The sequence below is a fragment of the Triticum aestivum genome, chromosome 2B (assembly GCF_018294505.1).
Source record: "Triticum aestivum cultivar Chinese Spring chromosome 2B, IWGSC CS RefSeq v2.1, whole genome shotgun sequence".
In the NCBI taxonomy this organism is placed as follows: Eukaryota; Viridiplantae; Streptophyta; class Magnoliopsida; order Poales; family Poaceae; genus Triticum; species Triticum aestivum.
The window spans coordinates 475,227,767-475,299,855 of record NC_057798.1 but is presented as its reverse complement, the minus strand read 5'-3'; the positions used below and the strand labels follow the sequence as shown (position 1 = coordinate 475,299,855).

The following is a 72,089-nucleotide window of genomic DNA, read 5'->3' as shown; positions in this document are numbered from 1 at the left end:
TTTCGTCCACTTCCATCGGTAATTTACTTGGAGCTATATTTTTATTCACCAACATGATATGTGTTTTGCTTGGAGCATCTTGTATTATTTGTGTCTTTTCTTGTTAGTGTACCACAATAATCCTTGCTGTACACACCTTTTGAGAGAGACATACATGAATTAGAATTTGCTAGAATACTCTATGTGCTTCACTTATATCTTTTGAGCTTGATAGTTTTTGCTCATAGTGCTTCACTTATATCTTTTGAGCGTGATAATTTTTTGCTCTAGTACTTCACTTAGATATTTTAGAGCACGGTGCTGGATTTGTTTTAAAGAAACTATTTGATCTCTCATGCTTCACTTAGATTATTTTGAGAGTCTTTAATAGCATGGTAATTTGCTTAATGTTAATATACTTGGTGTTCAAGATATGTGAAACTTTCTTTTGAGTGAATTGAATACTAAGATAAGTTTGATGCTTGATAATTGTTTTGAGATATGGAGGTGATAATATCAAAGTCGTGCTAGTTGGGTGATTATGAATTTGAGAAATACTTGTGTTGACATTTGCAAATACCGTAGCATGCACGTATGGTTAAAGTTGTGTAACAAATTTGAAACATGAAGTGTACCTGGCTTGTGCATCCTTATGAGTGGCGGTCGGGGACGAGCGATGGTCTTTTCCTACCAATCTATCACCCTAGGAGCATGCGCGTAGTACTTGAATTTTTGATGACTTCTAAATTTTTGCAATAAGTATATGAGTTCTTTAGACTAATGTTGAGTCCATGGATTATACGCACTCTCACCTTTCCACCTTTGCTAGCCTCTTCGGTACCGTGCATTGCCCTTTCTCACCTTGAGAGTTGGCGCAAACTTCGCTAGTGCATCCAAACCCCGTGATACGATATGCTCTATCACATATAAACCTCCTTATATCTTCCTGAAAACAGCCACCATACCTACCTATCATGGCATTTCCATAGCCATTCCGAGATATATTGCCATGCAACTTCCACCATCATCATCATGACATGCATTACTTTTGTCATATTGCCATTGCATGATCTTGTAGTTGACCTCGTATTTGTGGAAAAGCCACCATGCATTATTTTCCATACATGTCACTCTTGATTCATTGCACCATCCCGGTACACCGCCGGAGGCATTCATATAGAGTCATATCTTGTTCTAAGTTTCGAGTTGTAATCCTTGTGTTGTAATCAATAGAAGTGTGATGATCATAATTATTAGAGCATTGCCCAAATAAAAAAAGAGAAATGCCAAAAAGAAAAAAAGAATGGCCCAAAAAAAATAAAAAATAAAAAGGGCAATGCTACTATCTCTTTTTCCACACTTGTGCTTCAAAGTAGCACCTTGTTCTTCATGTAGTGAGTCTCATATATTGTGCTTCAAAGTAGCACCTTGTTCCTCATGTAGTGAGTCTCATAAGTTGTCCTTTTTATACTAGTGGGAATTTTTCATTATAGAACCTGGCCTGTATATTCCTACGATGGGCTTCCTCAAATGCCCTAGGTCTTCCTGAGCAAGCAAGTTGGATGCACACCCACTAGTTTTCTTTTGTTGAGCATTCATAGCTCTAGTGCATCTGTTGCATGGCAATCCCTACTCCTCATGTTGACATCAATTGATGGGCATCTCCATAGTCCATTGATTAGCCTCGTCAACGTGAGACTTTCTCCTTTTTTTGTCTTCTCCACACAATCCCCATCATCATATTATATTCCACCCATAGTGCTATATCCATGGCTCACGCTCATGTATTGCGTGAAGGTTGAAAAAGTTTGAGATTATTTAAGTATGAAACAATTGCTTGGCTTGTCATCGGGGGTATAGAAGTTGGGAACATCTTTGTGTGACGAAAATGAAGCATAGCCTAACTATATGATTTTGTAGGGATGAACTTTCTTTTGCCATGTTATTTTGAGAAGACATGATTGCTTTGATTAGTATGCTTGAAGTATTATTATTTTTGGGTCAATATGAACTTTTGTGAATCTTTCGGATCTGAATATTCATACCACAATTAAGAAGATTTATATTGAAATTATGCCAAAGTATCACTCCGCATCAAAAATTCTTTTTTATCATTTACCTACTCGAGGACGAGCAGGAATTAAGCTTGGGGATGCTTGATACGTTTCCAACGTATCTATAATTTTTGATTGCTCCATGCTACTTTATCTACTGTTTTGGACTATATTGGGCTTTATTTTCCACTTTTATATTACTTTTGGGACTAACCTATTAACCGGAGGCCCATCCTAGAATTGCTGTTTTTTTGCCTTTTTTAGTATTTCGAAGAAACAGAATATCAAACGGAGTCCAAACGGAATGAAACCTTCGGGGTCGTGATTTTCCAACCGAACGTGATCCAGGAGACTTGGACCCTAATCCAAGAAGTCTCCGAGGAGGTCACGAGGGTGGAGGGCACCCCCCCTGGGCGTGCCCCCCTACCTCGTGGGCCCCTCAGAGCTCCACCGACGTACTCCTTCCTCCTATATATACCTACATATCCCCGAACGATCAGAACAGGAGCCAAAAACCTAATTCCACCGCCGCAACCTTCTGTATCCACAAGATCCAATCTTGGGGCCTGTTCCGGAGCTCCGCCGGAGGGGGCATCCACCACGGAGGGCTTCTACATCATCACCATAGCCCCTCCGATGAAGTGTGAGTAGTTTACTTCAGACCTTCGGGTCCATAGCTAGTAGCTAGATGGCTTCTTGTCTCTTTTTGCATCTCAATACAATGTTCTCCCCCTCTCTCATGGAGATCTATTCGATGTAATCTTCTTTTTGCGGTGTGTTTGTTGAGACTGATGAATTGTGGGTTTATGATCCAGTATTATCTATGGAAACTATTTGATTCTTCTCTGAAATCTTTTATGTATGATTGAGTTATCTTTTCAAGTCTCTTCGAATTATCTTTTTGGTTTGGCCAACTAGATTGGTAGTTCTTGCAATGGGAGAAGTGCTTAGCTTTGGGTTCAATCTTGCGGTGTCCTTACTCAGTGACAGAAAGAGTTGCAAGGCACGTATTGTATTGTTGCCATCGAGGATAACAAGATGGGGTTTTTATCATATTGCATGAATTTATCCCTCTACATCATGTCATCTTGCTTACGACATTACTCTGTTTTTACTTAATACTCTGGATACATGCTGGATAGCGGTTGGTGAGTGGAGTAATAGTAGTGGATGTAGAATCGTTTCGATCTACTTGTTTTGGATGTGATGCCTATATACATGATCATATCCTAGATATACTCATAACTATGCTCAATTCTCTCAATTGCTCAACAGTAATTTGTTCACCCACCGTAGAATACTTATGCTCTTGAGAGAATCCTCTAGTGAAACCTATGGCTCCCGGTCTATTCTCATCATATCAATCTATATCACTTTATTTACTTGCTTTGTTTTTACTTGCCTTTAATTTTACTTTGCATCTATCTATCTATCAAAAATACAAAATATATTATCTCTATCAGATCTCACTCTCGTAAGTGACCGTGAAGGGATTGACAACCCCTAAGCGTTGGTTGCGAGTTGCTATCGTTTTGTGTAGGTACGAGGAACTGGTGCGTGGTCTCCTACTGGATTGATACCTTGGTTCTCAAAAACTGAGGGAAATACTTACGCTACTTTACTGCATCATCCTCTCCTCTTCGAGGAAATCCAACATAGTGTTCAAGAGGTAGCACTAGTCCCTTTAGTTTGAGGGGAAGGTATTTGATAGCGTGGAGGTCATCCCCACGAGCCATATGTATGTGCAGGATAAAGTCCTCGATCCAGAGCCCTGGGTCTGTCGTTCCGTTGCATGCCTCTATGTTCACAGGTTTAAAGCCCTGTGGGAATTCATGGTCCAGTACTTCATCAGTAAAGCACAAGGGGTGAGCAGCCCCTCTGTATCTGGACGCGCCGTGGCATGCCGTCGATTGTTGTTGTGTTCGGTGTTTAGTCCAAACTAGTGTTTGGTTGTCATAATTGTTTTGACGACCAGAGTCCCCCGCGGGGTTGTATCCTTTAGATCCGTAGATGGACCTAGCTGCACCAGCTTTCTTATCGAGGTGCTCATGTAGATAGTGGGCATCTTCGGTAGTTGATTTATTGCGGTTATAAAGTGGTACTTCTGTTCTCCTGGTCGTGTTACTTTTTGGTGGGACGGCCTCGTCATCGAATTCTGGCAGTAGCTTGCGTTTTGGGTAGCTCTTTGTGTGGCGATCGTCTCCATATCTTTCTTCAGTGTCTAGCACTTTGTTCCATCTGCGGTTGAGCGTTTCCTGTGCGGCCTTAAGCTGTTGCTTCTGCTTCTTCATACTTCTTGCTGTGTCCATAAGCTTTCTGTGGAGGTTCTCTCGTTCCACGCGTTCTTCCGGAACGATCAATGCATCGTCGTCCGGACTGTCTTGTTGTCCTAGGCCGGTTTGATGACCTCGTCCCTCTAGATCATTTTCTTCGGGCGTATGCTCCGAACCATGTTCGGCGTGACCTGGTTCATCCTGCTCCATCGTTGGTTCCGTTTGGTCGTTATTGCCTTCAGGGTTGACCGGAGTATCCATTCTTCTGGCGCTCTTGCTGATATTGTTACTGTTTCGGGATTTGGAACGGCGTCTGCGCTGTCGCTTTGGTTTTTGCCCAGGGGTGTTATCTTCTGGATTGTCGCCGTCGCCTTCCTTGGGCGTATCCACCATGTATATGTCGTGTGATGAGGCGAGAATCCGGTACCCCATAGATTCTGAGTCTTCTCCTGCATCGTCGTCCATACCATCGATGCCTTCAGAGTCCAGCACGTCGATTAAATCATCAACCGTGGCTATCAAGTGGGTGGTGGGTGGGTAACGAATTTCTTCGTCGCCTGCTTCCCACTCGAGCTGAACATAGCTCGGCCCGGAATTCTCTGTCAAGGAGAGAATTTTAAATGAGTTCAGTATGTTGCCAAAGGGCGAATGCTGAAAGATGCCCGCCGCGGTGAACTCCCTCGTCGGAGCCCAACCAGGATCGGCGGGCTTGGGGACGCATGGACTGGAACCTACATCTGGATATGAATCCGAGGGTCCGGAGTCATAGTTTCCCCCAGAGGTGAGACATGTGTTCGGCTCCATCGCCGACGAGGGTATGGCCTGTGGGACAGGGTCCAGCCCTCCATCCTTAGGCAACGCAACCTACCCTGGATTTAGATCTGAGGCTTCCGCCGGGGTAATATCCCGAGCATCGTCTGATGGAAGGTCCAAGCCATGCTCATCATAACTATCCGACGCTCCTGACACGATCTGTTCCAGATGACCAAGCGGATCGGTCCGTAGTGTGAAGCCGCCGAACACGAAGATCTGTCCGGGGAGGAAAGCCTCACCCTGGACAGCATTGTTGATGATGATTGAAGGAGCCATCAAGCCTTGTGGCGACGTCACAGAGTAACTCTCAATGAAAGCACCAATGTCGGTGTCAAAACCGGCGGATCTCGGGTAGGGGGTCCCGATCTATGCGTTAAGGCTGATGGTAATAGGAAGCAAGGGACACAGATGTTTACCTAGGTTTGGGCCCTCTCGATGGAGGTAAAACCCTACTTCCTGCTTGATTAATATTCATGATATGGGTAGTACAAGAGTAGATCTACCACGAGATCATAGAGGCTAAACCCTAAGAGCTAGCCTATGATGGTATGATGGTAATTGTGATCGGCCTTCTAAGGACCAACCTCTTCGGTTTATATAGACACCGGAGAGGGCTAGGGTTTGTTACAAGGAAGAAAATATAATATCCGGATCGCCAAGCTTGCCTTCCATGCAAAGGAGAGTCCCACCCGGACATGGGCCGAAGTCTTAAGTCTTGTATCTTCACGCTTCAATAGTCCGGACGTTGTACACAGTACGGCTGTTCGGATACCCCCTAATCCAGGACTCCCTCACCCCCTGCCTCGTCAGCCACCTGGCAGGCCCCCGATGCCCATCTTCTGCTATATGGTGTCTTTTTCCATGGAAAAATTCATAAGGAAGCTTTCGGGATGAAGCGCCGCCGTCTCGAGCCAGAACCTGGGCTAAACCAACATAGCGCTCCAGCGAAGCTGTTCTGCCAGGGAAACATCCCCTCGGGAGGGGGAAATCGTCGCCATCGTCATCACCATCGATCCTCTCATCGAGAGGGGGTCAATCTCCATCAACATATTCACCAGCACCATCTCCTCTCGAACTCTAGTTCATCTCTTGTATCTGATCTTTGTCTCAAAACTTTAGATTGGTACCTGTGGGTTTCTAGTAGTGTTGATTACTCCTTGTAGTTGATGCTAGTTAGTTTATTCAGTGGAAGATCATATGTTCAGATTCTTAATGCTATTCAATACCCCTCTGATTATGAACATGAATTTGATTTGTGAGTAGTTACATTTGTTCCTGAGGACATGGGAGAAGTCTTGTTATAAGTAGTCACGTGAATTTGGTATTCGTTCGATATTTTGATGAGATGTATGTTGTCTATCCTCTAGTGGTGTTATGTGAACGTCTACTACATAACACTTCACCATGATTTGGGCCTAGGGGAAGGCATTGGGAAGTAATAAGTAGATGATGGGTTGCTAGAGTGACAGAAGCTTAAACCCTAGTTTATGCGTTGCTTCGTGAGGGGCTAATTTGGATCCATATGTTTCATGCTATGGTTAGGTTTACCTAATTCTTCTTTCGTAGTTGCGGATTCTTGTGAGAGGGGTTAATCATAAGTGGGAGGCTTGTCCAAGGAAGGGCAGTACCCAAGCACCGGTCCACCCACATATCAAATTATCAAAGTAACGAACGTGAATCATATGAGCATGATGAAAACTAGCTTGACAAAAGTTCCCATGTGTCCTCGGGAGCGCTTTGCTTTATTTAAGAGTTTGTCCAGGCTTGTCCTTTGCTACAAAAAGTATTGGGCCACCTTGATGCACCTTGTTTACTTTTGTTACTTGTTACCCATTACGAATTATCTCATCACAAAACTATCTGTTACCGATAATTTCAGTGCTTGCAGAGAATACCTTACTGAAAACCGCTTGTCATTTCCTTCTGCTCCTCGTTGAGTTCGACACTCTTACTTATCGAAAGGACTACGATAGATCCCCTCTACGTGTGGGTCATCAAGACTCTTTTCTGGCGCCGTTGTCGGGGAGTGAAGCGCCTTTGGTAGGTGGAATTTCGTAAGGAAACATTTATATAGTGTGCTGAAATTTACTGTCACTTGTTACTATGGAAAATAATCCTTTGAGGGGCTTGTTCGGGGTATCTTCACCCCGACCATAAGTTCAAAGAGTTGCTCCTCAACCTACTGAACATACTGATAATATTTACTTTGAAATTCCTTCGGGTATGATAGAGAAACTGCTAGCTAATCCCTATATAGGAGATGGAACATTACATCCCGATATGCACCTAATCTATGTGGATAAAGTTTGTGGATTATTTAAGCTTGCACGTATGCCTGAGGATGTTGTAAAGAAGAGAGTATTCCCTTTATCTTTGAAGGGAAAGGAATTGACATGGTTTAGGCTATGTGATGATATTGGATCATGGAACTACAACCGACTGAAATTGGAATTTCATCAAAAGTTTTATCCTATGCATCTGGTTCATCGTGATCGTAGTTATATATATAATTTTTGGCCTCGTGAAGGAGAAAGTATCGCTCAAGCTTGGGGGAGGCTTAAGACAATGTTATATTCATGCCCCAATCATGAGCTCTCAAGCGAAATTATTATTCAAAAAATTTATGCTCGGCTTTCTCTTAATGATCGCTCCATGCTCGATACTTCTTGTACTGGTTCTTTTATGATGAAGACTATTGAATTTAGATGGGATTTGTTGGAAATAATTAAACATAACTCTAAAGATTGGGAACTCGACGAAGGTAAGGAGTCAGGTATAACACCTAAGTTTGATTGTGTTAAATCTTTTATGGATACCGATGCTTTTCGTTAATTTACCACTAAATATGGACTTGACTCTGAGATAGTTGCTTCTTTCTGTGAATCATTTGCTACTCATGTTGATCTCCCTAAGGATAAGTGCTTTAAATATCATCCTCCCATTGAAGTGAAAGTAGTTGAACCTATTAAAGTTGAAGAAAATACTATTACTTATAACGTTGATCCTATTGTCCCTACTGCTTATATTGAGAAACTACCATTTCCTGTTAGAATAAAGGATCATGCTAAAGCTTCAACTGTGGTTCGTAAGAGTAATGCTAGAACACCTACACCCCCTGAGCAAAATAAAGTTGAACCTAGTATTGCTATGGTTAAATATCTCTTGGTCGATAATATTGATGGGCATGTTATTAATTTCTGTGATGAAGCTGCTAGAATTGCTAAACCCGATACTAAAAAAACATAGACCTATTATTGGCATGCCTGTTGTTTCTGTTAAAATAGGAGATCATTGTTATCATGGGTTATGTGATATGGGTGCTAGTGTGAGTGCAATACCTCATTCCTTATACAAAGAAATTATGCATGATATTGCACCTGCTGAGATAGAAGACATTGATGTTACCATTAAGGTTGCAAATAGAGATATTATTTCACCAGTTGGGATTGTTAGAGATGTTGAAGTCTTGTGTGGGAAAATTAAATACCCTACTGATTTTCTTGTTCTTGGTTCCCCACAAGATGACTTTTGTCCCATTATATTTGCTAGACCCTTCTTGAATATTGTTAATGCTAAGATAGACTGCGAAAAGTAGATTGTTACTGTTTGTTTAGGGGATATGTCTCATGATTTTAATTTTGTTAAATTTCATAGACAACCCCATGATAAAGAATTGCCTAGTAAAGATGAAATTATTGGTCTTGCTTCTATTTCAGTGCCTCCTAATGATTCTTTAGAACAATATTTGCTCGACCATGAAAATGATATGTTTATGAATGAAAGAAGGGAAATAGATGAGGTATTCTTTAAATAGGGGCCTATTTTGAAACACAACGTGCCTGTTGAAATCCTAGGGGATCCTCCTCCACCCAAGGGTGATCCCGTGTTTGAGCTTAAATAATTACCAGATATTTTGAAATATGCTTATCTTGATGAAAAGAGGATATATCCTATTATTATTAGTGCTAACCTTTCCGAGAATGAAGAAGAGAAATTATTGAAAACCCTGAAGAAGCACCGTGCTGCTATTGGATATACTCTTGATGACCTTAAGGGCATTAGTCCCACCTTATGCCAACACAAAATAAAATTGGAGAAATATGCTAAACCATTTGTTGATCACCAACGACGGTTAAATCCTAACATGAAAGAAGTGGTGAGAAATGAAATACTAAAGCTTCTGGAGGCATGTATAATTTATCCTGTTGCTGATAGTTAGTGGGTAAGTCCTGTCCATTGTGTCCCTAAGAAGGGAGGTATTAATGTTGTTCCTAATGATAAGGATGAATTGATCCCACAAAGAATTATTACAGGGTATGGAATGGTAATTGATTTCGTAAATTAAATGAAGCTACTAGAAAAAATTATTACCCTCTACCTTTTATTGATCAAATGCTAGAAAGATTATCCAAACATACACATTTTTGCTTTCTAGATGGTTATTATGGTTTCTCTCAAGTACCTGTGTCAAAAGAGGATCAGGAAAAGACCACTTTTACTTGCCCTTTCATTACCTTTGCTTGCACCTGCTACCTTTCAAAGATGTTTGACTACTATATTCTCTGACTTTTGTGAAAAGATTGTTGAGGTTTTCATAGATGATTTCTCCGTTTATGGAACTTCTTTTGATGATTGCTTAAGCAACCTTGATCGAGTTTTGCAGAGATGTGAAGAAACTAATCTTGTCTTGAATTGGGAGAAGTGCCACTTTATGGTTAATGAAGGTATTGTCTTGGGGCATAAAATTTCTGAAAGAGGTATTGAAGCTGATAAGGCTAAAGTAGATGCTATTGAAAAGATGTCGTGTCCTAAGAACATGAAAGGTATAAGAAGTTTTCTTGGTCATGTCGGTTTCAATAGGAGGTTTATTAAAGACTTAACTAAAATTTCTAGGCCTCTGACTAATCTCTTGCAAAAAGATGTTCCTTTTGTTTTTGATGATAATTGTGTAGAAGCATTTGAAATACTTAGGAAAGCCTTGATTTCTGCACCTATTCACTACTAGGGAAAAGCCTAGTAGTAGCGCGGATTTTGAGGCTATCAGCAGCGCGGGCACCCGCGCTACCAATAAGGCGCTACAGCTAACTGTTAGTAGTAGCGCTGTCAGTACCCGCGCTACTACTATTGACTATATCAGCAGCGCGTTTTCAGAACGCGCTACTATTAGTTAGCTGTAGCGATTTCCTAAGCCCGCGCTACTGTTATATCTTTCACCATTTCCCCACTCCAGCTTCAATAAACTGCAATTTCCAGATACTAGGTACTACTAGATATCAATTTCATAAAGCATTATAGGTACTAGGTAGTACTCCCTCGGTTCCAAATTACTCGTCGTGGTTTTAGTTCAAGATGATATCGACGACGATCATCATCCTCAAGCCTGGGCGGTGGGTGTTCCTGATAGTAATTAGGATGGCCTGTCCAACACGAAGATTCTTGCCAACGAGGAATCTCTTCCACCCAACCGAGTTTAAGTGTGTGCGACCGTGTGTGTCCATGCGGTAAGTACAGGTGGTGAAGGAGCCCCTTGCGGTAAGGCGTAGTCCAGCTGAGCCTTCTTCATCAGGCTCGATACCACAACTCATAGATAGGTTCTTTGGCAATTTTTGAATAAGAAAAACATATCAATTAATAAATAGCCTCACACATACTCTCGCAAATATATTTCTATTAAGTCTAGATTCCACACAACATATCATTGGACTCTACACTAAGCATATCATCGGATAATTTGCATTTGTAAGTATAACATACCATATCATGTCGATCGACCATGGTACTTGTCAGGCGGGTCACGAATGGCACCCCGACAAAGTTAGCACGTGGCGGAATTATGTCCCGTAGGTTGCACACCTCCTCCTCGCTCAGCCTCATTCTTTGAGCTATGATGGCTTCATGAAGTGGGTTCTCATCATCTTCATCGAGTGGGTCCTCATTATCTTCATCATCTTCTTCATCTGCATCATCTTCGTCATCTTCATCATCTTCCTCATCTTCATCATCTTCCACCAGGTTGAGATAAATGACAGCCAGCTTGGGTCTTTCTGCTCTGAAAGAGAAGCTGATCAACTCACCACCAGTAAGACGCATGCGGGCGAGGAAACGGGCCCATCCATCTCCTCCAATGTGCGACATATTGCGTCCTTTCTCGACCTCCATAGTGTACGGCCCCCCAGGAGCCTCAAATGTCACAATGTCTCCTGTCAACTTGTTGAATGTCAACCTCACATTGCATGGGACGGTCTGTGTAAGATGACACAATGTCTCCTGTCATATTGCTTTTGAAAAATGACACAATGTAGTAATGCCAACATAAAAATAAAATGGTTGTTACATTTAATCTAATTTCTTACCGCCGCATGACGAAAAATCGGCTGGAAGTAGATGCCAAACAGCTTGCCAGTTGCAAGGCTGCTGGCGCACCTTGACTTGCACAGTCAACATAGTGGTGGTGGTGGTGGCGCCATTTTCCTAAAGCAATATGAGCAAAGGATTAATGATTCACTTCATAGGAAAGAAAAACAGTAGCATGTGATATTTTCCTAAAGCCATATGAGCAAAGCATCCTAAATCAACTAAATCAACTAGCATACTAAATCCAGTAGCATACTAAATCAACTAAATCAAAATTTTCTAAATCAACTAAATCAACTAGCCTACTAAATCAACTAAATCAACTAGCCTACTAAATCAACTAAATCAACTAGCCTACTAAATCAACTAAATCAACTAGCCTACTAAATCAACTAAATCAACCAGCCTACTAAATCAACTAAATCAAAATGTTCTAAATCAACTAAATCAACTAGCCTACTAAATCAACTAAATCAACTAGCCTACTAAATCAACTAAATCAACTAGCCTACTAAATCAACTAAATCAACTAGCCTACTAAATCAACTAAATCAACCAGCCTACTAAATCAACTAAATCAAAATGTTCTAAATCAACTAAATCAACTAGCTTACTAAATCAACTGAATCATATCAACTAAATCCGAATGTTGCATATGAACTAGCCTACTAAATCAAAATGTAGCAGGGAGGAGGGAGAAGGAGGGGCGACTCGAGGAGGGAGAAGAGAGTAGGATGGAGGAAGAAGGCGGGGCGAGGAGGGGCTGGCCGGCGGCGAGTGGAGGGAGAATGGAGGAGGAAGGCGGAGCGAGGAGGGGCTGGCCGGCGGCGAGTGGAGGGAGAATGGAGGAGGAAGGCGGAGCGAGGAGGGGTCGTCCAGCGGCCAGTGGAGGGAGGATGGAGGAGGAGGCCGGTACCGAGTCCAGCAAGGAGGATGAGGTGACGGCAGCGCAGATCGGAGGAGGGGCGACGAGGGGGAGATCGAGTGTGTGTGTGAGTGTGATCTGGATCGGATAGCTAGGTGAGGGGAGATGGAATGGCTTAGTAGTAGCGCGCTATAGCAAAGGGCGCTACTGCTAAACGACCTATTAGTAGCGCCTTTGGCCGAGAACGCGCTACTACTATGTTAGACATAGAAATAAAAAAATACATTGATCATCAATTGTCTTTTTGTGTACAATCTGATTCGTCAATAGGAATCCTTGACGGTTGGTTTAGGAATAGGCGAGGATTCCTATTGCGACCACAGATCCTACACATAGAGTTCAATGAAGACCATGTGCTTGTGAAAGTTGTAGAAGTAACATATTTAAGGTGGTACAAACTCTCTTCACGGAGCGAGGTGGGACTAAATTTTTGTAGTAACCTTAGTAGTAGCGATTATTGCGTAAATGCGCTGCTGCTACAATCTGTAGCAGTAGCGCCCTTTGTTCCAACGCGCTGCTGCTATAATTGGCCTCGCGACGGCGTCGTGGGAATTAGCGCGTCTTGTTGTGCGCGCCCTACTGATAAACTTGTACCAGCAGCGAGGTTTTAAAGTGAGCGCTACTGCTAAGTAGTAGCAGCGCCTGATTTTAAAGCGCGTTGCTGGTAATATTCTGTGTATAGGTAGTGATTGTTCAGCCACCTGATTGGAATTTACCCTTTGAAGTTATGTGTGATGCTGGTGATTATGTTGTTTGGGCTGTTCTAGATAAAGAGTTGATAAGAAATTAAATGTTATCCAATATGCTAGTTAAACTCTAGACAGTGCCCAGAGAAATTATGCTACTACTGAAAAAGATTTTTTAGCAGTTGTGTTCGCTTGTGATAATTTCAGACCTTATATTGTTTATTCCAAAGTAAGTATTCACACTGATCATGCTGCTATTAAATATCTTATGGAAAAGAAAGATGCTAAACCTAGACTCATTAGATGGGTTCTCTTGCTACAAGAATTTGATTTGCATATTATTGATAGAAAGGGAGCTGAGAACCCCGTTGCAGACAACTTGTCTAGGTTAGAAATGTGCTTGATGACCCACTACCTATTGATGATAGCTTTCTTGATGAACAATTAGCTGTCATAAATGCTTCTCGTACTGCTCCATGGTATGTTGATTATGCAAATTACATTGTTGCTAAATTTATACCGCCTAGTTTCACATACCAGCAAAAGAAACAGTTTTCTATGATTTAAGACATTACTTTTGGGATGACCCACACATTTATAAAGAAGGAGTAGATGGTGTTATTAGGCGTTGTGTACCTAATCATGAACATGAACAGATCCTACGTAAGTGTCACTCCAAGGCATATGGAGGACACCACGCTGGAGATAGAACTACACATAAGGTATTGCAATCCGGTTTTTATTGGCCTGCTCTTTTCAAAGATGCCCGTAAGTTTGTCTTGTCTTGCGATGAGTATCAAAGAATTGGTAATATTAGTAGACATTAAGAAATGCCTATGAATTATTCACTTTTTATTGAACCATTTGATGTTTGGGGCTTTGATTATATGGGACCATTCCCTTCCTCTAATGGGTATACACATATTTTAGTTGTTGTTGATTATGTTACTAAGTGGGTAGAAGCTATTCCAACTAGTAGTGCTGATCATAACACTTCTATTAAGATGCTTAAAGAAGTTATTTTCCCAAGGTTTGGAGTCCCTAGATATTTAATGACTGATGGTGGTTCACATTTTATTCATGGCGCTTTTCGTAAAATGCTTGCTAATTATGATGTTAATCGTAGAATTGCATCTCCATACCACCCTCAATCTAGTGGTCAAATAGAATTGAGTAATAGAGAGATTAAATTGATCTTGTAGAAGACTGTTAATAGATCTATAAAGAATTGGTCCAAGAAACTTGATGATGCATTATGGGCCTATAGAACTGCATATAAAAATCCTATGGGTATGTCTCCGTATAAAATGGTTTATGGAAAAGCATGTCACTTACCTCTCAAACTAGAACATAAGGCATATTGGGCTATTAAAGAGATAAATCATGATTTCATACTTGCCGGTGAGAAGAGGCTATTTGACATTAGCTCACTTGATGAATGGAGAACCCAGGCCTATGAGAAAGCCAACCTGTTTAAAGAAAAAGTTAAAAGATGGCAGGACAAAAGTATACAAAAGCTTGAGTTTAATGTAGGTGACTATGTTTTGCTATACAACTATCATTTAAGATATTTTTGCAGGAAAACTTCTCTCTAAATGGGAAGGCCCTTACATTACCGAGGAGGTCTATCGTTCCAAAGCCATCAAAATCAACAACGCCGAAGGCACAAATCCGAAGGGGTGAATGGTCAAAGAGTCAAACATTATATCTCAGGTAATCCCATAAATGTTAACCAATGTTATTGACACCGTAACCCCGGAGGAGTACATAAGGGACACTTTGCAGAACGTTTAAAACTCCAAAAAGGAATAGGTATGTGGTATGGTAAGTACACCAACTCCAAAACTGCTCAAATAGCATTTTTTCTCCGTTTTGGAATATTTAAAAAATTAGGAAAATTAAAAGTAGTCCGAAAGAGACATGAGGCATCCACGAGGGTGGAGGGCGCACCCTACCCCCTGGGCGCGCCCCCTGCCTCGTGGCCACCTCGTGTGCCCTCCGGACTCTGTTTTCTTGCATTATACTTCTTTAGGTCGGTAAAAATTCATTATATAATCTCACAAAGGTTTTGACCACCATACCACGACAAAATCTCTTGTTTTCGTTCTAAGCTATTTTCTGCCAGAGTTTCTCAAGGTCAGGCATCATGTCATCTCCCTCCTCCAACAACGTGGGTGATGATTCTTGGCTAATGAAGATAGAGATGAAGCAAGAAGAACGGGGAAATCAAGGAAGTTGACAAGATAAAGGAAGCCGCAGAAGAGCAAGTCCCGGCAGTAGAAGAAGAAGGTGTCTTTCAACCTTACTACAACCATCTAACCACTGCTGAAACTGAAGCTTTCAAGATGATTGAAATAGTTCGCATACAAAACAAGTATCTCACGCGTGAAAATATTTTGTTGCAAGAGCATATCACCGCACTCAAGGGCATTATCCGCAAGTTGGAGCATCTCCTACGCTCGATGTGCGACACTACATCATCAACAACTCCATCATCACCACCTCCAAACAAAGAGACATAAATACATGGGTATGGGCACCCCCTTGGCAACTGCCTAGCTTGGGGGAGGTGCCCTGGTATCGTATCACCATCACACTTCTATATTTACCGCTTTTCCTAGTTCGATCCTTTTGATTATATCTTGATCTAGTAGAATAAAGTTTTAATATGATCTAGCTTTGAGTTTTGTTTTGATCTCTATCAATGTAATTGAGTCTGTGAGTTATATATAATAAAGATTAGTTTTGAGTTGAGAGCTTTTTTTATCATGCTATGATCTTGAGGCAATAAAAGTAAGAATAAAAGGAAATAAAAAGATCATATTGATCTTATGGAGAGTAATGGCTTCACACATTAAGAGTATGATGAATAAAAGTTGTTGAGAGTTGACAAACATAGCTTTGGTCATTGTTGCAATTAATTGGAAGTAATAAAGAAAGAGAGGTTTTCACATATAAATATACTATCTTGGACATCTTTCATGATTGTGAGCACTCATTAAAATATGACATGCTAAAAAGTTGATATTGGACAAGGAAGATAACATAATGAGTTATGTTCTCTTATATCCGAATAAGTTATATTGTCATGGATCATCCAACATGTTGAACTTTCATTTCCCCCTCATGCTAGCCAAATTCTTTGCACCAAGTAGAGATACTACTTGTCCTTCCAGACATCCCTAAACCTAGTTTTGCCATGAGAGTCCACCATACCTACCTATGGATTGAGTAAGATCCTTCAAGTAAGTTGTCATCGGTGCAAGCAATAAAAATTGCTCTCTAAATATGTCTAATCTATTAGTGTGATCACTGGTACGCGTCGGTGCTATACAAACGGTTTTAAACCCCTTTCCGCAACGGCATTTGGAACCGTCGCCAAGTGAGTGTGGGCCATAGGGGGTCCCTTCCCACACGACCTAGAAACCGTCGGGATATGCCCTCCTGGTACACACGCTCAGCAAAATGAGGTCGTGTGCGACCGGCGAGCGAGCAAATACGGTTATACGTACAATAGTGCTAAAAAACAATTATACAGGCGAAATCATTTCTGGTCGTAAGTACATCTGACATAGTCAGCCCCCGCTAAACGTTTCCATTCGTATGTACATTCCACACAGTCCATCCAAGGAACACATTTCTGTTAGTATGTACAACCCATACAGTCAATAATTTCGAAGCATGTGTGGTAAGGTGACCATCGCAAACATTTATTAAGAAAGAACTATGTGTGATGCTGTTGTTAATCGCACAAGTTTTTTCTTGGCTGATCGTGTGTGTAGTGGAGATTGATCGCACACGTTTTTTGCTAGCTGATCATGTGTGCGGTGGAGATTGATCGCACACGTAGTGGATCCTACAAACGTGTCTGATCTCCATGTCTATCGCAGACATTTCGCTTTTGAAAAGCGTGTGCAGTGTAATCCCTAATTAATCCCTACTTAATCCCTAATTAAAAAATCACCTTTTTGAATTTGAAAGTAGGCAATCACTTATTTCATATCCAACCAGGTTTATTACAAATATAGGTTCAACGACGAATGCATAATTTGATGCACACGTACATATCCTGAAGAACTACAGAAGCACCAAGTAAAGAATGATGGACCATAGTTGTACTAAAGGTTGTAAAGAGAGAGGCGAAAGACATTCTGGTTGCTGGAGAAGGTGAAGCGGAATGCCCATATTGTGCCCTCCTCCATGCGTAATGCGCGGACGACTCTAGGCCAACCCCTTGTGATGGCTGCCCATCCATCCTTCACTGTCTTCATTACGACTTCTTGATGCTCATTGTAGTCTGGATGAAATACTTTAACCTTCATTGCGTGTCCACCAATCATGTACTTTGCGAGGAAATCTTGAGTGAACTTCTTCGGGAACCACTGCGAACGAAAAAGATTCAAACATTGTTGTCTAACCACTCATTATGGGCAGTAAAAATAGAAGGCTGCAGAGTTTGTAGTTACCATCCTACAACTCACTGTTGTGTTGGATAGAGCATAAACAAATAATTTGCTTGCTACCATTCGTATCTTTTTGCTAGATGCTTGTTCATGAATATCTCATTGCCCCATACGGAAAAAGGATCGTTGTGTGGGTCCTTACCAAGGGCATATGTACCTACAAGCAACAAGTCAATATTAGAAGCTAACAAGTGTCCAGGCCTGGATCTATATGCACTACATTATGGAACGACGGGGGAATACAAGCCGAGTGATGAAGCTAACCTCGGCGTAAAATGGTGGCCACTCCCGTTGTTGTCCTGCATAAGTAGTGGAAAGGCATGACAAGTACAACAACCTTAACATCAAACAAATATAGCTAAGGTAAACAATATCATCTCCAAATGATGGCTTGAAGGTGTTGGTTTCAGCATGCTGTTAAAGCATGTATAAAATGGAAGGCAATGTTGCCGACAGCAGGCTTAACAACCATCAAATATTGAATTCAAACTGGGATTGTTGAAAATGAATAGAACGTAGGTAATGCTTAAACATCACTAGATAAATGTGTAAAACTGAAATACAGGGCATGTGTTAATTGTTAACTACACCAGGAATAACTGGAACCAAATATAGCCATTCAAACTAGTATTGATGTAGTCGAGCGGCACAGTTCTGACTTGCGCTTAATGAACACCACATTGTGAATGACTGAAATAAACAAGGCATAAATGATCAGTATAACAACCAAATATAGCCATTGAAAACTGGACAGAGTCACACTGAAACCAACCTAACAAGCAAATATAGATAAACAGGGCATATGCTTGAAAACTGGACAAATGCTCACTCCAACCAACCTAACAAGCAAATACAGATAAACAAGGCATCTGCTTGAAATTAGACAAATGCTAAAAAGCAACCTAACAACCAAACTACAGATAAACAAGGCATATGCTTGATAACTGGACAAATGCTCACTGCAACCAAACTAAGACAAAATACATATAAACAAGGCATCGGCTTGATAACTAGAAAAATGGTCACTGCAACCAACCTAACAACCTAACACAGATAAACAAGGCATCTACTCACTACACTACAAAAAAATACATTTCCGTGATGATACGTGTTTGTCACAGTAGGTCACATTTTCTGTCATGCATGTACATCCATGAAGATTTTCTGTCAGAATCAAGATAGTCATACATGTGCTGTCGTAGAAGTGTTACATGACATTACCAAAATTATCATCACGGAAGTGTCCACTTCCATGACGATAAATCGCGCGTCATAGAAGTGCCTTCGTCAAGGGTGACCGACACGTGGCATCCACCGTAACGGAATGCTGTTAAGCTATCAGGTCCGGTTTTGGATCCGATCACCCGATAACAGCCCTAACCAATGGGGATTTTCCACGTGTAAAATCATCATTGGCTGGAGGAAACACGTGTCGCCTCATCGTCGGGACAGATGTCATCCACTCATTGGACAGAAGGCGCCTATGATACGTCGACACGTGGCACGGACCAACAGAGGCCCATTCCTGTGAAAAGGCCGGCCCATTTGACTTGTTCAAAGGTGGCGGGTTGGCCCACTGAAAGCCTGTTAACGGCCTGTTTGCATATAGCCCATTTACAACCCGCTAACCCAGGGCCCCTTACGACCTATCCGAATTAGGCCCAGTAGCGTCATATGGGCCGTCCAATATGATTCCAGCCCGTTTAAACTTTCGGCCCATGTATGGCCCATGACATCTTTCGGCCCATATGAGGCCCTTTGTAACTCTTGGCCCATTAACGAACCGTGGTGAAACTGGTCCGTAATGAACAGTGTAGCACTTTATACCCATTAACGGCCCATTATTCCATTGGGCCGTTTCTAGCCCATGATATCTTTTGGCCTTCTCAGGGCCCATTTATTCTTGGGCTCATTTCCAGCATTCTGTTAGTTACGGCCCGTTACTGTCATTTTCTGCTTGTGGGCCAAATTCAGCCCGTTGTTACAATCGGCCCGTTTGTGGCCCGTTAATACGTTGGGCCGTTTTCATAGCGTCATCAAATACGGCCTATTAACAACGGCCCGATAGGTCGGCCCATGAATGGATGATTCCAACTCTAGCCCGTTTACGGATGTAATACGGTCTGTTATTGGCCCATGTTTGGCCAATCGCTCATACGGCGCATATAAGGCCCATTGATGATACCGCCCGTAGGAGGCCCATTGTGTCTGCGGCCCGTAGAAGGCCCATTGTTTCTATGGCTGGTAGGAGGCCCAGTGTCACTATAGTAAATATGTAGCCCATGGTTATTGTGGCCTAGTTTTAAAAAAATAGGTTATTGCGGCCACTAGCAAACCACGGAAAAAGAACTACACTCATTACAAGCAAACAAATAAACAAGACAACAAGGAAATAAATAAGCAAGCAACTTATGCTAGGCTATCACGGCTATTACACATATTACATCCACTGGGCATCAAAGTTCGCCACCAGTGCAAATATAGGGAACAAAGCAGCATATCATATACACTGGTTGTCAAAGTTGGCGACCAGCGCAAATAAACACCGCAGCAAAACACGAGAACTGAAACCACTTTAGAAGATCTCAAGAAACAATATCCTGGGTACCCATAATGCTGGCAAGATGCTTAGCAAGCTTATTAACTTTCTCTTGTTTGGCGCTTAAATCCTCCAGCGCTTGTTGTTGCACCAGGAAGTATGCATCTGAATTCTACAGGGACTTCCTCAATCCTTCAGCTTCCTGCCATAGCACATCTGATCGATGTCTTTCAACTTGAAGTTGAGACTCAAGAAGACGAACTGATTTGGGCAGCGAGTTCGAAGAGCTTGTGCCAGCAGTAGTGGACAGTAACTCAAACACTACATCAAGACATGACTTTTGGGTTCTCTCACTGTCGTCAAGATAGTTTTTATCAGCTTTCTTGGAGACCAACAGGGATGTCTCACTATCTTGAACCTCATATGCATTACTTCCTTTACCATTGCATAACGTGGTACAGTTCTCCAATATTTTGTCCGCATTCTAAAAGAGAAACAAGCAGACACATCACAGGTTTACCATGTTGTGTACGAAACTCATTTTGGTAAATGAGTTCAGTAGTGAAGTGGACAGGATAACAACATGAAACAAACATATATCTATGTACCATGGTCACTTTATGGTCTATATGATTCTAGTTTTTGTTGCCAAATCAATATAGAGACACAGTTCAAATAATATTTGTTCAAGGAAAGCAGAACAGACAGAATATAAGTGTGGGAAACTATAGAGCAATAACAACACTTGTAATGTGCATGACATGAGAACACAACTGTTTATTCAATTGAAACTGAAATCAACATAGAGCAGGTTACCACAGCAAACCAGTTAAGGAAACAGGTTTATAACATACCTATTGCGCCATTGGAGTTTCAGTTCCATCCTTCAAATTTCAAAATAGTTGGTATGAGTAAATACAGTAATGCAAGAGCAAAGGAGTATGAACCATAGCTACCGAACCTCACCTGAGAACAAATCTTCTTCTCCTTTAAGCGTTGAGTTGGGAATCGGAGTGGTGGTCCTCGTGCTTTGGGCACTGCAGTTCCCTTACTAACTGCTCGTGTTTGGGGGCTCTGTGGTGGAGACGGTGTTGTGTCAACTTGAACTGGGTTACTATCTGCCGGGGTTGGGGTTGGAAGGGGTGTAGTTGGTTCTCTGTCCAACTAGGTACGGGTACAATCTGCGAGAGTCTGGGTCATGTGTGGTGGATCTGGTCCTTGGGAAAGTACAACCGTGGTTCTATCTGCATCAACTGGTACCACTATCTTTTCTGAAGACCCTGTTGTTACTCCCTTAGATATTGCCATCACCCTCTCCAATTCAAATGGCTGATAAACAAGAAAAGTAACTGAAAGTACAGACATTGTATGATAGATAGGTGCAATGGATAGTGAGGAATAGAAGAGGGCATGAAATAATTCACATTTATGTTGTCTAACCAAATAGGATAGCATGACACAATTTCACATATATGATGGCTAACTAAACAGGATATCATGACACAATTTCACATTATGATGGCTAACTAAAAAAGATATAAATACATAGTTCAAAATATGATGACTATGTAAACAGGATGACATGATATAACTATATAATGTGTTTATTAAATAGGTTGGCATGCCATAATTCACATACATTCACGGATAGAATGCCATAATTGAAAATATGATGACTGCAAACACTAAACAGGATGAGATGATATAACTATATGATGTCTTTATTAAATGGGTTGCCATGCCATAATTCAGATAGATGATGTGTATGTACTATGTAAACATGATGGCATGATATAATTAAAATATATGATTTATATAGTAAGCAAGTAAGCAGATGACAATCCATATATGATGTAAAAACTAAGCATGCAAGACAACATGCATGACATGGGTAATATAACCCTGCCAAGTTTGAGCATAGACCTCAGGGGGGAAATAGGACTGGTCATCAGTCTCTGAATCCTCCTCTGAGGAGCTCTCTGTAACCAGCAAGATGTCTGCTTCAGCAGGTAGCATTGTCTGCTCTGAATACCTTGTGTTCACTCCAGATACTTCCATCACCGCTTCAAATTGCTGATGCACAGGAAGAGTAGTTGAATATACAAACATTATCGACAAATGGAACACATAATATAAAAAATGATAGCATGATATAATTCACATACATGATGATTGGTTGAACATCATGGCATTGCATAATTCACATATATAATGCCTTTGCAACAAGATAACATTGCATAATTCACATATATAATGTCTTGCAACAAGATAGCAATGCATAATTCACATATATGATAATTAGATACTGAACAGGTGGCATTCACACAAAGCATGTCTAAACTAATCAAATGACACAGCAATGCAAGACACCATATGCATGATATGAGCAACATAACCTTGCCAAGTTAGAGCATACACCTCGGGGGGGGGGGGGAATAGGACTGGTCATCTATCTCTGAATCCTCCTCTAAGGAGCTATCCGTAACCAGCGACATATGCGCTTCGTCAGATCGCATAGTCTAATTTGAAGACTTTGTTTTCACTCCAGAATTTTCCATCACCGTGTCAAATGGCTGATGCACACAAAGAGCAGTTGAACGTACTAACATTGTTGACAAATTTAATACGTAACGAAAATAAAGGATGGCCTGATATAATTTACATATAAGATGACTGGCTAAGCAGGATGGCATTGCAAAATTCACTTATATGATGTCTGGCTAAACAAGATGGCGTTGCATAATTCACATAAATGATGGATAAACTAAACAGATGGCATTCACACAAAGGATGTCTAAACTAAGCAGATGACATATTTGATGTATAAAGTAAGCAATGCAAGGCACCATATGCATGATATAACCAACATCAGCATGCCAAGTTAGAGCAAAGACCTCAGGGGAGTAAATAGGAGTGGTCTTCTCCTTCTGAATCCCCCTCAGAACAGATATATTCCTCTCGATTACAATCCGGAATGGGTGGAGGGGGGCTGCCTTTGCGCCTACCATGGATCGACGTCTGCATGAAATTTTATTGCCACGCAAGGCTCATCTCTTTTGCTCTACATGTTCAGTTCCATTGTTTACAATAATTGTCATGCATAGGAATAAAACATAGTGAGATTATGTAAGGAGTGCATGCAGAAATCCAGAGTGATGGTAGCAACTTGTGGATAGGCCCAAAACCAATAATAGCAGGCAGATGATGGCTTCAGTTAAAAATACAGATAATGGCTTCTTTACTGTTTGTTTCCCACCCGACATGAAACTTAGTAGACACCGGAGATTAACCAGATAGTAGATAGATACTATTGATTGTGGCCCCGATACGTACCCCACAACCATTTAAAAACTCAAGTTTGACCATTAGTTTGGAGCTGACTCAGAGTCTAATCGATGAGAGGACGATAAAGTAGCACGTAATATTAAGTGATGCATAACGTAAGCAGACACGAAAGAGTGCGACCTCTCTCGCGGTCCCATGTAGTCCTCGAGGTCATCTTCTCGGTTGATGATGGTAATGTAGTTTTCATGGCTGCTGACAGCGGGGAAGAAGATCTGAGGCGGTGAAAGACAGTATGGAGGTCGGATCCCTGCTGTGCTGGACCCTTCTGTCATTGGAGCAGCTAAGCTGGGGTGGACGACAGCGCAGCAGGAGCAGGACAAACCACGCAAGGTTTTCTTTGACAACTATCTGTAAGAGAAGTAATTCTGTAAGGGCTCGTTTGAATTGGAGGACTCCAACAATGCAGGGATAGGAAATAGACATGAATAGGATAGCAATGCACGTGCAAAACAGATAATTTAAAAACACAGGATTTCTGCCAATCTGGGTGTTTGATTCACAAGAATTGGAAGATCACAGGATGCAAAGAAGCATGGTGAGATTAAGTCAAATCACAAGAAAATGTACGGTTATAATGCTATTATGCTACTATCTCTTAGTCTTGTGCTTCATGAATAGGAATTTGAAAAGGAGGACAAGTGAAAATTAAAATTCCTACGTTTTTTCTTTAAGGAGACACTAAAGGAACAACTCCTATAGTTTTCCTTTGCTCCATTCCTTTGAAACAAATTCATGAATAGTAGTACCATAGGAAACTTTCCAATTCATATGTTTTTCATTCACTTTTCCTTTCAAGCACTGGCGATTCTAGTAGGCAGGCTTAAGCAAGGAAAAGCCTACACTAAAAAAATGTTTTTGTGCTACTTCTATTACTTTGGACCCAGGCCACTGCCCTACTAGCTCAACTCCCAGGGGCATCGACAAATGCACAACTCAAACGCGCATAGTTAAATAATGATGGCGTTGAAGAGAGTCCATCACGGATAGCTAAGTTGCCTGATACCTCACTGCTTTTCATATAGCAGTATAAAATAATCGTATATCCCGTTACTACGTGTGCTCAGTGGACAATATATATAACATGTAGAGTACAAAATAGATGCAACACGTGTCCAACCTCTTTGGCGAAGCCATGTCGATCTCAGCGTGATTGGGTTGGCCCGTGAGGATGCTTCGGCTTACTTGGATGTTGGAGGAGGGGAAGAAGATCTTAGGCGTCTGGAGATGGAGCCCTAGGTACTGCTCCGCTGTGATGGAGGTTTTCGGCGTTGGAGCAACTCCCGTGAGTTGTACGACGCCGAGGCAGAAGCAGGACAAGAGAGACAATGTTAACCTGAGTGGAATTCCAATAGCATCTCCAATAGATGACGTAAAATACATAACCACAAAGTGCTAAATGTAAAATACATCAGTCGCTCATCTCTGAACTTAACTGTCGAAACTGAATTTAACTGTCGAAACTGAACTTAACTGTCGAAACTGAATTTTGCTGTTGAAACTGAATTTTACTGTTGAAACTGAACGCACTAGAGGTGAGGCTACACATCAGTCGACTAACTTTTTCATCTCTGGTCAGTTGATTTTGCAGCCGTTGGATACGAAATCAAGGGCATGTAGTTCATCTTCAATCTCCACCTCCCTGAGCCGCTAGCCCCCACCAGCCAAACAGCCGCCCCCGCCGCCTGCGGCCAGCGGTGCGCCACCCCGCCCGCCCCGGAAACACTCCCCACCACCGGTCCGCCGCTGCCCTGGCCATCCCTCTAGGGCCCCTCATGCCGATATTTTTCTCGGGCAATCCCCACGCCACCGCCCCACCACCGCCGGTGAACACCGCCCCCACCCTGAACCCTAAGATAGATAGTGGGGTACCTCTCCAATGAGCCCCCCTCCCCACTATGGTTGGTTCTTCCTTAACTCCGGCGAGCCCCCCACCCCCTGAAAATTGATTGACCCAAAAGTCGATTCAGTCGACTGAAGTGTAGCTAAATCGGAGCAGCATCGCAAGCAACAACAAGAGCGAGAGCAGCATCGCGAGCAAGAGCAATAGCAAGAGCAGACCAGGCAGGGGACCGAGAGCAAGGGCAGAGTAGCAGCTCGAGCGAGAGCTAAAGCAGCAGCAGCTCCTATTGATGTGGACGTCACTGCCGAGGGAGCGACACCATGGAGGAAGTGGCCGGCGACGCTGCCGTGGATGGAGCCGCGCCTTGTCGGCTCGGGACCGAGCGCCGGCAGCACCGTGAGATCGAATCAATAAGAAAATGCGGCGATTAGTGTACAACCTCTTTGGTGGTGCCGATTAGGCCGCAGCTTCATCCGAGGAAACGGTGATGATGATGCTCTTCCGGTGGTGCAGGTGAAGATGGCGGTGTGGGAATGGAGGTGGAACGAAAGACGAGGGGAACGTCAGTGCATCTCCTTGGAGGTGGAGGACTGATATGTCCATTTTGCATCATGCTTTTATATCAATATTTATTGCATTATGGGATGTTATTACACATTATATATCAATACTTATGGCTATTCTCTCTTATTTCACAAGGTTTACCATTAAGAGGGGGAATGCCAACAGCTGGAATTATGGCTGGAAAAGGAGCAAATATTGGAAACCTATTCTGCACAGCTCGAAAAATCCTGAAACTCCACGGAAGTTACTTTTGGAATTAATAAGAATTATTGAGCGAAGAAACTACTAGAGGGGCCCCACATCCAGGCCAGGAGGGTGGGCGGCGCCCCCACCCCTACTAGGCGCGCCCCCTGTCTCCTGGGCCCCCAATTGGCCCTTTGGTGTCCATCTTCTACTATATGAAGGCTTTTACCATGGAAAAAAATTAGAGGCAAGCTTACGGGACAAAATTTCGCCGCCACGAAGCGGAACCTTGGCGGAACCAATCTAGAGCTTCGGCAGAGCTGTTCTGCCGGGGAAACTTCCCTCCGGGAGGGGGAAATCATCACCATCGTCATCACCAACGATCCTCTCATCGGGAGGGGGTTAATCTCCATCAACATCTTCACCAGCACCATCTCCTCTCAAAACCCTAGTTCATCTCTTGTATCCAATCTTGTATCAAAACCACAAATTGGTACCTGTGGGTTGCTAGTAGTGTTGATTACTCCTTGTAGTTGGTGCTAATTGGTTTACTTGGTGGAAGATCATATGTTCAGATCCTTAATGCATATTACTCCTCTGATTATGAACATGAATATGCTTTGTGAGTAGTTACGTTTGTTCCTGAGGACATGGGTGATGTCTTGCTATTAGTAGTCATGTGAATTTAGTATTCGTTCGATATTTTGATGAGATGTATGTTGTCTTTCCTCTAGTGGTGTTATGTGAACGTCGACTACATGACACTTCACCATTATTTGGGCCTCGAGGAAGGCATTGGGAACTAATAAGTAGATGATGGGTTGCTAGAGTGACAGAAGCTTAAACCCCTAGTTTATGCGTTGCTTTGTAAGGGGATGATTTCGATCCATATGTCTAATGTTGTGGTTAGGTTTACCTTAATACTTCTTTTGTAGTTGTGGATGCTTGCAATAGGGGTTAATCACAAGTGGGATGCTTGTCCAAGTAAGGGCAGTACCCAAGCACCGGTCCACCCACATATCAAATTATCAAAGTGCCGAACGTGAATCATATGAGCATGATGAAAACTAGCTTGACGATAATTCCCATGTGTCCTCGGGAGCTCTTTTCTCATTATAAGAAACTAGCGGGTGTACCAGCACATTTGCGCGGCTAGATTAATTTTTATATATTCTGTATTTTTCTTGTTTTAAACACTTGTTTAATGTTTTTATAAAGTTTTAATATTATTTTTTTTGTTTTTTAATATTTGTTGTTTTCCCATTTTTAGTTTGTTTATTTAAAAGTATTTAACATAACAAGATGACATATGCCAGTCTTATTTTTTTAGGAAACTACACCATTTGGTGCATTTTAAATAACTATTATCATCCCCGAAAATAGATATGTTTATTATGACAATCATCTTGCTTCCTTGAGATACGACATGCACACTTAATAGGGTGATTTGAGCTTTATCACGGAAAATAACTAATCAGTCCGGTTTGGTTTTATTTCATTGGCATAAGGTCATATGTGATGAGAGCCCTGTAGTTATTGACACGCACCTTACTTTTAGTTGATGGTACACCTGTTAACTAATACTAATTAGATTGATGAAGAAATAGAAAATTGTGAATGGTGTTGGCAATGTAATGTAGATTTGATCTATTTTATATTTTTGGTAAATGATCTGCCTATAGTTTTTGTAAAACATGTTTATTTTTTCTTGTGACATTCACGTAACATTTAAATTACTCCCTCTGTTCACTTTTATAAGGCTTTGTAGATTGTTTCACACATTATGCAAAACAGCTCAATTTCACTTGTTTGAAACGACTTATAAAAGTGAATGGATGAGTATTGTTTTTTTGAAGGTTCTCATGTATTTTATTTAGCTTTACATATGCGTTGTTTTCTAAATTATGTATCTGTTATATGTTTGATCTTTAGTCCATTTATTTTTTATTTCTTGTAAAAATATATGGTAATGATCGTTTTATTTTTTATGAATTTATGAAGCAAATGGACCCAATCGTATCAGAAACGAAATATGAAGTTACATCTTTATTTTTTACCCGTCTCAGTTTATTTTGTCAAAACTATGTAACATGTCTTTCATCATTTAAAAAAGAAACCGGGTAACGTGCTTCCCATCCCACCGTGTAACGTCTTTTTTAAGGGATGTACGCTGCTCCTTCTTAGTTGTGCTAGAGGAAAAGAATGCGCACATTTCTTCTTTGCCTTTGAAGGGTAGTTGAAAGAAACTGAGGCGGCCCTTCCATGGGTGATTCTGCACCAAATCTGAGTGCCCTACCCGTCCATGGGGCGATGTTGTACCAAATCGCAAGGGGAAAAAGAAATTGAAGCTGCTGCTCCAAATCTGAGTACCCTGCCCGTCCATGGGGAGATGCTCTACCAATTCGCAAGTGTAGCTATTGTAGCAGTTTGATTTGCTTGCCCATCCATGGCCAAATCTTGGAGGAGGTGATCTTTGTGGCCATTTTTTGCCGAGGCCAGGACATGCGCTGCGGATCTGGCGTCTCCCACCAGCGATGCGGCATCTCACTTTTACCTATGTAGTGCATTGCCGCTGAGACATATGGTTGTGTCGTTGGGTTCAGGGCCCATCTTCTGTGTGTCGTTCCTGTCGTCTTAGGGTGCGGACATGCTGACAGGTATGAATCACTTTGTGCTCTCCCATTCGCCTCTTGCTTTGCATAATGTTCATCGTAATTTCATTTACCAATTTTTTTCCTGAATGTACACCTCTCCTTAGTTTCTAGCAGAGGGGAAAAACATAGTTCCTTTTTTCCTTCGTCCTTAATGGGAAAAAAAGAAATGGAGGCCGCTTGCCATCACCAAATTGATCCCCAAACCATTATGGCTGATTCATTCCTTCCTATTTCTTTTCGTGTAGGTACTGGCGCAGTTTGCCGTTGAGCAGGGTGCATGGATGCGTTCGAGTTTGCCGTTGAGCAGGGTGCATGGATGCGTTCGTCGCATTCTCGATGATGTGGATCCTCGACAACCTCGTTGAGTCTGGTAGTGCGTTCTCAAGATTTGGCCAAGCTGATGACCTCTTCTTGGCTTACGACTAGAGGTCTATGGCACAGGTGTTGTAGTTTGGCCCAGTGGAGGAGGCTGCGAGGGAAATCACCGAGTCAACTGCTGAGTGAGTTATTAGATCTGACATCGAAAGAATACAATTAGCAGCTGACAACCATGAGATGCTGGCCTCCTCGTTGTTCTTGTTGTCAGGCCAATACTAACTCATTGTTCTTGCAGTCAGGCTACTACTAACTGTAAGTGTCAACTGAAAATTATTTCTTGTACTTTATCCATGGCAGTATTGTACTCCATGTATTTTTAATTTTTTCTTTGCAAGAAATTATGCCTTTTCTCTTAATAAAGGCCTTATGAACCGCAAGTTGGTTCATATGTGTCAATTATTTTCTTAAACTGCAAAGTCCTTGTCTTCTGTGTGCTAATCTGTCACCTTGGATATAAATATTGTTATAGGTTTGTTGAGTAGCTCACTTATGCCAGCAAGACGCCATTGATTTGCTTATATCCAGTCATGCTATTAAGTTACTGATGAAGCAAAGTATGTTCCTTTCTATTGTGCTGGTGTTATATAGGTTTGCTAAAGTATAGTTTCTTCAAATTGTGAAGTAAATCATAATGTGTGAAAGTCTGGTCTTGTAGTATGTTCATGTCTATTGCGTTGGCCTCGTAAAGATTTTCCTAAAATAGCATGTGCATAAAGGAAACTACATGAAGAAAGTTATCAATCTATTTTAAACTAAGAACATTGGTAACGTCCACACCCTGAATCTAATAAGTATCCTTCTTATCATGGTTGATGTCAGTCAAATACTATTACTTATCTTGGTCGATACAAATAGATTGTCGCACTATTTATTTCATAATCTACTGATCCACTAATTATCTGGATCACATCCTTTTTCTGCTGGCCTTTGATTTCGGTACTTCATCTTCATCTTCAAGCACTGTAGTTTTGGCTTTTGCTTTAACATGTTTCTTGTTCCCGCAAACACCTTTTTCCTTTTTTTCAGGCATATTTGTCTCAGTGCATTCATCTTCTGACTCATCTGATATTACAACAGATCTCAGTATCCTTTTAGTGCCACTGCGGAGCTCACGTGATGACGATGGTATTTTCTCTTGACGCTTATCTTTATTTAATGCAGTCCCATTGCTGTCATGTGGCTCCTCTTTCACAGGCACCAGTTCACATGAAAGTTTGCCAGATGAAACTTTATTATTCTGTGACTGCAAAGATAAACATTTTGAAAATTAGACACATCTCTAAAATCTGAAGTGTGTACATTGTTAAAAAAACAATCACCTTTCTATCTGGCATGTTTTGCTTATTCATTAACACAGTGTCCACCTCATCATCCATCAATTCATGTGAAACATATATAAGATGAATTAGTTAAGGAATTCTGAAAATGGTAAAAAGTTAATGCAGTTTTACCTCCTCAGCTTTATTGTCCAAATAGAGCATCTCAAGCCTATCATCAGGCACAAATGTTCTTTTTACGACATAGTTTTGTGTGCCAAATGTGAGATTATTATCATTGAGCTTGAATCTAAATATGAGTCTTTTTCCACATAATTGTTGAATAATCTTTGGCGCTTCTTCCGATTTCCCATCCTGTGTGTCCAGCGGATTAGATGCAGATGTATTAAGCAATCTTGCAACCTCCTCATCAAATAAAGTGCAACTTGTAGTAGATGTATGGTCACTAATTTGGAGTCGAACACGGTACCTAACACATGATTCATGTTAATGGAGAGTAAATATAATATAACATTTTTATAATATTTTAGTAATATAATATGCTTACCGTGGTGTGACCTTTTCTGGATATATACCACAACTCTTGCAATAATAATTGTCGGTTTCCTTGGTAGCTAATTTGTGGCACTTATCACACGATCCACTGTAGCTATGACGGTGAACACAAAATCCTAAAAAAAACATTAGCATTTGGGTGGGGTGTGGGATTAAGAGGCATATATAAGCACAATATGGTTTCATTGTAACTAATATTAAATGAATTGTCCATGCAGGTCTTATCGCATATCACGGAGATTGATGATATCATTTATTGGAATTTTGATGCGTTACCTGGTCTGGCTGGTTTCCCCGCCTCATTGTAGTAAGTTCTTCTAATGTTCTCCTCCTATAAAACATTTGTTCTTCTAGTGTTCCTTGATTACTTCTATCTATACTGCCCATCTTTGGTAAGGTTTCTTCGGCTGAGTTCCTACACATGTATGAAGTAAATAAGAATATACAACCTTTAATCAACCTGACTTAGTAATTATGAGTCAAAAAAATATAAATCGGTGGTGTTTCATACCTATCAAGAAGTTCTTGTGTTTCTGGTATATCCAGATCTATATATATCATTGTGGCACTCGTTGACTTTAGGCACAAACCTATTTAATCATTCAGTTAGAATTTGTAAATGATAAGAATAGCATGTAAGATTTATGCACTTACCATTGAATCTCTGCACCATCGTTGATGTGATAATAAGGTCAGTTTGGCTGCCGATTACATCCTCGGTCAAAAAATAAGAAAACTTTCCCCACAACGTGATTCTGATTTTATCACCCCTAAAGAAAATAATCTAAAAAGTTAGTGCTAACCACATGGGGGAGGTTTAGTTAAATTTGAGACATGCATATGCACTTACTCAGGCATTAGGATTTCAATGTCGCGGATATATGAAGGTTGTGGGTTCCTTTTTGTTATTCTTGTCTCCACTGGCTTCATTTGAGTTAGTAGTCCAATGACATCTGCATATTTGGAGATTATAGTGTTATAAAAATTAGAAATATCCATTATTTGGATGTCGTAATTACATCCATAAACATACCTGAGCATTGTGTATCTTTTTCCGCCCTTTCTTCTAGTGTGTCCATGGTAGCAAACTCGAAGCCATATTCCGGGAAAACTTCCGAAGATCCTTTTATTTCCTTTACCTTTGTATTGTATGCAAAATATATTTTAATTTCGTTGCTCACTGGCCTATATTTTGTGGATTCCACGACCTTAAAATTGCTGAATGCATAAATAGACTTTTCATTGATCTTTGATCTAAAAGTGTCTATAAGATTCTTCCAGATAGTAGCATGGATTGTTTCACCCTGTTAAAAGAATCAAATAGGGTCAGTAAGTTGCTTCATCCGACAGAAAAATTCTAATTTAATATATTAGAAAGCAGACCTGCTCATCCATTAGTATCATATCTAGGCTAATAAGCTCATCGGTCGTAGGATTCACTGAATCCCACATTCTCATTACTTTCACTTGAATATTCCAATTCTGTCCCCTTGTAGTTAAGTTGCTCAACTTCTTGTATGCCATATTATTATATCTTCAAAACTAACAGGGAACAATTTATCAATTGATATAGTATTTATGAAGATTCTATCCATCAAAAGTAAGCTTGTGAAATAACAATTACCAAATCTGATGATTCAGGCTAGATTTGCTTTGGCGTCAATTCTTTCGACTTAGATTGGAGCAGGCGTCACTTCGTCGGGCGTTGAGCGTGCTTTCGCGTGACTATGTAGGGCGTCGAGTTAAGCGGCTGGAGGTGGCTTTTTCGTTTGGACGTTGAGTCGCGTGTGATGTGTTCAAGTCGTCGTGGTCGTTGGGTAATTGTTTGGTGGGTACTTGTGCGTCCGTGTGTACTTATTTATATACTTTGAGGTGTCTTGGATTGTGGTGACTGAGACCGGCAGCAAATCAGATGCCAACACCATGTGCAAATCAGACTTATGCACCGTGTGCAAATCAGACTTGTTTTATTTGCATGTATTTGTTCCTGATCTGAAAGTTTCCTCACGTGAGGTGGTTGTCCTTTTTTTGTTAATAATAGGCTCCTTATTTGTTTAGGTTAGAGTAATATTTTTTTCGCTTATCATTGATCCATCGATGGGAAGTTCTTTTTCTACTATATTTTTTTGGAACCTATGTGCAGTACTTCAACGTGGCATGTTCTGCTATATGTACACGTATTATATTCTTACGTAACGCTTTCATATTTTAATCTCAGCCGTCAATACATAAAATCAAGGATCAAGATAATTTAATCTATGTGGACGCACGTGGTGGCTTGTTTGCTTATCGTTTTAATTAAATAATAGATTGTCCAGGCTTGTCCTTTGCTACAAAAAGGATTGGGCCATCTTGTTGTACTTTATTTATTTTCATTGCTTGTTACTCGTTACAATTTATCTTATTACAAAACTATCTTTTACCTACAATTTCAGTGCTTGCAGAGAAAACCTTACTGAAAACCGCTTGTCATTTCCTTCTGCTCCTCGTTGGATTTGACACTTTTACTTATCGAAAAGACTATGATAGATCCCCTATACTTGTGGGTCATCAAGACTCTTTTCTGGCACCGTTGCCGGGGAGCGTAGCGCTTTCGGTGAGTGGAACTTGGTAAGAAAACATTTATATAGTGTGCTAATTTTTTTTGTCACTTGTTACTATGGAAACTAATCATTTGAGGGGCTTGTTCGGGGTATCTTCACCCCGACCAGAAGAGCAAAGAGTTGCTCCTCAACCTACTGAACCTACTAAAAATATTTACTTTGAGATTCCTTCGGGTATGATAGAGAAACTGCTAGCTAATCCCTTTGCAGGAGATGGAACATTGCATCTCGATTTACACCTTATCTTTGTGGATGAAGTTTGTGGATTATTTAATCTTGCAGGTATTCCCAATGATGTTGTCAAAAAGAAGGTCTTCCCTTTATCTTTGAAGGGAGATGCATTGACATGGTATAGGCTATGTGATGATACGAGATCTTGGAATTATAAACAATTGAAGTTGGAATTTCACCAGAAGTTCTATCCTATGCATCTTGTTCATCGTGATCGCAATCTATTATATACTTAAAACGATAGAAAATAGATAGTGGTGATTTAACGCTGTAAAAGATAAGATGTACGGACGGTTAAGATCTAAACCAGATTGATCTTAGGCAAGTGCACACGGACGCATACTATTGCACATGAAGGAAAACGGACTCATACTATTGCACGTGAAGGAAACTGAAATGGATCGTATACTATTGCATGTAATATTAGGCAAGTGCACACAAATGTACACTCTTGCATGTGAAGGACTCTGAAACAGATTGATATTAGGCTAGGCACAAGGACACGGTCGTATACTATTGCACAGAATAATTTACAACGAACAGTTATCCATACACAATTCAAACTCCTTTGGACTAATATAAAGGTTGGGGCAAACACCCCAGAACACCCACGGATTAGCAGACGCCAGAACACCCAACACCACGTTTACCAAGATTGAAGGGAGATCAACACAACAACATATCAACACACGCCAAGAACGATCGGTTACACCAGCAAGTTCACGCAACACAAATTGAAGGGGCGACATACGACAGGACGCCCAGCAAATCGAAGGACGGAAGAAGAAACGACAGAAACATCAACTTTGGGTAATATATAGCTTAAATCTTGAGGTATATTTACGTCTTCCCATCCCTGCATGTCTTTGCAACCTCCTTATGAACACCATGGTTTCCTTTTCATTAACCATTAGTGAGAACACTTATTTCTAACCAAATTTCATTATTGCATTATATCATATGAACCACTTCTTTTAAAACTATTTTGAAGGCAAAATCTCTATGGCGTACACGAAGTTGAGTGAGTTAACCACAAGGGGGCAAACATGGAATAATAAAGCCAAAGTAATGAGAATGTGGGACTCGATCAATCATTCGACTGATGAACTTATGAGCATCGATATGATCTTGATGGATGAGCAGGTATTTTCTTCACATAATTAACAATGGGATTGTTTTATTGTTAAAATTATTACTAATATTTTTCTTTCATTAAATTTTGAAGGGCCATACAGTTCATGCTATTATCTGAAAGAATCTAATTGACACTTACAGAGCAAAGATCAACTAGGGTTCTATATATGTTGTTAGCAATTTTAAAGTTGTAGATTCGACAAAATATCGGCCAGTCAGCAATGAAATTAAATGTATTTTTTCATACAATACAAAATTAAAGGAGATGGAAGGTTCATCAGATAATTTTCCAGATTACTACTTTGAGTTTGCTAGCAAAGATACCCTACAGGAACGGCTAGAAAAAGACAAACAATGCTCAGGTATGTTGATAGTCATATTCTTACTTCCAAGTGGTCAATATAAATTTGAAGTCATTTGTTAGTATTTGTATTAAAAGACTACAAATGAATAACTTTCTAATTTTTTAAATCTTTAATCTTCTAATTTGCAGATGTCATTGGGTTACTTACCAAGATTAAGCCAATAGAATCAAGGATAACAAAGAAGAAAACACCTTCAGATATACATGAGATTGAAATTCTAATGCCAGAGTAAGTGTATATCCATGCGTCAACTTTTCACTAAGGGTAGAGACTGTTTTGTTCCACTTATATTATTATTATTATCATTAATTTCTTTGGAATGAATTATTGAGGGGCGATAGAATCAGAGTATCATTATGGGGAAGATTAGCTCATCATTTAAGTGAGGATGTAATTGGCAATCAAACAATTATTATTGTTACCTCAACAATGGTGCAAAAATTCAATGGTAAGTTGAATATGTATACATGTCTTTTTTCATACCAAAATAATAAATCTAACAGATTTATTGTTCATTAAATAAGTTTGTGCCTAAAGTCAACTAGCACCACAAGATTATATACCAATCTTGATATACCTGAGACCTGGGAACTTCGTGGCAGGTATTAAGCACAATTTGTAGGTTCTGGTCATATAGAAGTTCATAATATATCTTCATTTACTAAATTTTATTTGTAGCCACTCCACCGAAGAAACTTTACCAAAAATGATGGATATAGATAAAAGTACTCAAGGGACACTAGAAGATCAAATGTTTTACAGAAGGATAACCTTAAAAGAACTTACTGAAATTAGGCATGACAACCCAACAGATGAGGTAATGAATCAGAACTCTTCTAAGATACGATATTATAGAAGCCTCCAATACCTACAGATATATTTGACATATTTGTATGAGTGACTGCATATTATCTAAAGAGCTATATTTTCTTCATCAACTATCAGGACTTTGTGTTCACAAAAATAGCTACAATTGATCGGTTAAAAGAAAATATTCAATGGTGGTACATTTCATGTGATGTTTGCAACAGAATTGCTATGAAAGAATCACATAATTATTGTTGCAAGAATTGTGATACGTATCCAGAAGGTTTAACACCAAGGTAAGCATAGTCTCTTGATTTGACCACCATTATTTACTATCACATTTGCGTTACACTAACGAAATGTGATTCTAGGTATCGTATTCGGCTTTAAATTAGTGATCATAGTGCTACTACAAGTTGCACTTTATTTGATGAAGAGGCTGAAAGAATGCTCAATACATCAGTCTCATTCCTGTTGGATTCCTTAGATGGAAAATCTGAAGACGTCCCAAAGATTATACAAGAATTATGTGGACGAAGACTTATCTCTCGATTCAGACTCAACAATAAGAACCTCACTCTAGGCATGCAGAACTATGCAGTGAAGAAAATATTTGTGCCTGATGAGAAGCTTGAGAAGTGATACTTAGAGGATAAAGCTGAAGAGGTAATGTTCTATTAAACTATCAAATCTATTTAAACACCAAGTGTTATACTCTTTTATATGGAACTATTGAAGCAGGCATTTACAATTCTTGATCCATTGTGCTCAACAGGATTTGATGGATGGTGAAGTGGACAACATGTTAAAACAAGAAACAAAGAAAATGAATGAGCCAGTTAAAAAGGTGATTGACTACTTCACCGTACAAACTTTTATTTGCATAAATTCATCTCTTAATCCTCCATTTATGTGATTTTTGCAGGTATGAATCAACAAGTGTGAACTTAGCAAAAACATATGTGAGTTGGTCCCTGTGAAAGAGGAGCCAGAAGATAAAAGCAATGGAAGTATAGTACATCAGAAAAGGAGGCGAAGATCCGTTGTATTATCAGACTCAAAAGATGAAGAAAATGAAAATAGTAGATCTGAAAAAAACTCAGAAAAAGCAGTGCCCAAAAGTACCAGAAGTGTTCATGGAAAAAGCAAAAATAAAAAAGTTGAACATGAAAGCTCAGATGTTCATAACGCGGAACATAAAAAGTATCATCAACACAGCCACAAGGATGACACGAAGTTTGACTAAAAAGTCAAACAACATCAAGACCAAAGGTACTGAATTGGAGGACTCAAGTCGTCAACTGGAAGATCAAGTACGCCAAACAAGACTTAAGAGAGGAAGGACCTTTTCCACAAAATTTTTGGGATAGTAGTTTACCCACAGAAATAAGCCTGAGTATATCCTCATAACAAAGGAGTAAAAGTTGTTTACTTAGTGAAATTTGCAAATACAACATATTTATTATTTTAATGTATCAGAAAATGGAAATATTTAGCGTGTTCTTATGTATGGTCAATATGTATGAACAATATGTCATTTTGTTTTTAAATGATTCAAAAGTAAGCTCTGATGTGCCTACGTTTGATAAAACAATATTTGTATACATTTGGCCTAGAATATATGAGAACAAATGCTCGACAATATATGAAAAGATTGAGTTGGAACTCCATTTTAATACTATGAACAAAATAAAATAATCAAAATCATAGCTTTACTGCGAAATGATCCATGTGATACCACAATGAAATTTAAAGCGAACAAAAGATGGATTGTGCTTTTCTCCAGGGCGTATATACTATCAGGAACAAGCGTATGATAGTTACTCGCAGAACAAAAGCTTAATTTATTTTTCTCACTGACCCTCAACCAATCCGGCCAAAATTATTTTTTTCACACAAAATGTATTTGGGCCAGACACATACCTAGCTGAAATAGGTCCTAGACTAGGCAACATAGTTGAAGGCCAAACAATTCTAAAAAAGGTTGAAGGCCAAACCTGCGTTGCTACTTGCGGCACTAATGCACCCAGCTTCCACTCCTTAGTGTTTGTCACGCCGCGCTAATCCACGCAGGTCGACGGCTACTTGGTTGACCTCGCGGCAACTCGCCTGTGCCGGCATCTCCGTGCGACAGCGCCACCGCGTGCCCTCCTTGGCGCAAGATATTGAGCAGATCCAGCGAGAATCATAGCCCAGCAGGTCGCCGAAAGCTAATCTGAAGTGATTTGCTCTGTGTGGAAGAGGAACAGTACATTGGTATGAAGTCTGAAGGGGGATTGGATCTTTGGCCGGATGAGAAGATAATAAGCAGTGAAGGGGGTGATTTCTTTGTTTTCAGAGCACTGCAGCATGGGAGTTGAAGTGCGGATAAAATATAGTTTATTTATCACTGTTTTTTATTTGAAGTCTAGACCGCTTTTTAACAGCCAAGCCCAAATTGGGATAGCCCGCCAATAAAAAATTGCTGGTGCACGCCTAACTATTGTTTATATCCAGCTAAATTTCCTTTAAAAACAATCCGTATTGTACAATACGATTTCGACTCACTACATGATTCCTAATTGTACACCCTAGGAAAACATCTAGCCATACCATTATATAAAGTGCATCACATCACGTGGTACTAGCACAATTAGCCTCATCGCCAACTGATGCGTCTTCTCGAATTCGAAGCAACTCATCAGACTAATAAACAGGAAAAGGCTTCAGGGTATTATGTATTTCCTCTTTTTAATAAGCATATTATTTTGACATCCTTATTACAAGCTAACATATTCTCATAGAACCTCTGCTCTCAGGTAATTTAAATAATACAAATCCCTACGTGAAGATACAAATTGCTAGATCAGTCTCAGAAAACAAATAAGAGGTATGGTCACACACTCATCCCTTCTGCTTATATCACATAATTTCAACTATATTTTTACAAGACAAACATTTCTAAATGACCCATGATGCACTTTCTCAATAGATCCTTATTCAAGATATCAGGACAATCAAAGGGACGAGACGGCCGACAAATTGAAGGCATGGTAACAACTCCAGCAACTTGCATCCAATATACGCCCGCGATGCCGAAACGATCGAAGGCACAAAGAAACGCCCAACAAACTGAAGACACGGCATCGGCACCATCAACCTTGGGTAATATCCACATGCAATTCTTCAAGTTTTCCCCTGCATTTTGATATCAGCTCAACCTTGCTTCTAATATTCTATCTCAAAACTCTTCTGATACTAAACTATAAATCACTTTTTTCATGCATCCTGATACTACCATGATAGTGATGTGAAAGCTACAAAAAGAGCAACATGGTTGAACAATTTTTTATTTATAGCGCCCTACCAGATAAATAACATTGATCTCCAACTGTACTGTATGTGACATCTTCATTAGTAGTCCCTTATATCTCCAAATGCACTTGCATATCTGCAACAGCAAAACATCATTAAGTACAACATAAATCATATTACATGATACTATGTTAAGAAAACTCTATACGCATTGACGAAATCACATTTGCAGGTATGAGAGTCCAACATATGTCACCTCCAGCAGCTCACCATACAAAAAGAAAGAAAGAACAACCTCTAAACTCAAGGAGTACAAAGCGGACAAGGACTGGAGAGGGAAGAAGAAACACAAACACAAACACAGAGGATCCTAAACGATTCAGAAAGGCTAATGCTGAAGAAGATAAGGAATTGAAGCGCGCAAGAAGCGATACCAACAGAAACAACATTAGAGTCAATGTTGGAGACAACAACAGAACCAGAACCTTGACAAGTGCTAATAGAAAGCCATGGAACTTCGGAAGGCCAATATACAAATGCCAATATTGCAAAGCATTGCTATGGTGTGAGGAAAGATTAAGTTCAAACAAAGGAACTACAGCACCCTCTTTTGGAATATGCTGCAAACAGGGGAAAATCGATCTGCCGCCACTAAGAGAACCTCCACCATACCCCAGAAACCTCCTAAGAAGTGAAGGGCAGGATTCGGTAAACTTCAAAGAAAGTATAAGGTCATACAACTCAATGTTCTCATTCACATCGATGGGAGGAGTTGTGGACAAGGAAATAAATACTCGCAAAGGACCTTATGTTTTTCGTTTGCATGGATAGAACTACCACCATATCGGAACTCTTTTGCCTCAAGGTACAGACAAACCTCGGTTCGCACAGCTATACATCTATAATACCGAAAATGAGGTGGAAACAGGATAAGTGCGTCAAGATGCAATGCTAATAAATCAACAGTGGGCCCCAACATTGTCAAAAAACTGAAAATAATGCTTGACGACAACAACATCCTCGCAAAAACATTCAGAATGGCAAGAGATAGATTCCAAGAAGGAGACTACCATGATTACACACTTCGGATACTAGGCAAAAGGAACGAAACACACAACCTTCCACCTGCATCTGAAGTTGCAGCATTGGTAGTAAGAGATCCAACCAGAGAGAGTGAAGGACATGACATTGTTGTTGAGTACAAAAATATGGAGCCGCAATGGATATCAGAGATCCACCCGAAATTCATGTCCATGCAATATCCGTTGTTGTTTCCATACGGAGAAGATGGTTTTAAACTTGAGATACCCTACAAGAAAACAAAGGGAGCTACAAACAGCAGGAAATACGTAACGTTGTTGGACTACTATGCATTCTACCTACAGCAACGTCCTGATCAAGGAATGTTACTGCTTAAGTCTGGGCATCTGTCGCTGCAATTTTGGGTGGATGTATACACATGTATCGAGCAAAATAGACTAAATTGGATCCGACACAATCAAGGAAAGCTACAAACTGAACTTTACAGTGGATTGCAGGATGCGATTGAGCGAGGGGACACAAGAACAGAGCAAGTTGGAAAGAGGATAATTGTGCCTTCATCTTTTACAGGTGGTAGAAGAAACAAGGCACAATATCTGCAAGATGCCTTTGCAATATGTCGTTGGGCTGGATACCCAGACCTATTTATAACATTCACATGCAATGCAAAGTGGCCTGAGATCCAATACATGCTAGATGAAGCGGGTGGTGGCCAAAAACCAGCCGATCGGCCAGATATTGTGGACAGAGTATTTATGATCAAACTAAAGGAGCTAATGAGAGACATAAAAGAAAAGAAATACTTTGGAGAAACAGTTGCAAGTAAGTCCCATTGACTATCAATCTTTACTCTTTCATGCATCATCTTATAGTCCGTCAGACTTGCTCTTTAGTAACATGCATCATCTTATACTCCGTCAAATTCTAGCTCTTTAGTAACATGCATTCCAACTTTAGCTAAATCTGGCAAACTATTAATCAACTGCACTCATCTACGCAATAGAATTCCAGAAGAGAGGACTCGCTCATGCCCACATACTAATATTTTTGAAGGACAAAGAAAAGTACCCAGGACCATCGCAAATCGACAAAATAATAAGCGTTGAGATCCCAAACAAGGATGGGATCCGGAGGCATTTGAAGCTGTTGAGAACTTCATGATGCATGGCCCGTGCGGAGAGGCTAAGAAAAACTCACCATGCATGGTGGACCATAGATGCACCAAGCATTTCCCAAAAAGATACAATGCCAGTACTACCATTGACGAGGACAGATTTCCAGTATATAAAAGGAGGGATGACAGAAGGCAGATCAAAACGGGAGGGGTAATGCTCGACAACAGATTTGTTGTGCCATACAACCAGAATCTTCTGGTCAAATTTCAAGCTCATATAAATGTCGAGTGGTGCAATAGGTCCAGATCAATCAAGTACCTATTTAAGTATATCCATAAAGATGACGACCATGTCACAGCCTTGCTGAAGGAAAGGGGTGCGGCAAACGAAACTGACGAGATCAAGAAATACCTAGAGATGAGATACATATCAACATCAGAAGCATGCTGGAGGATATTTCAGTTTGATCTTCAGTATCGTGATCCAGCAGTTAAGAGGCTACCTTTCCATCTTGAAAATGAGCAACAAGTCATTTTTCCAGACTCCACTGATCTTGAAAAGATAGTAACAAGAGAAGGATCTAAAATTACCAAGTTCACTCAGTGGATGGAGGCAAATAAAATATACGAGCTAGGAAAAGAATTGACTTACGCAGAATCCCTACAAAGTTTGTATGGAAAAGCAAAACAAAATGTTGGCTGGAGCAAAAAAGGGACTATGCAATTGGAAGAATCTACTATGCACATCCCGCAAGTGGCGAGAAATATCATATGAGGATGCTTCTAAACACCAAGAAAGGATGCACATCATTTGAGGACATTAGAACCATTGATGGAGTCACTCACCCAACATACAAATCAGCATGCCAAGCCCTCGGATTTCTCGATGATGACACTAAGTGGATTGACTGTATCAATGAAGCATCAAGTTGGGCATCCGGAACACAACTGCGTCAGTTATTCACCACCATATTATCCCATTGCAAATTCACAAACCCAAAGGTATTGTGGGATTCAACAAGGGAGGCGCTATGTGAAGATATGCAATACAAAAGAAGGACTGTTCTAACTTTCCAGTACTTCAGCTCACCAACACATAGAAGAAAGCGTATGGTCTAATTGAGATAGAAAAACTGATGAGGCAAGTAGAAAAGTCACTAAAGGACTATCCAGACATAGAACTACCAAATGCCACAGAGCTAGACGAACTTGGGAACAGACTAATAAACGAAGAGGTCAACTATGACATGGACAAACTCAAGGATGAACACAAAATGATACTAAACAATCTTAACCAAGACCAGAAAAAAGCCTATGATGCAATAATGGAGTTAGTCGACAATGGGCTCGAAAAGCAGATATTTGTCGAAGGCAACGGTGGCACATGAAAAACCTATCTATGGAAAGCAATAACGACAAAGGTAAGATCAGAGGGGAAGATAGTGCTTGCGGTAGCATCATGTGGCATTGCAGCGTTGCTTCTCCAAGGTGGAAGAACAACACACTAAAGGTTCCGTATTCCACTTAATATCATTGAAGAATCAACGTGTGAAATAAAACAAGCCTCGCATTTGCGTGAACTGCTAAAGAAGACCTCACTTATATTGTAGGATGAAGCTCCTATGGCAAACAAACACTGCTTTGAGGCACTAGACAAAAGCCTTAGAGATATTCTCAGATTCACTAATGAAAACAACGATGAAAATCCATCTGGTGGAATGACAGTTATACTAGGAGGCGACTTCAGACAAATCCTGCCAGTTATAACGAAAGGAAGGAGAGAGCAGATAGTTAATGCTTCAATCAAAAGGTCATATCTGTGGAAACACTTTGAAATATTTGAGTTAACACAAAACACGCGGCTGAAGTATTTGTCAGATGATCCAATACAAAAGCAAGAAGTCGCTGAATTTGCAGAGTGGATACTACAGTTTGGCGATGGGAAAACAACATCAGATGAAGGAGAGGATTGGATAAAAATACCAAAGGACCTACTGCTAGAGAAAGGATAAAATCGTAAAGAACAAATCATCAAAAGCATATACCCAAACTTGCTGCAAAAATACCGTGAGCGGGATTACCTAGAAGAAAGAGCAATACTATGTCCAAGAAAGGATACAGTCAGGGAAATAAATGACCCAAATACAAGGTGAAGAGGTGACATTCCTAAGCCTGGACACAGTGTGCAAGGCTACGACAAACACCAACATCATGATGAACATGGAACCTACTGAGTTCCTCAACACCTTGACGTCCCAGGAATCCCAGACCATAAGTTAAAACTGAAGGTGGGTTTGCCGGTAATGGTCCTACGCAACATCAACCAAGCAGCAGGTTTATGCAATGGTACAAGAATGACAATTACACAACTTGGAAACAAATACATCGAGACACAAATAATCACAGGAACACACGTCGGCGATAAGGTATACATACCTCGAATCATCATGTCACCAAGCGACTCAAAATGGCCATTTGTGCTGAAAAGAAGGCAATATCCATTATCAGTCTGCTTTGCAATGACAATAAACAAGAGCCAAGGTCAGTCCTTCAACACGGTAGGCATATATTTGCCTAAGCAAGTGTTCTGCCATGGACAACTATATGTGGCACTATCAAGAGTGACAAACAAGGAAGGACTGAAGGTGCTGATCGATGACGAAGAATGTCCAACTGAAGATGTTGCAAAGAATATTGTTTACAAAGAGATATTTTAATTGACTGTGCAGTTGATCAAGTCTAGAAAACTATAATTCTCCCTAGACAATTCATGTATGATTATATAGTCACAGACGACCTTACCATACATTATCAACAACACATGTACTTGGTCAACGTCTTAATATTTAAAAAAGTTATTAATCCATAGATATATATGTTTGACCTTTCCACAAAATATTAATTTTTTAATTAGTTATTTATCCTTCAATTTTTTTAACACGCCAAATATTGCAGCAGAAGGAATAATGAAATCGCCAATGGATTCCACCTACAAAGCCACGATCCACAGCAATAAAAATCTATTAACGAATAATATCAAAATCCAAATCTTTTATCATTCTAGAGAAAGCTCACCAATTAGTTACGCCCAAATAGGCATTACGAATCTCTCACACTCTAATAATCAAATCTCTCTCACGAATAGTTTCCAATTCCCCGTATCTCCTGTATTTGTCTCTCTAAGAAAGGCATTGGCCTACTCTATTTTTGTGTTGGACTAATTAAATGTGATTCTTGGGACTGCATTTGCCTCCAAATTAGTGATTAAACTAGTACTACAAGTTGCACTTTTTTTGATGAAGAGGCTGAAAGAATGCTTAATACATTCAGTCCCTTTTGAATTAAAATGTCCTAAAGATGGATTGAGCTATTCTCCAGGGCATATATTATTTTATCATGAACAAGTGTATCATGGTAACTCATAGACCAAGAGCTTAATTGATTTTACTTATGACTAACCCTCAACCAATGATTCATTTTTTTTACTAACACTCAACCAATCCGACCAAAATTAATATTTTCTCTGGGTGCATAGCATTAATATTGGTCAAATTTCTAGAACTAAGTTCACACAAAATGTATTTGGGTCAGACGGATAGCTTGCTGAAACTAAGGCAGCAGAGTTGAAGGGCAAACATGCACGCCGGGAAGATTGGGAGCGGTGCCGCCATTTGAGGGGAGAGAGATGGAGAAACGCAGTTCCCATTGCGGCTCGCAGCGCAGGTGCTCTACTCTCCCCTTCTTCCTCTCGATAGGTGGCGGACGGCGTGTCCCCCGGCGTGGGCATGGAGGAGCACCGGTAAGGGAGCTCGAACGGCGGCGGGCGGCATGTCACCTGGCGTGGGCGTGGAGGAGCGCCGGCTAGGGAGCCTGGATTGGTGGTGCACGAGGGATCCCAGCCCGTTGGTGGAGGAGGGAGCTCAAGAGGCGACGTCGGCTTACTCGATCAAATCTGATGCGTAGCCTACTCAACCAACAAAATGTACGTGTACCAACAAAATGAAAGAGGACTCAACCAACAAAATGTACGTGTACGTACCAACATATATGAATCTTTAATCTTTCAACAAAATATTCCATTTTCCATTATCAAATCTGTAACCATGAAATTAATCTTTAGTACTCCCTCTGTCCCATAATATAAGAACGTTTTTGACACTTGTGTAGTGTTAAAAACATTTTTATATTTTGGGACAGAGGGAGTATTTATAAAGATTTTTTCTACATTAAAATTTTCATAACTTGAGAAAATGTTGAGAGCAAATAATACATATCAGATCATGTTTATATATTTTTAGCGATTAGCAATGGATAATGGATAGCCTGCACCATGTAATCATCCATTGATTCCACTTGAAAAAGATTTTAAAATTTATTGAATCTACCCTCACCTCTCTCATAGTACAGATTTTTAGAAGACGTGATCCTCAAATCTAATCCCTCTAATAATATTCCCCAAATCCCAATCTCTAGCTCTATGAAAAAGTGGCTGCAGCATGGAGATTTTAATATCTTCTTTACTCACTCTTGAGCATGGTTGTCACATGGAGATTCTACTCATAAATTTCTTACCTGAAACGAAATTTAGCGCATGCGAAATGGAGGCAAGATGAGGGATTTCCATACCTGTGCATGCTCCGCTGAACCGCTCGGAAAAAGGGTCTGCACTGCAAGATATGGTTGCCTCAGGATATGGTTGGCAGCGGTATGACTCTGCCAGTAGCGAGCGATGGTGCATCCACTGGTACTACCTTTTTTTATAAGAGAGAAAAATGCGCTGGTGCTAAAGGGCTGCACTGATAAACCCGCTTGGTTGGCCCATTTACAATATTCGGGCTTCAAAATGTCTAGTGGGGTAAATAATACTAGCACAGTGAAAGTGCAATTCATATTTTGGTCCAGAATCTAGGAGCTTTTTTGTAAGCCCATAGCTTAGCGAAACATGCACATTCTTCAGACCCAAGAAGGCATGTCTGGCTAGGTCAATCTCATGATCCGAGACATATTCCACAAACTGTGACTTTTGACCGTTAATAAAGCTCAGATTACATCTAAAAAAGGATTTTTTTAGAGTGTACAATATATAAGCTAAGTATGCATGAAACACAACTTTAGATAGATGCATGTTCCGTTTTATTTGTTCTATAACCAAAATAAATACTTACACACCTCTTTAATAAACTAGCAACTACAATAACAATATTTAGAGCATGTTTTTGAATCACCTGTGAAATGGCTCCTATCGATGTTCAAAAACCGCCGCGCTATTTGCATGTCTCATAATATTATGGGAGATTTCCGGACTACACTTCCGCTGCAATTTTCATGTTGCTAAATCTTTTATCCCATAATTTTAGTGAGTGATTTATAGTAAATCTAACATACATAATTTTCATGAAATGAAAAAACCAAACACGGACGAAGGAAAACATTTGACATCAAATGTCCTTTATGTTTGTTATAGAATATTACATCATAATTTTAAAAGCCCAAATTAAGTCTAGTGTCAAAGCAAAAAAATACAAATAAAAATTCTAGCCGCGCAAATGCGCGGGTAGCCCCGCTAATTGTTTTTGATTGTGACAATTCTTTTCTTACCATTCGAAGCATTTCATGAGTTGTTTCCATTTCTTTCCTCCGAAGGCCATCATGTCATAATTCTTCATTCTCAGCGTGTAGCTATCGTTCTCCAAATCTTACCGGTGAATCATTCAAATATCCTCTAATCAGTTCATGTTCTCTTTGTTCTCATGTATCTAAATCCCTTCGAGTATCTTCATTCGTTTTCAAATTCTTTCCGGTGAATTGTGCCCTTGCTACTCTCTTTTCCAATTTTTACGGTGGTTCGTTCAAGATTTCACTTCCTTTGTTATCATATCAATTCATTCGTTGTTTCCAAATCCCATCGGTGGTTCCATCAATACCTTCTCAAGTTTGTGCTATCTCTATCCTTAATCCCTCAAGAAGAATAAATAGTATGCCAAATCCGTTGCTTGTCATCAATTTAAATTGGTGAAGGATACGCATAACGTAATTCTTATTATTGTTTCATCCAAGTGATCTAGTTTGTTCTTTCCAGAGTTGTTCATCTTGTCACATTTTTTGGTTCGAGATGCTTCATCTTTTCCTTTTCCGGAGTTCCAAGTTTTCTCGGTTATATTGTCGTGAAGCTCCACCTAAATCATTGCAAGGCTTCACCTTGTGTTTTCAACTTCTCTTTCTTTTTATCATCCTTTTCTTACCGGAGTTCTTCATGGAGTCTCTACATGGTGGTTCGCCAAGGATTCTTTTCATTCTTCAATTGTTCTTCAAGATTCCTCTCGAAGTTATGACCCACCAAGCTATACTCAAAATTAAACATGGTGCTCAACACATGTTTTGTTTTGACGTGTTCAAGCATTCTTCATCTTGCATCCGAAGTGCAATTCTTCCTACCTTATCTTTTGAGGCGGTGTTATGCCATTCTTGATAATTTTCGTTCGTGTTTCATGATTCATAAGTTTTCAAGACTGACATATTTAAATCCATCATTTTCTGTTTGTTCGAGAGATCTTTTCAACCAATCAATCTTTTGTTGGAGTTATATTGGGTTATATATCACCTACAGCCTTCCCTAAGGAATGTAGCTATCTGTGGTGCTTATCAATGATCCAATTTTCTCCTTCCCATCTTGGTGAAGAAGTTTTTCATCTCTTTGGTTCTCCCAATCAAATCAATGGTTTCCATTAGTGGCCGGTTGTCACCTCATAGTATCGAGATGTTTTCCATAAGCCCACTATAAGCTTATTCGTTTCGTTGTGGGTTTTCCAACAACCCCGTTGTAACCTTTTTGGAAGGGTGCTTTCCAAGCTCAGTTGTGGCAGAAGTTGGCATTTTCTTCTCCATTCTGTTATTTCAATGATCTATCTTTTATTCTTTTTTCCGGAGGCATTGTGATGTTGCTTTTTAAATCATCATCTCGAATTGTGAGGATCATGTTCTTTTCGTGCTTATCCATTTAACCGGAGTGTTGTGTCATCTCTTCAAGTTCTTTTCATCTTATAAAGTCTTGCATCTCTTTTCAACCGGAGTGTTGTCCGAATTTGATCTTCCTTGTTCCTTGTTTATCTCGTTTCAACCTGAGTGGTTCCAATTCCTTCTTGTCCATTGTACTCGTCATTCATAGCTTTGCAGCCTCCAAGGTTCACATGGTGTTCCTTCTTTCTATTCTCTACCGCAGTGCTCTCAATTGTGTTCAACTCTGTTGTGTTCTCTCTTTCAACTTTTCAACCTCTCAAGGTTCTTTGGTTTCACTCATTGGTCGAAGAAGCAACTTAGTTTACCTCTTCTCTTCCTCTTCCGTTTCTCTCTGGTGCCATCCTAGATCTCGGGACGAGATCCTCTCGTAGTGGTGGAGTGTTGTAACGCTCCAGATACAACTTTCCATATTCGTAACTCAAACTCTTGCCTTTTCCGGAGATGCGACATGATATTTCCTTCATGGTTGGGTTTTTGTATTTTATTTTGCATTTTGTTCATGTCATGCATCTCATCTCATAGCATCATGCGCATTGCATCTGCATGTTTTCATAAAGCTTGCACCCGTTTGTAGTTGCCGCGCCCCCCTTGCTTTCGTTGACTGTTCTGAGACCAATCGGGTTTTCGCTTCCCTCTTGACCGTGACCACCTAACCTCTTTTAACAGCTCGCAGCCCCCTCGCGCGCGCATCCGAAACTCCCCCGAACCCGACCCGGGCAGTCGTCACCATTGGATTTGGATTATTCCCAAACATCTCTAAAACATCTTTGTTTCTTATTTAGACTTTCCTAACCTATCTTTTCTGAACCATCGGATTTTGATCGGATGATCCAACTCCTCTCTTTTCCCATATATATATATATATATATATATATATATATATATATATATATATATATATATATATATATATAGTCTACCCCTAGTTCATTTTAGACCAAACCCTATTTCTAGGGATCCTCCCGAGCGCCGCCACTCTTCCTGTCTCTTTCTCATCAGGATCCTCCCCGATCCAAAATCCCTTCCTCATTTTCAGATCCACCCAATCCCTCCATCGATCCAACCAGCAGCTCCCCTCGAGCTCCACCTACAGCCCATCCTTCACTGCTTCATTCTCGAAGCCATTGGCACCGAGCTCCCCCTGCCTCGCTCGCCTCTCGTGCCGGAGACCTCTGTTCCCACGCGTCTCCGACCCTCCCTGAGCCTCCTCGCCGGAGTAGCAGCAGCCGGCAACCACCAGGTCGCCACACCCTGCCTTCTCTTCATTTACTCCCCCTGCTTCTCTCCCTCTCTACATCTCTAATCTCTCTCGCCTCTCACTTCTCTAGCTGGGACCCGACGCCAGGGACGCTCGCGTCCCTAATCTTGTTGCGCCACCGCCTGGAGCTTCCCCGCCGGAGGACTTCACCTTGTCCGCGTCGCCGGCGTCCATCCCCGCCTGAGCCTCGCGACCTCTTTGAACCCTGCGACTGCTGCATCGTCTCTACTTCGAACACGCCTCTGTCAGCAATCACAAGAGGTTGCCGTTGCCCTGGAGCTCCTCTGTTGCCATCCCCGACCTGCCTCGGTCCACCGGGAATCCATTCACGTCCTCCTCGCCGGATAAGGCAAGCACCGTCCAGATCTTGCGCCACCACAAGCCCCGCTGCCGGCCACCAAGTCCCCTACGCCTGCTCTGCATCGAGCACCGCTCGCCTCCTCTGTTTCACCCCTGCATGAGCAGGATGGCCCCGCCCTGCTTCGTGTCCGTCCAGATCCAGCGCAGGCCCACCGTCTTTGACCTCCCTTTGCATGCCCGCAAGCTCGCCGCCGCCAGCGTCCTCCCCAAGACCTGCGCTGCTCAAGTTTGAGCAGAGCGCAACCGCTCGCCCGTTGACCGCGCCTCTCCACCTCATCGTTCGATCCAGCCAAGGCCCAGTTGCGCCCCTTGTCGGGCCTCCTTCATCAACCGGCCCATGAGGCCTGGTGAGCCTCCAAAGTTCCTGTAGCTCCAGTTTCGGCCTGCTTCTGTTTTTTTCCTATCAGCGAGTTTCCTAATTTTCCAGGAGTTACTGTTTTACAGAAAAGTCCTTGCACATCATGCATATAATAACTCATTAACCGTGGACCGGATTAAAATGATTCAAACATGTAAAATGCTTAGATTTTCATCTAGTTTCATAATATTAAACTTTCATCCATGTTTAAAATGTTTAACTTGTTGTTTGTTAATTTGCTTAAATGCCATGCTAAAATGCTTTATTTCATAACTAAATAACCGTAGCTCCAATTTTAATAAACTTTATATGTAAATGGGGTGGAAAATGCATAGATTAACATGGTGCACTTTGTTTTACTGTTTAAAAACTCTAAAATTGTGTATAGGGCAGAACAGTAGCAAATTCATAAATTGCATATGAGGATTTTCCGGAATTGTTGGTTGTTGTTTCCGGTCTCATTTAAACTTGCCTAAATAGTTACTTTACTTTTGTTTCACCTCTTGCCATGTTTAACAACATTTAATATTGTTGAGTACCTACACGAGAGCGAACTAAATAACTCGAATGTGGTGTTTCGTCGATATGCAACTCGTTGCATATTGAGCTCCACTTAATTTGTAGTATTGTTTGTTGCACTTTGCCATGCCATGCCTCATTAAACCGGACATGCATCATACTTGTTTTGCATCATGCGTTGTTCATGTGTTGTTTGTTTACCATGTTGTTTGCTTCTTTCTGGTTGTGCTCTTTCTCACTAGTTCCTGTTTCGTTACGATCGTGAGGATCCGTTCGTCTACGCTTGGTTCGTCTTTGTGGCTTCGTCTTCTTCATGGACTCGTTCTTCTTCCTAGCGGGATTTCAGGCAAGATGACCGTTACCTTGGATCTCACTACTATCATTGCTATGCTAGTTGCTTCGTTCTAATGCTATGCTGTGCTACCTATCACTTGTTCATCAAGCCTCCCCAATTTCCATGTCAGCCCCTCTTATAGCGTTGTTAGTTGCAGGTGAAGTTGAAGATTGCTCCATGACGGACATGATTATGTTGGGATATCACAATATCTCTTATTTAATTAATGCATCTATATACTTGGTAAAGGGTGGAAGGCTCGGCCTTATGCCTGGTGTTTTGTTCCACTCTTGCCGCCTAGTTTCCATCATACCGGTGTTATGTTCCTTGATTTTGCGTTCCTTACGCGGTTGGGTGATTTATTGGACCCCCTTGATAGTTCGCTTTGAATAAAACTCCTCCAGCAAGGTCCAACCTTGGTTTTACCATTTGCCTACCTAAGCCTTTTTACCTTGGGTTTCCGGAGCCCGAGGGTCATCTTTATTTACCTCCCCCCCCCCGGGCCAGTGCTCCTCCGAGTGTTGGTCCAAACTAGAGCACCATGCGGACTGTCCCTTGGCAACTTGGGTTACGTTGGTACCTGTATGCTTCGCTCATCCGGTGTGCCCTAAGAACGAGATATGTGCACCTCCTATCGGGATTTGTCGGCACATCGGGCGGCTTTGCTGGTCTTGTTTTACCATTGTCGAAATGTCCTGTAATCCGGGATTCCGAGACTGATCGGGTCTTCCTCGGAGAAGGAATATCCTTCGTTGACCGTGAGAGCTTATGATGGGATAAGTTGGGACACCCCTATAGGGTATAAACTTTCGAGAGCCGTGCCCACGGTTATGTGGCAGATGGGAGTTTGTTAATATCCGGTTGTAGAGAACTTGACACTTGACTTAATGAAAACGCATCAACCGCGTGTGTAGCCGTGATGGTCTCTTTTCGGCGGAGTCCGGGAAGTGAACACGGTTTTGGGTTATGTTTGACGTAAGTAGGAGTTCAGGATCACTTCTTGATCATTGCTAGCTTCACGACCGCTCTGTTGCTTCTCTTCTCGCTCTTATTTGCGTGTGTTAGCCACCACATCATGCTTAGTCGCTGCTGCAACCTCACCACTTTACCCCTTCCTTACCCATTAAGCTTTGCTAGTCTTGATACCCATGGTAATGGGATTGCTGAGTCCTCGTGGCTCACAGATTACTACAACAACAGTTGCAGGTACAGGTTATGTGATGATTTTGACGCGAGAGCGATGTTTGCTTGTTTTGGAGTTCTTCTTCTGCTTCTTCTTCGGTCAGGGGATAGGTTCCAGGTCGGCAGCCTGGGCTAGCAGGGTGGATGTCATTTGAGTTTCTTTTTGTGTTTCATCCGTAGTCGGATGGTGCTTTTATGTATGATGATGTTGTATTCATGTGGCATTGTATGCCTCTTGTATGTATCCCCAACTATTATGTAATGGTACGATGTAATGATATCCACCTTGCAGAAGCGTCTCCAATATGCGCTTCTATCCTTGGTGGGACCTTCGAGTTCCTTTAGGTTAGGGTCGCATATTGGGCGTGACAGTGTGGGACGAACGGCCTCCGGTCGCCCACCGAACCACACCCCAAGAACCTTAAGGTATAATTTACTTATTCCACATGCATTGCTCTAGCTGCATGTGGGCTTTTTCCTCTTCTGCACTCGAATCTAGGTGTTGGATCAAACAGGAAAGTAGTGGGGAAAGTTGTATACCATGAATCTAGGACGTGGTTCAAAGAGGAAAGGAATGGGGGAAAGTAGTGGGAAAATTTGTATAGCATGAATCTAGGACGTGGTTCAACAAGGAAAGGAAGGGGGAAAGTAGTGGGGAAAGTTGTATCGAATGAATCTAAGACGTGGTTCAAAGAGGAAAGGAATGGGGGAAAGTAGTGGCGAAAGTTGTATAGCATAAATCTAGGACGTGGTTCAAAGAGGAAAGAAAGGGGGAAAGTACTAGTACAGACTGGCTATCCAGCACCTACATTGGTCGAAAAGGGAAAACAATGACAAATGCAGTACGCACATCTGTAATGGACTGATCTTTTGTTTTGGGGGACAAGGCTGTAGAGTTTGAGCAGGACTAGATTTGCTGCGCTCACATAGGGAAAGGTGTCTAAAGATAATAAAACTGGGACCAACACAAATATGCTCCTTGGTTGTTTGTTCTTTGTTGCAACAGACAGTGCATCACCCCAGTATATCGGTAGATGCACATGTTGATGGTGCGTCCACTGTCCCGTGCAACTCTTTAGCTGTTGTTAATCTAAGGCCCTGTTTGGTTAAAAACTCCCTAGTCCCTACCTACTTGGTTCCAGGGACTAAACATGGACACGAGGTTATTAAATGACATGCTAAAAGACCATGTTACCCCTAGTAATGAACTAATAGAGACAAGGTGCGATGCGTGGCAGTGGCAACTGTTGGAAAATGTCCCAAAAACACTCTCCCTCGGGGTCTTCTTTCTTTAGTCCCAAATGCCCACTTTTAGTCCCTAAAAGTCCCTCCTATTTGGTTTAGATGGGACTGACACGGAGTTTTTTTATTCCCTACACCAAAATGTCCCTGTAAACAAACACCCTCTAATAATGCCGCTGGAAAATTTATGCAATGCCACAGTTAATAGCAAATTACATGTTTAATGAATTTTATTGTTAATATAATCTCTATGTTAATATTAATCAATGCCACCGTTTGAGAAATGCTACTGTCTTGCTATCTTTCCCATTTAGATAAGGTAGATGCTTCTTTTTGTTAGCTTCTGTGTCATCCACCATTTATTGACCACTAATTGTTTCCTTTGCACCTCTGTGTAAATAGGGTTATCTACTTCACCTCGTTGCCATTATGACCTTTTGTTGCATTGCACAAAACACTTTTGTTTTAAGAATGTTTTGTGCAGTTCAACCAAAATGTCACACCAACAACGTTGCCTGATTGCTTGATCTTAGTGGAACTGCACAAGAGGAGATCTTACTTCCAATCCGTGTTGGCAAATTTGGTTCAGATCTTCTTCTTGTGAGTTGTTTGAATTCCGCGCCATGAGAGGTCAGTACTAGCCTTCTTTCACATGATTCTGCAGTGTGCTTTCATATGTTGTGCTACTTGTACGGTAATGTTGCTTGATTTTAGTGAACTGCACAAATGGAGACAAGACTTCCAATCTGTATGTGCACCGTAATATCCCATTGAGGTAAGATAAGGATATTTCACAACTGTTGGCATGTATTTTGCCACTTTCATCAGAAAATTAATGTCATTATTTAGTGCTATACTTGTGCTCCCTAATTGACATGCCAAATCTTACATTGAAGGCGAAGCTTGTATGTTATTGAACCAAGTGATGAAGGGGAAGAACAAGCGGAAGAAAAACAAAAATCAACTCCCAGTGCTGTAATGAAGCACTAGAACTGTGATGACACAAGTAATGATATAGTTTTGCATCTTAATTTATTGCTATGGTTGGAACGAGCAATTGTTTTGCCACTGATTTGATGGCACTCTTAATGTAATACGTAATTATCTCTACTTGTGCAAACAGGGATCTTCTTTGAAGATACCATATATTTTAGTGGAACTGCACAAGAAGATGTTGGAAACATTAAACTAATCGGGGAGTATATACAAAGCATGGCCACCACAGTAGATAGCAACAGATGGTTCCGGAGAAGTGCTTCATTTGTATGATCTACACAATAAGCCTCCTGACAAAGGTTGGTACTCGCCCACTGATTTCATCCATATGATTGAGCTTTGTCATCTCTATTAGTGTTGTGCTACTGTTTAGATACTGTCATGAAAAAAATGGTATTGTCCTTGAGAAGTGCTTCATCTTTGCTGTTTTAAATATTTCCTTTCCTTTTTTTCGAGCAAACAGGGATGCTAGCATTTGGTTGTCCTCTTGTCTTTGCACAACAGGATCATCCTCCTCTGAAGAAGAATATGGATTACGTGAAGTGACTAATTCCGATTATGCCAGGATGAAGAAGCCCCGTCTATCTTCTCATCAGAAGGAGCAGTTGAAGGATGGTTACATTACTCCCCACAAGACCAAACTAACTTCAGCTCAGAAGGACTGACAAATCTCCATCTTCTTGTTGTGATGCGCAAGTACAATGTTGTTCTAGGATTCTTTCCGGTGAGTTCCATTTTTCTAAAAGTGTGCGCTACATGGATCATGTAGGTGCCTGCTTAAACTGTCAATTCATAGTACAATTTTCTTTGTAGTAATCACTTTTTTTGTATTTGTGCAAACAGGGGTGCTCAGCTTGATTTCAATGGGCTTGATTTCAATGGGACTGCACAAAATATTCATGAATACATCGAATCATTCATTTCCACCACAAGAAAGGAGGTGCCGATAAGTTCAAGGCGTTGCAACATATAAGGGCGAAATCATACAAGCTACGCGCGAATTTGGTTGATTTTGGTGGAACTGCACAAAAAGAACAACTGGTTTATTTAGCACTAGGTGCCATGTCAATGTCCGAACTGATGGCAAACCCTGCCCATTCCACAATCGTAGGCATTTGATATTTTGGAGTGGGACAACCTTGTCAAATTTTGCTCATTGATTTTAGCAAGAAGACATGCATTTGATATTTTCAAATGGGACGCCCTTTGCTGTCAGCAGCATCGATCAATTTTTTATTTGTTCTTTAGTTGTGAAGTAAATATTGGCTCTGACATGTGAATCGCTGAGATGCATAATCATCGATTGTTTTGAATGTTCTCTATGAATTGCCAGGCCTGTGTGTTTGATTGCAATGTATAGGAATGCTAAAAAGCTGCTCAAACTCTTTGTACTCCTTCTGTTCCTTTTTACTTTGCACATTGTGAAAGTGCATACTTTTTTCTACAGGATTGGTGAAAGTAGAGATACTTTGACTGCAGACAAAACATGTATGCAGACTAGAAAGGACCGGAGGGAATACATGTGAAACTGCTGCAAACGAGGTGATCACCCTGGGAATAATGCTAGTACGTATTGTTTTGCATGTTCATCCAATGCCAGTGATACAAGAATTTGAACTAATCGAAATAAATTCATTCATACACTGTCGGATTTCATATAAACATGCTAGATTTCATTACATTTCATACATTCTTCAACTAAGAAGGGGTGCGCTTGAGGTATAATTAATTAACCGAAGCTACCCAGCTGTGCTCGGCTGAGCCGAACAGAAGCTTTAGTGACTTAACTGCAGGTGCAGTTGCGTAACTGACATGTGGCCCAGATGCCTATTGGGTCCACGTGTCAGTCAGCCAACTGCACTAGCAGTTAAGTAGAAGCAGCGTCCTTCTCCAAATAGCTCTCCGACTCCACGTCGCCGCCAAGAAGCTAACCGGCCGTCAATGGTCAACCTGCCTAGCTTGGCTTCAACCGGAGGGTAGCAGTGGTGGCCTTACTTGGACCCAAGCGGCGGTGACCTAACGTGTTCTACTCTTCCTCGTTTTCTGTGTGGCGCGGCCTTGTTGACAGCGGGGCGGGGCCTCGGCGGAGCCGGCGATGTCCTATGTCTCATTGTCGGCGGGCGGCACCTCGACGGAGCGGGGGAAATCCTCCCCCTCGTTGTCTGCAGGGTGGGGCCTCGGCTGAGCCGGCAATGTCCTCTGCCTCGTTGTTGGCAGGGCGGGGCCTCAGTGGAGCCGGCGGTGTCCTCTGCCTTGTTGTTGGCACCGCGGGGCCTCGGCGGAGCAGGGCCTCATCGACGCCAGCGGAGCGGGGACTCATCGGAGCCGGGATTGTCCTCTGCCTTGTCCTCGGTCTCGCAAAACAGCGCCTCGCCCCTTCATCGCCCTCTTTGTAGGCGGCCGCAGCCTGCACCACCCGCATGCGGTACCGCCAGCGGTCGAGGCGGCCCTCGCGGGCGGAGCGGTATGAGTCGATCAGCTCCTCTTGCTCCGCGGCGATCTGCTCCTCCGCCTGCAGGTGCTCCTAGAGGAGATGGTGGTTGTAGGTGGCGTCGGCCTGCGCCTCCTGCAACTGCTCCTCACACTTCTGCCTCACCGTGTCCATATATTAGGCACGGGCCTCGCCGATGGTCATGATGTAATGCCCAGGCGAGGATGGCACGGAGGAGGGGGTTGGCATCGGATCATCGACTACCATGTTCTCCATTGGGACGTCGTCGTCCTCCGGCTACCTGCCGGCCAGCCAGTCAGCAGCAATGGCTGCCATCTCCTTGTGGTCTGTCGTCCGCCTATCCCGAAGAGTGCTGGAGCGCGAGGAAGCCATGGTGGGCAGTACTGGTGTGCACAGGAGAAAGGGAACGGATGCGGATGACTGCGGCAATGGCCGGCGCAGCAGTTTATATAGCAATGGTGGGAGGTGGAGGGACGGACATGTGGCGTCGGAGTAGCTGCCTCTGCAACCGTGTATCATTAATGTGGGCGGCAGATGGACGGATGGACAACACTTGTGTCGTTTGAAGGCGGAGCAATCGCCTGCACCAGGAAGCGGGGCGGGCGGCACTGGCAGTTTCGGGCAAAAAACGCGCGCGGGCGAGGAGATGACTTTACTTGGAGAGGATAGCAGTGGGGACCCACCAGGGCCATAGCCTCACGTACGCAAATGCCTCCTTATTATATAAAACTATAATTTTTTTGCTTCCTCCTGGTTTCCTGACATCACAGTCCCACACCATTGTCAACCTATGTAGTCAATAAATGAGAGAATTGCAGAAGAAGCAGCCGACAGCTGGGCCAAGCAGCTCAACAGTATTTGTGTTTTTGAGGTGTGAGCACTACAGAGTTTTTCTTGAGTGATGTTTAGCCCAGATATTAATTTTTCTCCTCTGAACAACAACGAAAACATCGCTGCAGATATTAACTGGGCGGGCTGTGGCCCGTCTAGCCCAGGCCAGATATCCAGCCCAGATATTAAAAAATTTCAAGCTGAAAATGGCTAGCCCATCTATAATTTTTTTAGGAATACCAAGCCAAGGTCAAGTTGTTATTCTTCGCCCCACTGGGCTGCAAATCTTTCCTAGGAGGGATGCATTAGGCTTAACAAGAAAATTGGCTTTAAGAAATAATAAATGGGATGTAATTATAAAAACTGGGCAGTAACTATAAAAAATGCACCAAACATGTAATTACTTTCTAAAATATTATTTTTGGATATTGAAAATTTTAATTTCATTAATTGTTGCGAGCGCAATGTTTCGTTGGATTTTTACGTAATATAAATTTATATTTAAATTGTATTTAATCTAACTAGAAATTTCGGGATAGAAATATTTCGGATCCCATCAAAATGTGGGAAATTTTATTGAATTCTATTTTGAACGGTTGGTTGAAATGGGATGTACTTTTAACAAACTGTAAATGGGTTGTAGTAAATTCCATTAGAATTCAAAAATGGGCTGCACATTCTTACAAATCTCAAATGGGCTATAAGTTCTCTGCCCCACACTTGTGGCCTTACTAAGTTGACGTGCCCCCTCAAAAAAAGAGAGTTGACCCGTGTGCAAGGCTTTGTCAACTTATAGTCAACACATGGTTCTAGCAGCAGTGGCCATTGGATGTCCATCCAACGGATGCCGTGCTTCTTCTTCAATCTCGGAGATTCTAGCTTCACCCACCCAAAAAATGATTCCCCCCCTGACATCTGGGGTGCACCATTTCGAAAGCTGACCTGTGGGCCTACTAAGTTGACGCGTACCAAGGGCTTTGTCAACTTAGTCAATATAAACGATTCTAGCTGCAGTGACCGTACGATGTCCATCCAACGGCCATCGTGCTTCTTCAACCTCTGGTCTTCTTGCTCTAGCTGCCCAAAGCAGCGCCGGTCGTGCCGCCTGCTCCTGTCGCCCATGGCCGGCTGTGCTGCCGCGGAGGCCTCATGGCCCCCTACTACTCCCACCGCTGACCAGGCCATCCCTCCACCCACCCACACCCCCTGTTATTCTGCGGCGACGGCAGCCTCACACCGCAACCGAACCAGTGAACCCTCATACTCCTCTCCGCGTGGGCATCCACTACCGCGTCTTCCCTAGGTCCGCGTCGTCCCCTTCCTAGGCCTCGTCGTCGTCCACCGCCGTGGTGCTCTCGGCGCGGCGTGGTCAATGTGGTCAACGACCGACTTCCATCGGAAGAGTACTGTACATGGAGAGGCTGACAGCTGGGTCCATGGCATCCGCAAGGAAGTGCCTCCTTATTACACGCAAAATAATTATTCCTTCACCTAACAGCGGGGACCCACTGTACGGGCCACCATATTTCATGATAAAAACGTTTCCCCCCTGACTGCTGGGACCCACCAGCTACATCTTCACACGCAAGGAAGTGTGTCTAGGCAAAAAAAAAAACGATTCACCCCCCTGACTGCTTGGACCCACCAGCTACATCTTCGCACGCAAGGAAGTGCCTGACAGTCGGGACCCACCTAGTCGAAGCGTACGTAGCGTTGTCATTCTGGTCGAGAACGTGTACGTACATACTGGTCGATGTAGAGGCGCGCACGTGTCATAGTAGAGGCGCGCACGTAGCATGTACACGTATGTACAACAGCCAGGGTGCAAGAAAGAAAATACGGGCACGTACATACATACAGGAGGGGTCTCGAACGCCTACTCGCTCATAAGTACGGCCAGGGCTCGTGTACATGGCTGGGTAGGAACGGAGAAACATCGTCGTTGTCATGTTCATGGGGAGCCAACCGGCTGGGTCAGAACGGAATGTGTCGTCATGTTCATCGGGAGGGCTTGGATGGAACAACCGATGGAAACGAGCCCTGGCGTACCGCAGAACGGAGGAAATGGCCTTGTGTTTGACCGTCCATGTTCGAAACGGGATCTTGTTCATCAGGAGGGGTCTGGCGTACCGCAAAACAGAGGAAACAGACTTATGTAGGACCTCCTACGGTCGAAATGGGGTCCTGTTGATCGAGAGGAGTGCGGCGTACCGCAAAACGGAGGAAACGGACTTGTGTTGGAGCACTATTTTCGAAACAGGGGTCCTGTTCATCGGGAGGGTGTGGCGTACCACAAAACGGGACTCCACGGGGTACTGTTCATCTCCACCGTCGACCTCCTCCAGCCTCCACGGGCTACTGTTCATCCACCATCAACCTCCTTCAGCCTCCATCTGCGACTGTTCATCCAGCCTCCACCCCGCGCTACTCCACCAGCTACTGTTCAACTAGCCTTCTCCATGGTCTGCTGTTGATCCAGCCCTCCACCGGCTACTGTTCAACTAGCCCTCCACGGGGTCGTCCTGTTCATCCAGCCCTGCACGGGGTCCTGTTCATCCAGCCCCAACCGTCTTGATTGACCGGGGTCCTCTTCATCCAAAGGCAACCACGGGGTCCTGTTCATCCACCCCCACCGAGAACTATTCATCCAAACCCCCCAGCAATGCTCACTGTTCATCCACCCCCCAGCTGCAATGCTCACTGTTCATCCAAACCCCCCCAGCAACGTTCACTGTTCATCCAGAGGCAGCATCGATCGGCTTCAGTTAGCAGTAGCGAAGGAATCACTCGATCGCTCGGGTTCAGTAACGCGTAGCCTGTAGTGCAATCGCTTAGGTTCAGTTAGGCGACGCCTCGCTCGGGTTCAATTAGAGCCCAATGCCTCGCACCCACGCGCGTACAGTACGAGATAAACGTGCATCGCTCGTCCCCCGACCACCTACCATAACCAGGAACTCCCCGATATTTTCCTCGCCCTCGCTTCTACCATGGTTTTTTCGTCATGGACGGCCCAAAGAATGTCAGCTGCGTCTCCGAAATGTCATGCATCTGCGTCTCTGGCCCGCCTAGGACGAAAAGCCCATTTTCTGTCATAATTTTTTGTCATAGAAGTAGGAACCCACCACATCTATGATGATACCGGGTTTTGTCACAATTATTGTCATAGAAGTGTCATAAGTATGACAGAAAAAATTCCTTTGGCCCAAAATGTCACGGATGTGTCTTTTTTTTGTAGTGCTACAAACAAAGATTTTGAGCTGGCGTGATGACCACAATCACCTTCATGAATCTCACACAAGATCTCACGGCCCTCTTCAGGAGAAATACAACGCTAGAACACACCTGTTGAAGGGAAACATTGCATGGAAAAAAATCTACGCACACGCAATGATCTATCCATGGAGATGCATAGCAACGAGGGAGAGAGTCTGTCTATGTACCCTCATAGACCGTAAGCGGAAGCGTTTATTCAATGTGGTTGATGTAGTCATACACCTTCGCAATCCGCCCGATCAAGTACCAAACGCACGGCACCTCCGCGTTCTGCACACATTTAGCTCGGTGTCGTGCTCGCCATCTTGATCCAGCAAACGGGAGGAGGTAGTAGATGAGTCCCGTCAACATAATGGCATGGTGATGGTGGCGGTGAAGAAATCCCACAGGGTTTCTCCTAAGCACTGCGATGATCTAGAGCGGAGGAGTAAACTAGAGGCGGAGGCCTGCCGACACACGGTGCAGAATAAGGTGTGTCTTGTGTGGCACCCCTCCCCACATATATATAGGTGTGAGAGGGGAGGAGGCAGCCCCTAGGGCGCCCCAAGTGGTGCGGCGGCAGCCCTAGGGCTCCTCCCTTTGGTGTGCCCCCTGCCAAAAATAGGCTCAAGGGAGAAGGAAAGTGAGGAGGCGCCCCCTTCTTTCCTTCCTCCCCTCTCCAGGATATGGTAAGAGCAGGTGGCACCTCCCCCTTCCACCTAATTGGGTGTGGCTGCCATAAGGGGGCACAATAGCCCCTGTGGGCTGATGTGTTCCCCTCTACTTGGCCCAATAAGGCCCAATACTCTCCCGGTGCCTCCGGAACCCCTTCCGGCATTCCGATAACTTTCCGGTGCATTCTAAAACCATTCCGAAGACCAAATAGCATCATCATATATATCAATATTTACCTCCGGACCATTTCGGAGCTCCTCGTCATGTCCATGATCTCATCCGGGACACAGAACAACATTCGGTCACCAAACCATATAACTCATATAATACCAAATCAACATCGAATGTTAAGCGTGCGGACCCTACGGGTTCGAAAACTATGTAGACATGATCGAGACACCTCTCTGGTCAATAACCAATAGTGGTACATGGATGCTCATATTGGCTCCTACATATTCTACAAAGATCTTTATCAGCCGAACCATTATGACAACATACATAATTCCCTTTGTCCATTGGAATGTTACTTGCCTGAGATTCGATTGTCGGTATCTCTATACCTAGTTCAATCTCGTTATCGGCAAGTCTCTTTACTTGTTCCGTAATACATCACCTTGTGACTAACTCCTTAATTGTTTGCTTGCAAGCTTGTGATGTGTATTACCGAGAGGGCCCGGAGATACCTCTCCGATACTCGGAGTGACAAATCCTAATCTTGATCTATTCCAACTCAACAAAAACCTTCGGAAATACCTGTAGAGCATCCTTATAATCACCCAGTTACGTTGTGACGTTTGATAGCACATAAGGCATTCCTCCGGTATCTGGGAGTTGCATAATCACATAGTCGAAGGAATATGTATTTGAATGAAGAAATCAATAGCAATTAAATTGAATGATCAATATGCTAAGCTAACGGATGGGTCTTGTACATAACATCATTATCCTTATGATGTGATCCCGATATCAAATGACAATGCTTGTCCATGGTTAGGAAACCTTAACCATCTTTCATCAACGAGCTAGTCTAGTAGAGGCTTACTAGTCACATGGTATTTGTTTATGTATTCACACATGTATTTAAGTTTACGATCAATAAAATTCTAGCATGAATAATAAACCTTTATCATGAATAAGGAAATATGAAGTAGCAAGTTTATTATTGGCTCTAGGGCACACTTCCTTCAATCTCCCAGTTACACTAGAGTCAGTAATCTAGTTCACATCGCCATGTGATTTAACACCAATAGTTCACATCGTCATGTGATTAACACCAATAGTTCACATCGCCATGTGACCAACACCCAAAGAGTTTACTAGAGTCAATAATCTTGTTCACATCGCCATGTGATTAACACCGAAAGAGTACTAAGGTGTGATCATGTTTTGCTTGTGATATAAGTTTAGTCAACGAGTCTGTCACATTCAGATCTATATGCATATTTGCAAGTTTCTATGTCTACAACGCTCTGCATGGTGCTACTCTAGCTAATTGCTCCCACTTTTAATACATATCCAGATTGAGACTCAGAGTCATCTAGATTAGTGTTAAAGCTTGCATCATCGTATCCCTTTATGACGAACCCTTTATCTCCTCCATAATCGAGAAACATTTCCTTAGTCCTCTAAGGATAATTTTGACCGATGTCCATTGATCTACTCCTGGATCACTATTGCACCCCCCCTTGCCAAACTCATAGCAAGGCACAGAACAGGTCTGGTACACAACATGGCATACTTTATAGAACCTGAGGCATAGGGAATGACTTTCATTCTCTTTCTTTCTTTTGCCCTGGTCGGGCTTTGAGCCTTACTCAACTTCATACTTTACAATACAGGCTAGATCTCCTTCTTTGACTGATCCATTTTGAACTCCTTCAAAATCTTGTTAAGGTGTGTGCTTTGTGGAAGTCCTATTAAGTGTCTTGATCTATCTCTATAGATCTTGATGCCCAATACATAAGTAGCTTTACCGAGGTCTTTTCCTGAAAAATTCTTATTCAAGTATCCTTTTATGCTATCCAGAAATTCTATGTCATTTCCAATCAACAATATGGCATCCACATATAACATCAGAAATGCGACAGAGCTCCCACTCACTTTCTTGTAAATACAGGCTTCCCTGAAAGTCTGTATAAATCCATATGCTTTGATCACCTCATCAAAGCGTATATTCCAACTCCGAGATGCTTGCACCAGTCCATAGATGGATCGTTGGAGCTTGCACACTTTATTAGCACCTTTAGGATCGACAAAACCTTCTGGTTGCATCATATACAACTCCTGTTTGAGATATCCATTAAGGAATGCAGTTTTGACATCCATTTGCCAGATTTCATAATCATAAAATGTGGCAATTTCTAACATGATTCGGACGGACTTAAGCATTGCTACGGGTGAGAAAGTCTCATCGTACTCAAATCCTTGAACTTGTCGAAAACCTTTTGCGACATGTCGAGCTTTGTAGACAGTAACATTACCATCAGCGTCAGTCTTCTTCTTGAAGATCAATTTATTCTCTATGGCTTGCCGATCATCGGGCAAGTCCACCAAAGTCCACACTTTGTTTTTATACATGGATCCTATCTCAGATTTCATGGCCTCAAGCCATTTATCGGAATCTGGGCTCATCACAGCTTCTTCATAGTTCGTAGGTTCACCATGGTCTAATAACATGACTTCCAGGACAGGATTACCATATATCACTCTGGTGCGGAACATGTTCTGATTGACCTATGAAGTCCAGTAGTAACTTGATTCGAAGTTTTATGATCATCATCATTAGCATCCTCTCTAGTTGGTGTAGGCATCACGGGAACATATTTCTCTGATGTGCTACTCTCCAATTCGAGAGAAGGTACAATTACCTCATCAAGTTCTACTTTCCTCCCACTCACTTCTTTCGAGAGAAACTCCTTCTCTAGAAAGGACCTTTTCTTAGCAACAAAGATCTTGCCTTCGTATCTGTGGTAGAAGGTGTACCTAATAGTTTCTTTAGGGTATCCTATGAAGACGCACTTCTTTGATTTAGGTTCGAGCTTATCGCGATGAATCCTTTTGACATAAGCATCGCATCCCCAAACTTTAAGAAACGACAAATTAGGTTTCTTGCCAAACCACAGTTCATACGGTGTCGTCTCAATGGATTTAGACGGTGCCCTATTTAATGTGAATGCAGTTGTCTCTAATCCATAACCCCAAAACGATAGTGGTAAATTCTTAAGGTACATCATAGAATGCACCATATCTAATAACATACACTTACGACATTCGGACACACCATTACGCTGTGTGTTCCCGGTGGTGTGAGTTGTGAAACTATTCCACATTGTTTTAAATGAAGGTCAAACTCGTAACTCAAATATTCGCCTCCGTGATCAGATCGTAGAAATTTTATTTTCTTGTTACAACGATTCTCCACTTCACTCTGAAATTCTTTGAACTTTTTAAATGTTTTAGACTTATATTTCATTAAGTAGACATACCCATATCGACTCAAATCATCTATGAAGGTCAGAAAATAACGATACCGGCCGCATGCTTCAACACTCATCGTATCGCATACATCGGTATGTAGTTTTTTCCAATAAGTCATTAACTCACTCCATTGTTCTGGAGAACGGAGTTTTAGTCATCTTGCCCATGAGGCATGGTTCACAAGTATCAAATGATTCATAATCAAGTGAATCCAAAAGCTCATCCACATGGAGTTTCTTCATGCACTTTACACCGATATGACCTAAACGGCAGTGCCACAAGTATGTTGCACTATCATTATCAACTTTGCATCTTTTGACATCAATATTATGAATATGTGTATCACTACGATCGAGATTAAATAAACCATTCACATTGGGTGTATGACCATAGAAGATTTTATTCATGTAAACAGAAAAACAATTATTCTCTGACTTAAATGAATTACCGTATTGCAAAAAAATGATCCAATCATATTCATGCTCAACGTAAACACCAAATAACATTTATTTACGTTCAACACTAATCCCGAAGTTAGAGGGAGTGTGCGATGGTGATCATATCAACCTTGTAATTACTTCCAACACACATCTTCACCTTGCTTTTAACTAGTCTTTGTTTATTATGCAACTCCTGTTTTGAGTTCTAGTCTTTAGCAACTAAACCGGTATTAAATAACCAGGGGTTACTATGAACACTAGTAAAGTACACATCAATAACATGTATATCAAATATACATTTTGTTCACTTTGCCATTCTGCTTATCCGCCAAGTATTTGGGGTAGTTCCGTTTATAGTGACCATTCCCTTTGCAGTAGAAGCACTCAGTTTCAGGCTTGGGTCCAGCTTTGGGTTTCTTCCCGGGAGTGGCAACTTGATTGTCATTCTTCTTGAAGTTCCCTTTCTTTACCTTGACCTTTTCTTGAAACTAGTGGTCTTGTTAACCATCAACATTTGATGCTCTTTCTTGATTTCTACCTTCATCGATTTCAGCATCGTGAAGAGCTTGAGAATCATTTTCGTCATCCCTTGCATATTGTAGTTCATCACAAAGTTCTTGTAGATTGATGATAGTGACTAGAGAACTCTGTCAATCACTATCTCATCTGGAAGATTAACTCCCACTTGATTCAAGCGATTATGGTACCCAGACATTCTGAGCACATGCTCACTAGCTGAGCTATTCTCCTCCCTCTTGTAGGCAAAGTACTTGTCAGAGGTCTCATACCTCTCAACACGGGCATGAGTCTGAAATACCAATTTCAGCTCTTGGAACATCTCATATGCTCCGTGGCGTTCAAAACATCTTTGAAGTCCCGATTCTAAGCTGTAGAGCATGGCGCATTGAACTATTAAGTAGTCATCATATCGAGCTTGCCAAACGTTCATAACTTCTACATCTGCTCCTGAAATAGGTCTATCACCTAGTGGTGCATTAAGGACATAGTTATTCTATGCAGCAATGAGGATAATCCTCAAATCATGGACCCAGTCCGCATCATTGCTACTATCATCTTTCAACTTTTCTCTAGGAACATAAAAAAATAGGAGCTATATCGCGAGCTATTGATCTTCAACATAGATATGCAAATACTATCATGATAAATTAAGTTCAATTAATCAAATTACTTAAGAACTCCCACTTAGATAGACATCCCTCATGTCATCTAAATGATACGTGATCCAAATCAACTAATCCATGTCCGATCATCACCTGAGATGGAGTTGTCATCAATGGTGAACATCTCTATGTTGATCATATCTACTATATGATTCATGTTCGACCTTTCGTCTCCAGTGTTCCCAGGCCATGTTTGTACGTGCTAGGCTCCTCAAGTTTAACCCGAGTTGTACCCGTTGTTTGTGAATGTAGAGTCTATCACACCCGATCATCACTTGGTGTCTCAACACGACGAACTGTCGCAACGGTGCATACTCAGGTAGAACACTTATACCTTGAAATTTTAGTTAATGGATCATCTTATAATGTTACCGCCGTACTAAGAAAAGTAAGATGCATAAAGGATAAACATCACATGCAATCAAATTATGTGACATGATATGTCCATCATCTTCTTGTGCTTTTGATCTCCATCTCCAAAGCATTATCATGATCTCCATTGCCACCTACTCGACACCTTGATCTCCACCGTTGCATCGTGGTCATCTCGCCAACTATTGCTTCTACAACTATCGCTAACGCATAGTGATAAAGTAAAGCAATTACATGGTGTTTGCATTTCATACAATAAAGAGACAACCATAAGGCTCCTGCCGGTTGCCGATAACTTTTACAAAACATGATCATCTCATACAATAACGTATATCACATCATGTCTTAACCATATCGCATCACAACATGCCCTGCAAAAACAAGTTAGACGTCCTCTACATTGTTGTTGCAAGTTTTACGTGGCTTCTACGGGCTTCTAGGAAGAACCGTTCTTACCTACGGCACAAAAACCACAACGGTGATTTATCAAGTTTGCTATTTTAACCTTCAACAAGGACCGACCGCAGTCAAATTTGATTCAACTTAAGTAGGAGAAACAAACACCCGCCAGCCACCTTTATGCAAAACTAGTTTCATGTCTGTCGGTGGAACCGGTCTCAACTTGGTCATGTAAGGCTGGTCCGGTCCACTTCGTCCAACAATATCGCCGAATCAAAATAAAATGTTGGTGGTAAGAAGTATGATGATCACCGCCCATAACTCTTTGGTTTCTACTCTCGCATATCATCTACGCATAGACCTGGCTCGGATGCCAGTGAAGGGAAATGCTGCATCGAAAACAAAAAAATTCTATGGACATGAATGATCTATCCATGGAGATGCATATCAACAAGAGGGAGAGTGTGTCTACGTACCCTCATAGACCATAAGCGAAAGCATTTATGCAACGTGGTTGATGTAGTCGTGCACCTTCGTGATCTGCCCAATCAAGTACCGAACGCACGACACCTCCATGTTCTGCACACGTTCAACTCGGTGTCGTCCTCACCATCTTGATCCAGCAAGCGGGACGAGGTGGTAGATGAGTTTTCCGTCAGCATAACGGCATGGTGACGGTGGTGGTGAAGTAATCCCGCAGGGCTTCGCCTCAGCAATGCGACAATCTAGAGCAGAGGAGTAAACTAGAGGCCGAGGGGTGCCGACACACGGTGTGGAAGAAATTTTGTCTTGTGTGGCACCCGTCCTACACATATGTATAGGTGTGGGAGGGGAGGAGGCAGCCCCTAGGGCGCCCCAAGTGGTGCGGCGGCAGCCCTTGGGCTCCTCCCTTTGGTGCGCCCCCTGTGAAAAATAGCCACAAGGGAGAAGGAAAGGGAGGAGGCGCCCCCTTCTTTCCTTCCTCCCCTCTCCGGGACATGGTGAGAGGAGGTGGAGCCTCCCCCTTTCGTCTAATTGGGTGTGCCTGCCATAAGGGGGGCACAATAGCCCATGTGGGATGATTTGTTCCCCTCTAGTTGGCCCAATAAGGCCCAATACTCTACCGATGCCTCGGGAACACCTTCCGGTATTCCAATAACTTTCCGGTGCATTCCTAAAACATTCTAGAGACCAAATAGCATTGTCCTATATATCAATCTTTACCTCAAGACTATTCCGGAGCTCCTCGTCATATATGTGATCTCATCCAAGACTCCGAACAACATTCAGTCACCAAACCATATAAATTATATAATACCAAATCAACATTGAACGTTAAGCGTGCGGACCCTACGGGTTCAAAAACTATGTAGACATGACCGAGACACCTCTCCGGTCAATAATCAATAGCGGAACCTGGATGCCTATATTGGCTCCTACATATTCTACGAAGATCTTTATCGGTTAAACCGTTATGACAACATACGTAATTCCCTTTGTCCATCGGTATGCTACTTGCCAAAGATTCGATCGTCGGTATCTCTATACCTAGTTCAATCTCGTTACCGGCAAGTCTCTTTACTCGTTCTGTAATACATCACCTTGTGACTAACTCCTTAGTCGTTTGCTTGTAAGCTTATGATGTGTATTACCGAGAGGGCTCAGAGACACCTCTCCGATACTCAGAGTGACAAATCCTAATCTCGATCTAAGCCAACTGAACAAACACCTTCGGAGATACCTGTAGAGCATCTTTATTATCACCCAGTTACGTTGTGACGTTGGATAGCACACAAGGCATTCCTCCGGTATCCGGGAGTTGCATAATCACATAGTCGAAGGAATATGTATTTCAATGAAGAAAGCAATAGCAATTAAATCGAATGATCAATATGCTAAGCTAACAGATGGGTATTGTCCATCACATAAATCTCCTAATGATGTGATCCCATTATCAAATGACAACACATGTCCATGGTTAGGAAACCTTAACCATCTTTGATCAATGAGCTAGTCTAGTAGAGGCTTAGTAGGAACACAGTATTTGTTTATGTATTCACACATGTATTTAAGTCTCCGATCAATACAATTCTAGCATGAATAATAAACCTTTATCATGAATAAGTAAATATAAAATATCAACTTTATTATTGCCTCTAGGTCACATTTCCTTCACCCGTGACACTGCATCGGTGTAACTCACCATTGACAATAGTCATAGATTTAGACAGCCGGGTTATCTGTATTGCCAAAGTTTCATCCTCTGGTAATTTGCCCCGGGTCATATGAGCCAGGTAAGGTAGAGTCCAATCTGGAATAGCATGTAGAGCCGCCACCAATGTTGCCTCTGGGTCAGGAATCGCCAAATCCTCCTTAGATGGTAATTTGACCAAGGGATTATGCAAGACATCAAGAAACACATTGGGAGGCACCGACTTATGTTGAGAACCAAGGCAGCTTAAAGCATCAGCTACCTCATTTTTCCTTCGATTGAGGTGTTCCACCTGATAACCCTTAAAATGACCAGCAATGTTATCAACCGCTCAGCGATAAGCCGTTGTGAGTGGGTCTTTGGAATCCCATGTGCTTGAAACATGCTGAGCCACAAGGTCTGAGTCGCCAAAACACCTAACCCGACTCAAACTCATCTCCTTGACCATACGAAGGCCATGGAGTTAAGCTTCATATTCAACTGCATTGTTAGTACAAGGAAACATTAACCTTAAAACATAGCAAAACTTGTCACCTCGTGGGAAAGTCAATATGACCCCAGCCCTGAGCCTTCTAGCTATCTGGACCCATCAAAGTGAACTGTCAAATATGTGCTATCAGTCTTCTCCTCAGGCATCTGTAGCTCTTTTCATTCACTGAAAAAACCAACCAGAGCCTGAGATTTGATAGCTGTTCTTGGTACATTTTCCAAACCATGAGGTCCAAGTTCTAATGCCCACTTAGCAACCCGGCCTGTAGCCTCCCTGTTTAGAATTATGTCTCATAAAGTGGCAGAGCTGATCACAGTAATAGGATGACCAAGGAAATAATGTTTCAGCTTGCGGCTGGCCATGAACACTCCATAGACCAATTTTTGCAAATGTGGGTACCGTTTCTTGGACTCAATCAACACCTCACCGACATAATAGCCGACCTCTGGACTAGGTATTCCTTACTCGCCTCCTTGCGCTCCACCACAATCGCCAAACCCATAGGCTTACTGTTAGCCGCCGCATATAGGAGCAGGGTTCTTGCTCAATAGGAGCCGCACGTATGGGCGGCTCAGCTAATTGATTTTTGATCTCTTCAAATGCCTTATTAGCAGCATCAGTCCAGAGAAAATGATCAGTTTTCTTCATCATCTGGTATAAAGGAACTGCCTTCTCGCCTAGGCGGCTTATGAACTGGCTCAAAGCTGCAATACGACCCGCCGGGCGCTAGATGTCATTAACACATGCCAGCTTAGCCAATGAAGTAATGGCCTTAATTTTCTTTGGGTTAGCTTCAATACCTCTTTCTGAGACTAGAAAACCCAAGAGCTTGCCTGCAAGTACACCAAAAACACACTTGGACGGGTTAAGCATCATCTTATAGACCTAGAGATTGTCAAAGGTCTCCCTTAGATCCTCCAAGAGTGTCTCCTTTTTCCTGGATTTAACCACAATGTCATCCACATAAGCATGCACATTACGCCCAATTTGATTGTGAAAGCAATTCTGAAGACAACGTTGATAAATCGCATGGGCACTCTTGAGCCCAAAAGGCATAGAGACATAGCAGAAAGCTCCAGAAGTTGTGATGAAAGACGTCTTCTCTTGGTCTTTAACTGCCATTTTGATCTGATGATAACCAGAGTAAGCATCAAGGAAACATAAGCTCTCACAAACCATCGTAGTGTCAATAATCTGGTGAATGCGAGGGAGAGCAAATGGATCAGTTGGACAAGCCTTAAGGTCCATGTAATCAACACACATACGCCAGGTGCCATTTTTCCTAAGTACCAACACCGGGTTAGCGAACCACTTAGGGTGAAAGACTTCAATGTTGAACCCAGCTGCTAAGAGCCGGGTTTCTCCAATGGCCTTACACCATTCTTCATTGAAAGGACGAAGGAACTATTTAACCGGCTTAAATCAAGGATCAATATTAAGAGTGTGCTCAGTGAATTCTCTCGGTACACCCGGCATGTCAGAAGGTTCCCATGCAAAGATGTCCCGGTTCTCACGGATGAACTAAATGAGCGCGCCTTCCTATTTAGAATCCATATTACCCCCTATGGTGAACTGCTGAGATGAGTTGCCAG

At 41.9% G+C, this 72,089-nt stretch overlaps 1 protein-coding gene and 3 long non-coding RNA genes across 4 annotated transcripts; all 4 read right to left on the bottom strand.

Moving 5' to 3' along the window:
- Positions 1 to 29,696: 29,696 nt before the first annotated feature.
- Positions 29,697 to 30,998, bottom strand: LOC123041425 (uncharacterized). The gene is made up of 3 exons (XR_006418519.1): positions 30,875 to 30,998; positions 30,370 to 30,796; positions 29,697 to 30,293 (listed from the first exon to the last, which is right to left on the bottom strand). It is a non-coding gene; the product is annotated as an uncharacterized lncRNA (long non-coding RNA).
- Positions 30,999 to 31,480: 482 nt separating this feature from the next.
- On the bottom strand, positions 31,481 to 32,173 carry LOC123039258 (uncharacterized). The gene is made up of 3 exons (XM_044462495.1): positions 31,916 to 32,173; positions 31,733 to 31,835; positions 31,481 to 31,652 (listed from the first exon to the last, which is right to left on the bottom strand). The coding sequence occupies exons 1-3, from the start codon at positions 31,959 to 31,961 to the stop codon at positions 31,481 to 31,483; spliced, it is 321 nt and encodes a 106-aa protein (XP_044318430.1). The 5' UTR covers positions 31,962 to 32,173.
- Positions 32,174 to 35,907: 3,734 nt separating this feature from the next.
- Positions 35,908 to 38,453, bottom strand: LOC123041424 (uncharacterized). Its single transcript, XR_006418518.1, has 2 exons — positions 38,020 to 38,453; positions 35,908 to 36,083 (listed from the first exon to the last, which is right to left on the bottom strand). It is a non-coding gene; the product is annotated as an uncharacterized lncRNA (long non-coding RNA).
- A 282-nt stretch (positions 38,454 to 38,735) lies between these two features.
- Positions 38,736 to 46,226, bottom strand: LOC123045542 (uncharacterized). The gene is made up of 4 exons (XR_006421480.1): positions 46,098 to 46,226; positions 43,908 to 43,951; positions 39,369 to 39,452; positions 38,736 to 39,199 (listed from the first exon to the last, which is right to left on the bottom strand). It is a non-coding gene; the product is annotated as an uncharacterized lncRNA (long non-coding RNA).
- Positions 46,227 to 72,089: the final 25,863 nt, after the last annotated feature.

What these genes read in the sequence shown, in the direction of transcription:
- LOC123039258 (XM_044462495.1), bottom strand. Translation starts at nt 31,961, where the DNA reads ATGGACACACTAGAAGAAAGGGCGGAAAAAGATACACAATGCTCAG. An exon ending in AAAAGATACACAATGCTCAG is followed by an intron (nt 31,836 to 31,915) that starts GTATGTTTATGG and finishes CCAAATATGCAG; the next exon opens with ATGTCATTGGACTACTAACT. An exon ending in ATTGAAATCCTAATGCCTGA is followed by an intron (nt 31,653 to 31,732) that starts GTAAGTGCATAT and finishes TATTTTCTTTAG; the next exon opens with GGGTGATAAAATCAGAATCA.